The following is a 70,241-nucleotide window of genomic DNA, read 5'->3' on the forward strand; positions in this document are numbered from 1 at the left end:
GGCTTTAGGTGAGTGTGGTGGTGCGTGGAGGAGCGTGAGGCACTGTTTAGGGTCCCGTTAAGGTCCTGTGGGGTCCTGTGAATTTTAAGAAGTGGTTTTAAGCCTGTAAGGGTTGGAAACAACCGCTTAAGGAGTGCTCCTGGTGTCCTGAGAGCCATGGAGTGTTACCACGAGGATGAGTAGTATTTATTTGTGTAAATATAATAAATAAATGTTTTATTACGAGAGGGGAGTATATATATATATATATTATGGAATGTATTATACACATATATATTATGTAATATATGTGTCAATGTTTATATTATTTAAGATAATTAATATTAGTTATTCTTATTTAATCGGTATATTTGGATATGTTGGTTTTTAAATTAATATTATGCATATAATATGCATGAGAAGGCTATGTATGATTTAGCGTATTGTTAAGTTTAAAGTTGATTCATGGTTAAAGTGTAGGCATGGATGAATTGCCAAGGATTAAATATACAACCTAAATATTTGTATGTATCGAATACATACATGGAAAGCATGGATGAGTTGCTAATTAAATATATGAATAAATATACTTACGGAGGCCTGGTTGAATTGCCAAAGAATAAATAAATATACTTAAGGAGGCATGGCTGAATTGCCAATATATAAATAAATATACTTATAATGGCATGGTCGATTTGTCAAAGTGTAATTATATTGCTATGTATTAGATGATTAAAATATATCATCTATGATTATTGTATGTATAAGTTGGAATAGGATTGTATATTGTTCAATTAGAATAGTCTAGTACTGACTGGTTAGAATATATTTTTATATATATTAATAAAATAATACTGATGGTGACATGGATGATTTGTCAAATCCTAGATAGTGGCTGTGTGATTTAAAAACTTAAAAATTAGTATTGGTTTTGGAATTTACTATAATATTTTTTTAATTATATTTTATTGTTTAAATTATTAAATTGTTGTCTATGATGGAATTAAGGTTAGAGGAGTTCCTTTAAAAAGAAATTGTGAATTGGGCTTGTGAATTGGGCTAGGTATGATTATTATTTAAATCATTCATAATGGTTTTGGAATTAATGTGCCTAGTTATAGATGTTGTTGATATATTGTATATAATCAAATATATATATGTATATCATTGTATATTAAAGATAAAAAACTTTGTTAAGTTTGGTTTTGATCAGAGATGATTTACTTATTGGTTTTCAAAGGTCTGGTAGAGAGAACTTGCTCGTAGGGTTTAACCCACGCTTTATATTTCAGGTTATTAGAAATTCAAATCTCAAGGTTGAGGATCCGCAGCTGGAGGACTTATCCATTCATTCATCTTATTTCAATGTAGGATATTTTCTTATTGTTAGATAATGGATATTATTTAAAGACCATTGGATTATTGGATTATGTTATCAGAGATCCTTGATTTACAAGATTTTCGAATTGTAACTTTTGGGAGAATTATTAATGAAATTTTTATTTAATAGATTTTCATTCAGCAAATTATTTATTCTTTTTATTTCTTTTTGTACTCGGTGCTTATTTAAATACTTTATTTGTTTTGATATCCCTTAATTTTGTGTGCGAATCAACCCGTGTTCCGAAATTAGGGAGTATCACATTGCGTTTTAGGAGGAGAAAATATATTCACACGTCTTGTTTGTGCATTTCAAAGGGAAGCATCAGGTTAAGGTTCAAATCCTTTTGAGTGCAAATAATTCCTTGAGGGGTTATGATTAAGGGTGGAAATTTGTATTCGTGTGTCATAATCTTGTCGTGTCGATGTAAGAGTATTCTTCTAAATAGGTAAAACAAAACCCAACCCATTTAATAATTGTATCAAGAAACCTCAACACTAATCCGACTTGTTTATTAAACAGGTTAAGTTGGAAACCTGTTTAATGACTTGTTTATCAAAACGAAACATTTAATGTCCAATCAAATAATAAATACTACAAAAAATTTGTCACAATTAACCCAAATATTCAAAATAAGAAGAAAAATCATAAGGCGTAGTCAAGATTTATGTTAAAACAACTTAACTGTCTATAATAATTGGGTTTAAATAGGTAACATATTACATATGTCATATTCATGATTCTGACATGTTGAGTTAAACGGGTATAAATGGGTTATACGTGTTGAACCTCTTTAACCCTAACCCTACACAGTTACACGATTAACCTGTTTATGACCCGAACCTGTTTAAAATTAACTCAAACTCGCTTATCTCGTGTCATGTTCGAATCGTGTTGGCAGGTCGTGTCTTAATTTGCCACCCCTAATTGTGATTATTAATCAGAAAAAGACAAGAAAAAAATATATTTTGACAATGGGCCTCTTTTTTTTTTTTTTTATCCCTGTTTTATTAAAATTTTGTTAAAATTACTTCCAAATTTGGTTAAATCAACTTTCTGGGAGTGTAGTGCGCTAAAAAATAATAATAATAAAATTAAATTAAAAAAAAAAAAAAAAACACATTAGAATCATGGGGCTTGTTTTGTTCAATTTTGTCATGTTCTCTCTTTTCAGACAAATAAAATTAAAAAAAACTGTGCAAAAGAATATTTTCACTTATTTAGGGTCTGCTTAGTTCAGTTTCTAAGAATTGAAAATAATAATAATAAAAAAATGTATAAAAATCACTTAATTGAGAGTTTTGGATAACTGTTTTATTAAGTCTCGATTACAAAAATAAATAAATAAACCTATTTTTAAATACTGAAACAAGCTTTCTGCTTTCTGAGTCGGTTTTCAGAAAACAAAAAACAGGCCCAAGACATTTGTTGGCAACCGCACCACCCCTTTCCCTATCATTCTCATTGTTTTTTAAGACCAACAAAGGAGCAGCTAGGGAAAAAGAAAAAAAAAAAAAAAAAAATCAAAGACCAACAAAGAGCAACAGTCTCGGCTCCAAAATTTTGAAACCATGTTGTATCAGGGCAAAAGGAAATTTTAGTTAAGACTGGAAATCGAATACGATCACATACCATCAATCCATTTCTCGCAATCAATCCATTTCTCGCAACATGAAAACCCAAGCACATAAAATACCATTTAAACACCAACCCACCACTACAGAACCATTACTCACTCTGGCACCTTCCATTTCTTCAGTTTCCAACGTTATCAACAATCTATGCCTTGGCAAAAAGTGACACCAATATAGTTAAATACATCAACCATTGCATTCAAACTCCAAACCATAAAGTTCCCCTGTGCAGATTCAAACAGAAAAACTCCTGTGTGCAGTCTCATGTAGCTTTAAACATAGCAAAGAAAATTTTAAATCAAACGAACCAGCAGGAAGGAATGTGATTCATTCCATAATGAAGTGAGAAATCATTTCAATGAAAAACGAACACCCCCTCAGAGAGGCACTTTAGCTGTTATTCTATTCTCTCCATAAACAGAAAATTAGCATACTAATTAATGAGAGTAAGAGAGTCCAACACCAAGCATTCTTGTCCAGGACAAAGGATCAAGCATTTGAATAAGCACATTCAATCTGATGTTCTGTTGCCAATAAGATTATAAGCCAACATAATCCTATACATATAGCCAATATACAAAAGAGGGAGTCTCAATTACAAGTATTCTAGGTCTCCTAACTACCCTTCTCATTTCATTATAACTCCTGTCCTCCTCAGCAGTAACATTCTGGTATGGGGCTGGAGGGGCTGGATGTGCTGGAACTCTTAATTATCTGGGACAAATATAACAAATATCACAGAAATTAATATGTCAATTAAAAATCGTCATATACAACATACAAGTGGTCCATATATACTGTGTGAGTGTGCGATCATACATAGTAATTGTTGCCCGATACCCCATTCACAAAATAGAAACCCATAACGGCCTTCAATGAGAAATATGATCACTAAAATGAATACAACCTAGAAATGTAAAATAGTGAACCGAAAAACAGTAAGACTAACCTGAAATGTAAAATAGTGAACCGAAAACAGTAAGACTAACCATGTCAGAAACTAGACCAAACATTTAGAACAAAATATTTTGTTACCATTATGTAACTTTGTTACTGCCATTTACACTCATGCTGAGGCTACCAAGGTTTCGTTGGCAGGCCAGAGAAGGTGGGGTGAAGCAAATTCAACAATGGTTCCATTGTTTTTTAGGGTGGGGTGAGCTGGTATTTTGAAAACAAGAGAAAGAAAGTGATCACTTATGATCTTCCCTTGCTACTGCAGAATTCATTGTCGTTCAGAGCCACTGGAGATGCTAGTGGAGGCTTCAAGTGAAGCTAATATCCAAGAAGAGGATGCAGAGAATAAGAGATTGATGGTTAGAGATAAGTTTATAGCTTATATCTAGTCTAGCTTATGGATAGGATGCAGGGTAGGCAGGAGAGTTAGATCAGCTTGGCAGGCAGACACATTTTGCCAACAGTGCAGTAATCACGGAGAGAAATAGGAGGTCGCTTGAGGGATGGAGGCCCGATTTGAGCAGTCAATCATCATATGTTGATTTCCCTCCATTTTTTAATTATTATCATCATCATCATTATTTTTATTTATTTTTATTTTTTTGGGAATCATAGGGACTGCAATTATTGATTTTTTTTTTTTGGGTAAGAATTGGTATGGGAATTTCTTATGCACAGATTTTGTATACATTCTCGGTACATGGCTGTACCTCCTTGTTTTGGTGCTAGATAAATCCTATATTCAGGATAATGCAATTCTTTCCCTTTAAAATTTCTAAAACCGTAATAAACCAACTAAAATGCTTCTCCAGTTTATCAATATTACCAGAAGAAAATGCATTTAATCATTAATAAATAGGCCCACATTCAGCTAACTATTGGGTCAACTTTTGTGTCCAACCTACCTAAGAATAGGTTCCCAGTCTTAGAATTATTAACTAAACCGAGTGAAAATGACCAATTTCAGACCAATAATACATTCATTCTAACATGTTTCTAGCCAAACGTGAGGAAAAGCAAAGGTCCGCCATAAAAATGACAAGCAGAAGTACATCAAGCAAAATGTTCAGGATACAAAGGAGGATACAGATGTGGATAAACTGCTGAAGCATGAACGACTTCCTACAGCAAAATTTTGCAAAAAAAAGTAAACAAAACTTTAATCAGAAGTTATTATTTTCTAAACAAAAAATTATATAAACTGCTATAGACAAATGACTAAGTTCACTTACCCCGTATGATGAAAGAAACATTTAGAATTTCTGTACAGCAGAAGCCACCATGCTATCAATGGAATAACTGACATCACTTTTGACTGTATATCTGTCACTAATCTGGTCTGACATATTTGCTGCCAGAGGAGACATCATCCTTATAACTATCACGAGATTCAGAAGGATCGTATCGGTCCTCAAACTCATGGCGGATAACGTAGTCTGATTTGTGATCCCTATACTTGTTCCTTTGGCGTCTATCCTTCGCTTCTAAATTATGATCAATTTGCTCCCTTCGAAGACTAGTCCGCTCATGTGACCGGCTGTGACTTCTATCTGTGCTTCGTGGAAAATACTTCCTGGATACTTCCACATCATTTCGCTGACCTCGATTATTAATATAATCATCTGATCTGCCATTACTTCTGTATCCGTCTGGGCTTCTGGTATACTCTCTATCACGCCTGTCCCTGCTGACACTTCTTTGATATTCTAGATGCTTATTGTGTTGATGAGAATCTCGTCTATAACGCTTGTGATCGTCAGGAGACTCATCATATGATCTTGTAAATCTGACATTATCTTGATTATGTGACTGTTCCCTGTAACCATGCAGCTGTTCTCCGCTTACTTCATTTGTGTTGGACATAGTTTTCTTTTGCTCACCATGTGACTGTTCCCTGTAACCATGCGGCTGTTCTCTGCTTACTTCATTCGAGTTGGACATAGTTTTCTTTTGCTCACCATCTGTAGAAACGTCAAGAGCAGAAAAAGGCTTAGATGTTCCTGCATCTTCAGTTCCCTTTACCAAGCAACCAATCCCTCCCGCTTGCTTGATTACCTCCGTGTAATCCTCTATTATATCTCTTAACTTCTGTTGTGGCAAAAAGTAAAAACAGAAACAAGAATAATTAGAAGTAAATGAACAAAAAGAAACAAGGTGTGACTAACAAGATTAACAATGCGTCAAAATAAAATAACAAAAAATGAAAAGAAAATCCATTGTAAAGACAGAAGGAAAGTTGTGACCCAAAACTATAAAGAACGCAAAAGTTAACATGGGTAAAGAAAAGTACAATAGCATGTGGTCTAACTGATGTAATGACCTTAAAGTGGATTCACATAGTTGGGACAAGGCTTTGCAGAGTTGGATTGAGTTGAGTTGAAACAAGCAAAAAACTAGAGAAACCCAAGGTCGTATTTGTGCAGTTCATGGTTGGAATTGCAGCCTGTCTCTTGTCGCCATCTCAATTAAGTTACAATTTTTCTGCTTTCTTGTATTTAATTATAATATATATTTTTAAAGTTATACAGTAAAAAAGAGGTCAATACCCATTGTTGGCCCCAATAATCAATGGTGCAGGAAGGGACAGACCAGGTAAAAACCAACCTTTAACATTATTTGCACACATAACAAGGAAACACAAACAAACAATAATCTTCCCAGAATACAACCTGAATGATAAAAGGAGAAGGGAATCTAGCCAGTGGCTTAGCGGTATCAGACCCCTACTTCTCAAAGGGAGGTCAAGGGTTCAAGTCTCAGTGGAGGCATGCATATGTGAGTACCAACTAAGAAGGAAAAAAAAAAAAAAATTCTAGCATTTTGACTGAAATATTTGTTCCTCCAAGAAAAGAGGGGTGAGACAAGTATATAAGTGTCCAATCAAGTTGAGCTAAACATATTCCATTACAAACGACATGCTTTGCCTGCTCCCTCCCAGTGTCCACTACCACTCCTGCCCAGAGGGAAGAGAAGGCGAAAAAGCACACCAAAGTAGCACAACAAGCTTCTATTGCTTTGTAACAGTAGAGCAGGATAGCATTTTACGCCAACATGTTCGATTTTGAGAGTAGAGAGCTCGCTTGTTATACAAACGTCCAACCAAGTCCAGCAAAACATACCAGTGAAAGTGAAAACTAGGTCACATGGTATGGATAAAGCAATTATACTGGAAGTCAAAGTAAAAAATTCAACGTCAAATTATATTGTTTTCATTAGGTGGTAGGAATTGTTATATCTAGTTGGAGTTAAGTGGAAATATCAACTTCCAACTATATTGTTTTCATTAGGTGGTAGAAATACATGGGAGACAATTTATCTTAACTGAAATCTTGCTAAATTAAAGATTTCAATTTATCGGTTTTACCTGAACTACATGAATAAATAACAAGAAATAACAGACTCATTTAATTTATTTATTCGGAGTATTTCCTTTCATTTCGTTTCTACCATTCAAGAAGAATTTTCAAGTCACATCACTAATCATGCACTAAATGGGTGCATCAATGGTGAACAAGAACCTAAACAGAAAAACAGCACCAAGAGGGAAATATGATCTTATTCACATTAACTATCTGCCACGTCAGAAAAACTCGTACTCACTAAAACCAAAATATTATCCAGTTTGGAAAAACCTCTGCAAGTTATATCAGCAAACCATCTCAAGTAGGTTTTGTGTTTTTTATCGAACATAGAGCACCAATATTTGTGAAGATTGATCAGATCTCTGAAAATCTCAAAGCGGATTATGTTTTTCCATTTTGATGAACTGGAAGTGTGTAGAATATAAACAATCTGCCTTCTCTATTCCTAAGAGATGTGTAAAGTTAGCGAATCCTGAAAAAAAAAATTTCAATACTTGCTATTTTTTTCTTCTTCTCACTTCTCCAAGTCATGGAAAATACTGTTCAACCCCGAATATCCAAAAGCTATTGAAATGCTAGCTTGAGTTTCACTCTTCAAGTCCGCTATTATAATACCTAGTATAGAAAGGTGAACTTTTGAGCCACCTTTCTATTCTCGGCATTACCACGTGTTATTTCTCAAGACAAATAATAAAGCACCACAATTTGCATGGGTTAAATAGTGTAATAAAAAATAAACAAAATGGTACCATATGTCCCTGGAAAGCTCTAAGGTCAACCAATGTGGTGTCAGACTTGTCATATGCAATCCACAAGTATTCTCTCCAAACACAAATGATTGTAATTCTTGTAATTACACTTTATGTTTATTTCTCCACGAAAAAGACAATTATCAAGGAATGTGGTTCTCATCATAATTCTCTCCAAATCACAAGATGGGACATGGTTGGTACTTTATTCACATAAATATGAATACACAATATAGATTGGTAAATTCTCGACACATGCAAAAGTTGATGTATAGCATCAAATTGGCCAGAAATTCAAAAGACGCCAGGAAATGCCATGTCGCTTTTCCAGTATTGCCAAGTCATTCTTGGCAGCATGTTGCATGGACCAGTCTTGAAAAACCGAGTGTTAATGCTTGTCACAATTGATCAACGTGAAAGGAGGCATAAAAACCTTCCACTCATAAATAACCATCGCCTTCTAATCAAATCTTGACAATTGTCTCTCCAAAATAAATAGACAAATATATACTATAAAGGAATTCAACACTTATCATATATCTCTCTAGAAGTCAATGCAACATCGTAACAACAAACAAACACAATTCTGTGGAGCAATACGAGATTTTTATTAAATTGAAGTTCTGAAGCCCCCAGGACCTTTCTCAATCAAGTTTATGCTCAAAGGCCTACAGGCTCTAATCGAAGGATTCATGAAAAGCCATTCATACCCACCATCTTTTCCAAGCAAGTTTGGGAAGATTCCAATAATATATTCATTATTAATTTATTATTGAACCTCTGGCATATAATCAAGAGTTTCCATCAGTTTCCCCGACGAACTTCTCACAATTCGCATGCATCTCAAAAAAAATTATATATATGTATATATATTTGACCATTTATTTTTAGAGAAGCTTACCACCAAAATAAAATTTTAGACCATTATTTAGTTATCTAAAAATAAAATTAATAAGAAAATGTTATAACCAAGAAAAGTAAGGACAAAAAGAAAACTCTTACCTGCGTTATTGTTCGCTTTAACTTCTTACCACGATACGACATTCTTCGACGTTTGTAATCCCTATCTTCAGCCAATAACTCCTCTTTCGTTTTCGTTCTATCTGTATCCTAACGAAAGGACAAAATGGTTTGACAGGAGATTAGGAGTTAATTAGAACAATTTCTACTGCGATAAAGAGCTGTTAAGAAATAAGATAGAAAGTACTAAAATATCTGTTAACGATACATGATAATAATGTCATTTCCAAAAGGCCATGGTATATAATGAAACAATCTTCTTGTACAGTTGCTTACGATGGTATGCGCTTACTCCTACAACAATGAATATTGACTCCTTCAATGTCATGCAAGATCATAAAATTTGACAGAATTTTTAGGGCAATTAATTGGAGGATTTCAGGCATTCCCAAAGCCAAAAATCAGACTGCCATGCTTCCAATAATAATCACTGGAATTTTTTTTTCTTCAATTCCATTTAGCTAGAATATTCTCACGGACAAGGATCAACCTAAGACTCCTTTCCACCAATTATAAACTATCAGCTCAAGCACAGAAAGGAATTCCTTTTGTACAAATGGACGAGTTTCATAAAGCTCATCATACCCTGTCACTTTGTAAGCATCCACAAGAACATACCTGGTTACGGGAATGCTGCCAAAAAAGCCCATCGTGTTCAATTACAGGTTTATAGTTGGAACGTTTTTGCCGCTCCTCATCAGCTCTTCTTGAGACACATGCGTGATCAGCAACTCTACATGAAAAAAATTAACTTCGAGAAATAAGATGCTGCTGCTTCCTTTTTCTTTTTCTTGTTTGGGATTGGGGGTTGAGAATTAATTGAGAAGACACTCCAGACTATGAAATGAATTAATAATTTATTGCAAAAGTAAGAAACTAAACACGTCTAAAACAACTGTGAAAAATAAATTCAATGGAGTCTTGAAAATGTATCTCAAGCAAATCAGAGATCTTGAATGGTATAAACGCAATTAAAAAACTAAACAGCATAGGCTAGACCAGTAAAAGAAGAGAATCTTATAATCAGAATTAAGGATATTTTGGACTTAATTGCAGAAATAATTGAAGAAGAAAGACACATAAACTAGCACTTGCACCATAGACATAGAATACTTTCAAAGTGATGGTCATCTTGTCATGGAACCATAACATTCACGATAAACTCCCAAACTACCTTTAGGAAAAACCCAGCCCTTGAGAAATTAAATTCTTTTATCTAAATAATATTGTATTGAGGAAAGGAAAAAATAAAAATAAAAATCATTGTTAAAAAGTAAAAAAGTTATACTTCTTCCTTGTCCATATAATTATCTTCCGGAATGCAATGACTCAACACCATGATGTTCTTCATATGAAAATTAATAATTATACACACACATTTAGATGTCATATTACTCAACTCAACTCAATAAAGCTTCGTCCCACTATTAGGAGTTGGCTACAAGACGCGTGTTTAGCCATTCCATTCAGACATGTTTAGATGCCTCATGGAGGTCCTAAATTTTTAACCTCCAAAGCACACACACTTCCCCGCACCATGTAAAATTTAGCACTTAATAAAACATCAAAAAAGGATATTTGCATTACTTACCAATAACCACCAACCAAATATAAATATGACCTCAGTTGCGAGGCTAACAGCCCTATATATGTGTCACCAAGGGCTATCTGAAAAATTATACTAGCAACCTAGAATCCTATTCACAATATAGATTGCATGATAAAGTTTTTGATAAGTCCCATTCCTAAAAACAATTTATTGATTAAAATAGTATCCAACTTAGTGCCTTATTATTTTTCTTTGTCTTAGGCAAAACATAAAAAGAGATGAATTTATAACAAAAGAATATATACAGATATTGGAGAAGGTCAAAAGGGAAAATAAAAAGATAAGGATTATATCACACATACAGAGCCCAATATCGTTAACACAGAAATATTCAAAGGTTATGCAAGGCCTTTCATGTCTAATAAGTTTTTGAGAGCAAAAATTGAACAAATTTACAGAAGGAGATCAGCCTTGATTTTTTATTTTTTATTTTTATATTATTTGATAAGTGAGATCAGCCTTGAATTTAAAACCACCTATCACATTCAAATGGATTAATCTACAAAATCTTACCCCATCATGGACTAAGCGATGTACTACAAACTTAGTACCATTGTGTGCAACACAACAATCAATGGTCTTGGTAAAGTTGGCATCACCTCAGTCTCCAAGAAGGTAGAATAGAAATTAAGACGATAAAGTAGATTTATTTTTATTTACGTATATGATATAGTCAAAGTGAATGAGCACATCCAATACAAAATAGATAAATTCTTCATGGTTTCTCTTGGCTATATGATTCATCCTATTTCATCCATGGGAGAAATCAAGCTTCGAGATATAGTCTTATCAATATACAAATATATAACTCCCAAGGAATTTTAATTTCAATTGTGCTCATATTCATCACTGCAGGAATTGAGCTCAAGCTTTCCTAGACCCTTCTCATGGAATCCTGATGTATATGGTCAATAATGCTTCTCTACAATATTCACTGTTCCTCTCCATCCAAATTTTAAAAAGTAAAGCAAGAAATATTTATATATATAGAGAGAGAGAGAGGAGAAATCAAAATTCCCTTACCCTCTCATAATTTCAAGGCCACATAACCAGGACTTCCTTGTTCTTGAAAAACAAACGAGGAAGTTTTCTTTAAAGATGCTTGACAATAGCAACTAATAATTTGGTTTTGTCAAATAATAAGTTATGTCAGATAAAATCTCATAAATTGGTATTTCTACAGCTAAAGGCATTTTATCTTATGCTACAAAACATTGAAAAGTGGTATCATGATTATCATCAGTTGCACAAAAGAAAACAGAATAATATAATAAGAGAGAAGAACAATAGTGAGAGCATACCGCTGGAATTTATGAACTGATTGAGCAACCCGGAATGCCTTAATTTTTCCTTCAAACAAGGACCTTTCGTGCAGCGCAGCAACTGCAGCTGCTACTTGGGAAACAAAAATCACCATGCTATTAATCTTTTCACCGTCCATACCATTTCTTTCATTCTCGATACTTCTTTCAAGTGGCTCCTCAATATTACCATCTGCCCCTTTGGAAGCAGGTGATTCAGTGGCCTTTTGCGAAATGGGAAACAATAAAGAATTCATCGAAGCATTTAGAATGCACTGCTTAAGCATGTTAATTGCAAAGAACTTCCCATTTACTCCACCATACAGTACAGAAAGCTGAAATGAAAACCACTTCAATACGTCAACCAACTTGGAACACTCAAACCACATTGTGGCCAAATTCAACCCAGTCTCTCTGTTAAATACCAAATCCACAGAACCAACAGCTTCCCTCAGAATTGCTTTCAAACAGAGCCTGAAAAGCAAAACTATGTGATCCCTCATCGGTGCATCAATCACAATACCATAATTAGACGAATTCACAATAACCCATCTCAAAATATCACTCTCTTTCATTGTACACAAGCACAAAATGGCTCGAAGAACACTGTACGAATAAGATACAGGATAATCATTCCATGCCTCAATTTCATACCTAACCAACCATAACTCCGATGGAAGAAGCTTTACACACTCTCTAGAAAAACCCTTAATTTCAACATCACCACCGCCTACAAAATTTGCACACTCAGCTGATAGAGTACCTGGCAACGTAAATGTTGGCTTTGTACCATCATGATCAGTTACAGTAACAACACCTGGGCAATCCTGGTAGAAGAAATTCGAGCCAAAATCACAGTAATCATCGATAGAAAAGCAGAGTTCGGCATCGGAATCGTGAAGAGTTCGTACAAAACGATTCTGGCTGACCAATTCTTGGGAGGATTGGAGAGTATTGGGGTAGTTCAGTGAATCGAGGAGTGAGAGGTCAAGAGCGGCTGATGAAGAAGGGCATTTGAGGGAGTGGCGGAAGAGGGACTCTGGCGGCACGCGGTGGTGGGGATTGAAAGGGCAGGGAGAGAGGGCGGAGGAGGAAGTGGCGGAGGGTGTGTGGAGGAGAGTGGAGATGGATGTGATGGTGGTTTCGGAGAGTTGGATGAGGTTTTTGAGGGTGGAGAGAGTGGACGGGAGATCAGGTGGAGGTGGAGGTGGTGGTGGTGGGGTTTGGTGGTGAGGATGGAACAAATTAGGGTTAGGATTGGGGTAAGGGTTAGGATTGGGGTTAGGGTTAGGATTGGGGTTAGGGTTAGGGTTAGGGTTCGGAGGGAGGAAGGTGAAGTGTGATGGATGGGGAAATGGAGTAGGGTGAGGAGGAGGATTCATGGGAACTTCTAAGTTTGGGAGTGCTGTGAACTGTGAAGCTGACTTTCAGTAGCGACAGGGAGGGTTTTAGAGGGTAGGGATGGAAAAAAGGTTTCCCGGAAAGGAAAAGGAAAACTTGGAAGGAGGGAAAATCCTTGCAGCTTTTCTCCTCCTCCTTTCTTTTTCTTTTTTTTGTTATACATTTTTATTTATTTATTTATTTTTATTATTATTATTTTTTTTTTAGAGGAGTGAGAATTTTGAAAAAGAAAAGAAATAATGAGATAATAGTATTAACAACTTGTTGTGGTGTTTGGTTGATTAATAAAGAAAAAAAAAATGATGGTAATTATGTTTGGAAAGATAAATGAAAGGAGATTAATGTAATGAATTTACAATCATACCTTCTTCTTTTTTTTTTCTTTTTTTTTAATTTTACCAAACTGACCCTTAGATTGCATTTTAAGGTATTCAAAGAATTTTAAAGTAAGGAAATTTTGAGTTAAATGCTTCAATCCATGTAAAAACAGATTTAAATATTGGAGTTCCCATAAAAAGGGAATATTGGGAATCTTAAATAAGTATAACTCTAAAATTAAAGAAAGAAAAAATATAAAGGAAAGTAATTTGTTTTACTGTCAATTTCTGATTGTTCATGCAAAAAATTTTTTTTAAAAAAAAGAGTAAAATCCCTAATTTTCTTTTATTTGATAAAAAAAAAAAAAAAAAAATTAATCAAAATTGTAAGGAGAACAATTTAGTATTTGGTACGAGTACCTCCTAAGGAATGAAAACTACTGCTATTCTAACTTTTATTAGGAGATTCAAACCACAAAACACAAGTTTATGAGTTGATAGATTAAATGAGAATGATGACCATCTGTCTTTTTAGTTTCCATTCCATGAATAACTGTCCTCTATGAGAATCAAACTTCTCACTTTTTCTTTGAAAAATGAGAGATTATAATAATACCATAAAAATAAATAAATAAATAAAATACAATAAGCAACAAATATTTTATCCAATTTAACAAAAATACAGCCACTTAAAATTTTATAGGGATAATTTCACTTACCTCCCCTGAGATTAGACGTAATTACAGGCAGTACCCCTTACGTTTCAAATATTACACCGTCCTCCCTCAAGGTTTGCTCTGTCGTAACACTTAGCCCCCTCCGTTGAGAGTCAACGCTGGTCAATGATGATTTTCGATGACATCAGCTATTTTTAACCTTATAATACCACATTTGCCCTTACTTTTGTATTAAAATAACCTATATATCCAACAAAACAAAAAATAAAAAATAAATAAAAAAACAAACAAACAAATACTTCTAAAACCCCAATTTCTCATATTTTGACTGGTATCTGAATCAAGGGATGGACGGAGCAGGACATCAAAGAGGTCTTTAGGATATGTGTGTGTGTGTGTGTGTTATGATGTCCCAACCAGAGGTGCACGAGGGACTGGTCGGGACGGCGAGCAAGGACAAACGGAACGTCAGGCGGCAGCAAGCTATGAATAACCCACTGGGGACAAGCAAGGATGTGCTTAATCGACAGCGAGCAAGAAGAACGGCGGTGACGCGGTGGCGGCAGTGTGGCGACGAACAATAAGAGTCGTTATTCCGGTGACGGTAAACGAGCAAGGATATGCTTAGTCGACGGCGAGAAAGAACGGTAGTGCCGCGGTGGTGGTAGAGTGTGGCGATGAACAACTACTGGAAGAGTCGCGATTCCGGCTGCGATAAGCACAGTAGTTATTCCGATGACGGTGACAGTAAGGACTGGGTCTGAATTGAACGGTGGTGATGCTCTTATCGGTGCTTATCGGCTTGAGGTCTGAATGGTGTGCAAGCAGCTCGGAACGGTGGTGAAGGACAGCGAGCTCAGAACGGCGTGCACAGGCTCTTGTAGATGACGATGGATGACGGATCTGCTGTCGATGATCACAGGGGCTGTAGAAAGAGAAAGCGAGCCTAGCGACGCAAGATACCGATGGTGAACTAGTGAGCTAGGCGGTGAAGCGGCGCTCTGATCCGGTAACGAAGTGAACTGAAATGGCGGTGGCGATGCACAATCTCAACAGCGAGGCTGACCGGCGGTGAGCAAGGATGCCGATGCTGAAGTTTGGTTGTTCAGTTTGGTTGTTCAATTCTATAATTGGGGGTAGCTTTTATCATTTTGGATTTTGATAATTTTTTATTTTATATAATAAGGGTATCTTAGTCATTTGACAAGAATGTCACTGGAATTTAACTCCGGTCACATTGAGGGGAGGTTTCTGTAATTTTTGAAACGTAAGGGGTACCATCTGTAATTACACCTAACCTCAGGGGAGGTAAGTGAAATTATCCTAAATTTTATATTCAAACTTATTGAAAGCAGCCAAGGTGTGAGGTATCAAAAGAACTGTAACAACAACACTTCTGCTTATATAAGGTATGTTAGGCATGTGTTTTGTTCTTAGTGTTTATGTTTTTGTCGGGTATTGTAGCAGTGAACAGTGAAAAAAACAGGTTTGGTAAAAACTATTTTGTTTTGCACAGCACCAAAACGTTTCGTTAATAGTGGCTAAAAATCAAAACACCTTGGTGTTTCTATAAGGCCCTGTTTGGTATCTGTTTTACTTCATGTATTTTTGTTGCAGGTCCGCTACAGTGGCCTAAAGCATGTTTGGTTCGTTATGTTTTGTTTGGACAATTGTAAAACATTTTAATAAAAAGGCCCAAAACTTGAAACACCAAAATGGTGTTTTAAGTTGTTTCAGCACTGTTTAGCCCACTTCATGCACTGTAGCGGAGGAAAAAATTCGGCCAAACTTATAACACTCTACAACAAGTATAAAGGCAACGCTTAAATATTTTAGGTCATTTTGCACCCCAACTTTCTTTCTCCTCCATCGATGTTCTCTGTGGTGATTTAGGGCGATTCGACTATACAGTGCTTGGGTCCTGAAAACTTCGATCAAGTCAAGCTTTTTTGCTTAAAACCACTACAGATTTAAAGCTCTTTACACTTTTCGTCGAAGAAGAAGCCAGGTTTGACCCATTTGGTTTAACTTTGTTCAATTAAGTTCAACATATTGACTGTTTTTCTGTATTTTTTTTTAGTTTTTTTTGTAGGAAATCCATAAATGGTGTGTAATATTCTTTGATTTTGGAGGTTTTTTTTAAAAAAAAAATTGATTTTTCCCGAAAACCGTAGTTTTTCTTTCAGTTTTACAAACATAAAACTCTTCTATATTGTTAGATTTGAGCTTATATTTGAAGGGAAACCAATATTTGTGGAAACCCTAAATTTTTCTTTCGGTTTTTGGATTAATTACCACAACAGTGTTGTATTGGAGCCTAATAATCTTATATTTGTAGAAATCCTAAATTTTTATTTCGGTTTTTAGATTAATTACCACAATAGTGTTGTGTTGGAGTCTATTGTTCAATTTGATTTGAAGATTTGAGATACAACTTTCTATTTTAAAGTAACTGTACATTATTAGATTGTTAATAATGAATCTTGATTTACTGTCACCTGAATTCACTTTTTCAGAATGTCTTATTAAGTTGTATGTAATCTTCTACAATATATCTGTATTCCTATATGCAGTATGGATGTATGATTGAGGTTAAATTTTCTCAATTACTGAATTGGAACTTGACATATAAAGAACAATGGAGACCTTTTGTCATTTTGCAAAATTCTTGATTTCTCTTTTGCTTGTTAAAAGTGGGAACCAGGAAAGGCACATAGGAATATAACATGTAACAATTTGATTTTTTGATATTGCATACGATTGGTGTACAATATGATTTGTCGATATTGATAACAGTGTAGTATAACATGTTGAGTCTCTCTGTACAATGTTTTTATCATGGTTGGTATTATGGAACTATGTGATTGCAAATTGTCATAGTAAGTTTGTAGCAATTTAATAGTCTTTTCCTTGGGCAAAATAAAGTTGAATATAGTTAGAACTTGGAAGGAGCTCTTCCTTGTCATCCTTGTAGCCCTTTAATAAGGTTCTAGAGGTTTAGCTTTGATCCTTTGCAACCACTTCCCCTGGGGCTCCCATGCTTGATAAATAGTTCAAGGATGTACCTGGGTTCTAGTCTCCACAATTGAGTAGAATAGTGGGCTAGAATATTTACTAGCAGTTTCCCCTAAATTACCTCTGACATGGCTACTGATATCATAAACATAAAATATGTTTTCTGTATACTTTTGAGGTCTAATGTAATTTGAACTCTCTTTCAAGTGTTACGCGATTCACGAGTGATACAATTTATAGCTAATGTGTTTCCTTTTCTTAATAAATTGTTGCACGTTGCTTCTAAAATGTAATTTTTTTTTTTTGATAAATAAAATTATTATATATCATTATGATTATCTCATAAAGTCAACTATTATTATATTACTTGTGTATAAATATTTGAACCAAATGCAGTCAGTCAGTCATATATTCCACTTACTAGGTTGTAGAGCATGAGAAACATGCAAGAGGTGTGGGCCTTAGCTAGATTACTTGTGATACTCAGATAAGATCTTTCGTGGTGATATTAGAATAGACACTCAAGGGTGAATGCTTATTGTATGAAGGCTGAACCTGACTCCATTCTATGGGGGATGTCAAACTCACCAGTGATGCCAATAAAAATGGGTTTATATGTTTACAGAAAAGAAGAAAAGGAAAACATGCTTACCTGTTTGCTAAGTTTATTTCTCTTGATTCAAATTAGAACTGTTTATTTTAATCGGAGGTGCATGACTGCAATTTTCTATCTTCACCTTGCAAGTTGCCCTATTTTATATCTAATTTTGTGCCCACAATTTTTTTTTTTTTTTTTGTCTTGGCCTTTGCATCAATGGCTTGAAAGGAAGCTTAAAGTTTAAAGTTTGTTTTGTCTTGGTCTTTGCATTAATGTTTTACATCTCTTATTCCCAGCCTCAATAATAAGTTTGGAAAGTGGAGACTGCGAGTAAATTTTTGGGAAAAAAGAACAAATATTAAAGTCTTATGCAACATAATTTTCATAAATATTCAAACCTTCAGATTCAACAATTGATTTGATATGTCAATGGCTGAAACACCAATGTTATTTGCCATAGTGGGTATGTCAAAAACTTGTTACCCATTCTTTATCTCAGACCAGCAAATTTCATGCACAACCTGTACATTATGAGTTTTACAAACTAAAAAGCATTTAACAAGTATTGATCTTCCTGAAATTGATGGTATATTTTTTCTTTTATATGTAATATATTTGTTGCTATTGTGGGCTTGTAATATATATATGTAATATATATCATTTTTGCTGTTACTATTTTGCTTTTACTATTACTGGCTGATATTATTGTTAATATTTTTCAACTTAAAATCTACCATTACAGATGTGAAGTATGTTGATACTCTCTTGAAGGTGATGTGTGTTGTTATGAAGATGACGTGTCCTACTATTGAAGCTTGTTCCATGAAAGTGAAATTTGTGTTTTTTTTAAGTATGTCTCCCGTAAGGAAAATATAAAGAAACATCTTTTTATTTGTTAAGCATCTTTTTCTTCGTTTTTTAATCCTATTGTTGAAATTTGTAAACAATGAAGTGAATTATGTTTGAAGTTTGAATTATATCTCCTGTTTAATTTAATCTCATGTTTAATTTGTTCTCAATTTCTCTGTCATTTTTCCTAATACAGAAGACTGAGTATGATTTGAGAAGCTTCCTTGCAAGCTTCCATTCTAGCTGGATGTTTTTTATTTATTTATTTATTTATTTTTTATGTTATGACTCCTTGATAGATGTTTTGTGAAGTTTGACTCAAAATAGATAGATTAGAAATGAAAAGGTGATCTTAATATTTAGATCATAAAAACACAGTAAAAAAATAGAACTCTACATGTCATCAAGACTCAAGTTGATGCCAAAACATTGGTCTCGCTAAAGCAGTTGCTTCTGTAATTACACTTTGGTTATATATATATATATATATATATATATATATATATATGTTTGTGTGTTTAAATTTCAATATATTTATTAAAAATATATAGACTATTTATATAGAAATAAATTTATAAATATATTTAAAATTTATAAAAATAAATTAAAAATAATGATAACCAAACATGTTTTTTGTTTTTGTTTTATTTTTTTTATAACAATTGGAGTTACCAAATATGTTTTGTTTTTAAAATTCTTGAAACGCATGACTTACCAAACATGTTTTTCATGTTTTTATTTCTGACATTTCCACAACAAAATATCGTTCTCAAACGTGTTTTCGATTTTTGCTAAACCACTCCAATAGTAAAAACATTGTTTCTGTTTTAGCTAAAAACAAAATGCCTAAAGCAAAACGCATACCAAACGGGCCCTATGTTTTCGCACTGTACCATTTGGAACTGTACAAATGAACAAGAAATTAATTTTTTTTAAAAAAAACTCTTAATTGAGATTTTTAAACTAACCATTATATTTTTCAAATTTGCATAAAATATGTTTTCATTTTATTTTAAAAAATTATGCAACAAATAAACGTTACTAAACATGCTTCCGATTACAATTAAAACACACTATAACAAAATACTTATTTTATATCGGGTTAAAACAAAACGCGTACCAAACAAATCCATAAAGACTTCTGCAAGCCACACCTTGTTACATTGACAACACTTAGGCATTCTCGTTCACTAGCTGCATAGTTCTTATTTCCTAGCTGCACAATTTCGACCTTGCTATTGATCATCATGGAGTTACTCTTAACAAGTCGATTCCATTTCCGATAATGTTCTACAGTGAGCAAGAGCCAGAAAATGAAAGCACAACATTTTAGAAACTGCAACCAAACTCGACCCTACGTTTTTCCAATGTTTGATCTCTATCACAGCTTGTATCACTTGAGACAGTAGTAAAACAACCATTATCTCGGCGTAAAATGTGAAAACGGCCACCATACTGTAATCTCCATAAAACTTGTCAAACATTATCTCTCGAAGGTATCAAGCTCCTATAAGCTGAGGTTCCGCCTTCTTAGTATCCCTCAAAATGTTTATGAGGTCTAGACAAAGGTCCCTACAAAATAAATGAAGAGTTGTAACGGATAAGAAAATGAGTAAGAACATTTTAGCAACTCGAAAGCATATGACATAAGTTTTAGTTTTATGTTCGATATCTTTCACAACATCAACTAAGGGAGTAGCAAAAACATAACTAGTAGTGTCATAGATATGCTAAAAACCATGACACCACATAGATCTCCCAACTGTTAGACTTTCCTTTATCTTTATCACCCTCCATACCTGCTGAATGAACAAAGATCAGAAAAGAAATTAATAAATGAGTTAATTAACAAAAGCAAAAACAAAACAAAAAATGAGACAAAATGTTTTTGTTGAGTAAAAGAAAAAAAATTAAGACAACTGTGTAATATGCAGTGAAAGATGATCAAATTTATTTTTTTAAAATGAAAAAACAAAAAATGGTGAAAATTGACTGAGATTATTAGCAAATCCATTTATTTGAGATTCTTTCTATAATTAGACAAATATAAATAAATAAAAACCAAAATAAGTATATTTAAACCCCAATGGGTTGGACAAGTTGAAAAAGACTTGGGTGTCAAGATCGATTCCTGATGCGGGTAATTCCACGGAAAAAATTAAGTATAATTACCAATTATTGATGCAGTTAGACCAACACAAAATAGTCCATAAAAACAGAGGCCAAAACAAAGAGGTGTGAAAATAGGAGTTAATATTATTTTTAAAAAAAACACTAATTTGAGCCTTTTTAAAAAAATAATAATAATAAATCCATATATAAAAAAAAAATTTTAAAAAAAAACACTATTTTTCAGAAATACAACCCTATTAGTAAACCATGTATCTACATCTGTATTACCTAACTACATTTATTTTTATTTTTTTGAAAGGTGATTACCCTACTACTTTATCATACATAAATTTCTCTAAATATATATGTGTATTTTCAACACAATTTTCATTGAGAGTTGATTGCTATCAAATCCATGGTGGGTTGGGTACGCACCACTTGGTGAGGAAGTCGGAGAATGGTGCACCCCCTGAACTGAAAGACTCTGCTACTTTGATGCCCCGCTTGCTCACAAACCCCCACTACTGGGCTAGGCAAAATTTTCTTCCCATCATTAGGTCGGATTGGAGCGTTAAAACAAACCAAAATTTAAAATAAATCACCAGAGTTACCATTTTCATCACTCTGTCTTCTAGAAAAAAAATTCTCTCTTCCCCACGTCATTACCAGCTTTTGAATCGTCATTACTGGGGAATTGAGGATTGATTTTCCATATGTGCTATATCCTTTGCTTATATATTGCACATACAAGTTTAGGGTTAAAACATAAACAAAATTCACGCCATTTTCTTCTTTCGTAGCAGACGATCCTTGGAGACCTGGTCTTCACTTCATAAGGTCCATCTCAAAAAGGTGAGCACTAGCCTTCCTTTCATTAACCCATTGTTGTTCATTATTTTCTTTTCTTTTATCTTTTTGGACTCATAAACCCATTGCCTTGTCAACTATTTACATATATAGTATTTAGCAAGAGCTATAATTCTACGGTTCTATATAAGCATATGCATAAATTGTTATATATTAATGTATTTAAAAATGCATATATTGTTGGTTTCCTTGATGGAGTCGCCACAACCAACAAAGCTTGAAAGTTGTGTGAGAATTTAGGAGGTGGCCAAGTTTTACATTTATAGAAAGCCACTACTACCTTTCTCTATATAAAATATAGATAGGGTGAGTATAGTGGTGAGTATTCCCGCCTGTCACGTGGGTGACCCGGGTTCGATCCCCGGCAACGGCGCCAAAATCTGACGAGGTCGCTTGTAAACGCCAAACTAAATGTAGTGAATGTGTGGTTCAAGAAAAGCCTTTTATGTCAAATTTAAATTTATAAAAACCACTACCAACACTACTACTAACGCAGCAAGAGTGAGTAGGGATCGTCCCAAGGGATCATACGTGTTGGAATTTCGACTTCGACTCTAGCGTAGCAAATGATTGCAAAAGAGAATTGGGTTGGTTGATTAAGCTAAATTGAATTCAACTAAATAAAATAATATGAAGTAAACAAAAGAGAGAGAGGTCTTGGGGTGTAGAGATCACCACCAAGTAATACTTTTCTATACTACTAACAAGTGATCAATTGAGGGTAATGGATGTGTTGCAACAATGTTGTGTGTGTAAAAGACATTCAATTGGTAAGGGTGACTCAACAAGTGCAAATTGTCTCAATCAACATGTGTGAGGCCATAATACATCTATTGGTAGAGGAATATATTGTCTAAACATCATGTGAAGATAACAAAATAACAATTCAAGTCATTGAACCTTTCATTAAGCTCATAGTCCAAGCAATCCATAAGGATGATTTAGTTAAACATGCATTATCTAAACATCATGTAAGAGGTACAAAATATCTATTGGGAGAGCAATAAATTGTCTAAACACATGTAAAAGATACAACATATCATAACTAGTCATTAATCCTTCATTAAGCTCAAAATCCACATACAACACAATATTAGAGGAATATGCCATTTGGACTCACAAGCATGGAACATTAAACATTAAGAGTAGATTGTCCTCCCATCTAACATTACACTACCACTACACTACTAGCATGAAAATAAAGCTATCTAGACTAAGGGAGAGGCACAAACCATCAAGAATAGGCATAAACCATCAAATGAACCAAAATAGCATTCATTAAGCATATCATCTTGATAATCTCTAGATCTATAGCATCAATACACATAGACATGCATCAAAAACACTAAATCTAGGGATAAACACATGAATATCCTACTCTAGCATACGTAGACATATGGATAGAATAGAATAGTCAATTGGAAGCATTAAACCATACAAACCATGAAATAATCAAGATTTATATATACATGAATATCAAAATGTATCATACAACACTAATCCCTTAATAATACACAAGATTAGAGTATAGAAAGCATGCTTGGGGCTAACTCTAGCCCCAAGAGGATGTTTAGCCACTCATGGTAGTAATGATCCAACCCTCAAAGGCTAACTCCATGGCTGCTCCTTGTTGGTGGAGATCTCCTCCAATGGTGCTCTAGCTTCCCTCCTTCCTCCTCTCCAAGAATAGCCTCCAAGATGATTTTCAATGTGTGACAAGAGACTTGCTCAAAAAGTGTATCATATTCCTTATATAGGTAGGTCAAATACATCCCATGATGAGCTGTGGTCGTGCAAGGCATATTCTCCAATGATTGGATGAAGGACGGAATAAATGAGCTGGACTTTAAATTTTTCTCGCTGGAGGAAGTTCGATCGATCGAATCTTAACTTGGATCGATCGAAAATGGGTTCGATCGATCGAACTGCATCTTAGATCGATCGAAGTGGTCTGACTCCTCCGGATAATGACAAGGCTGGGATATTTTCAAGATATTTATGGGGAAAAAGACAAAAGTGGTTGGTAGGCGTACAGCTGTGGATAAGATCAATCATTTGAATAGGACAAAGTAGGGTTCGATCGATCGAAGGTGATGTTGGATCGATCGAACTTTGAATTTCAGCAAAGGCCAAGGTTGGATCTATCGAGAAGTACTGTGATTGATCATAGATGTTCGATCGATCGAACTCTAAGTTGGATCGATCGAACTTTTCAGCTACACAACTTGATTCCTTTTTGCCCCTTTCTTTCTCCACTTTGCTCCCTCCTTTGGTTTATCTCAGGATTGCTTCAATTAAGCTCTTATTTGGCTGAGTTAGCTCAATTTTGGGATTAGTGCTTGAAAATATAAATAACACGTAATAAGTCTAAAACGGCAAAGTAAGATAGATAAAGGTACTAGAATGCTTAAGCTTAACGGGTTTAAATGCGCACTTTTTAGTGCTCATCATATATATTTTCTAACGTTTCCCATATTCACGTCAGCCTATTATCATGCCACTACAATATTAACTTACCCTAATATCTGCTGCAACATCACGTTAACGTGTCACCATAATATCCTCCCATTGCTGATATTGTGTAATTAAATCGTGCAACGTGTAGATAACTGTTGTAATATCTGGTTATAAATATATATCGAGATGTCTCACGGTTTTAACACTGAAAATCATCGTCGTCTTCTGCAATATATATATCCAGAGAGTTATATAGTTTAGTCTTTTCTTCGCTAGTTGTTTTTTCTAGCTTCATATTATTTGGCTATCATTGTTTTGCCAAATACACGTTGGCTACGTTGTTCATACTTTTTAATTCCACTAACCAAAGGACCATATTAACGCTGTTCAACTTCCAATATTACATTATGAGAGTACGTTTGCAATGGATTTTTTGTTGTTGTATCCTGGAGAGTGGAACGCCGTAACCTACTACATTGACATATCATCTCAGATGGGCGGATCTACTTTTAAGGGTAGTGTATTCACACGCCCCAGCTAAGTCCTTCATATATTTTATTTTTCCTACTCTCTGTTATTTCCCATAACATAGCAATACTCTATATTTCTCTTGATATTCATCACTTTATTTCCTACCATCTTAAGAGTAGAGACATGAGTATGCATGAAAATTAATAATATATATGCAGTAAATGTTTTCTACAATAACTGTTGCATGGTTTCTATATGAGAGACACTTAAAATATTTATAGCCTAAATTTGCTTTTTACATTTACTGATAATATCTGGATTCTAGATATTTTAAGTGTTACGCTGATTTAGAAAATTTGTTAGCTAGATTTTTCAAAAGTCATTAAAAGGTATATATATATATATATATATATATATATATATATATATATAAAGAATTTCTACAAAAGTGTGTAAAGTGCATTGTGAGCAATTAATTTAATTGAATTCTGCCTTATGATGAAATTATATTTGAGAAACAAAACTGAGACAGAAGTTATTGCTACAGTTGTCTCTAACATGAACATAGCTGCTAATGCGAAGGATTGTGTGGTAGACTCTGGGGCTACCAAACACATCTGTGGAAATAGAAGTGCTTTTACCTCATACACTCTAATAGGAGAAGGAGAAGAAAATATGTTTATGGGTGATTCCAGGTCCTTTCCTGTCATAGGGAAAGGGAAGATTCTTCTTAAGTTAACTTCAGGAAAGATTCTATTGCTTAGTGATGTGTTTCATGTTCCAAGTATCCGTTGGAACTTTGTTTCTGTTTCTCTGTTGGGGAAGGTTGGGGTAAAGGCTGTATTTGAGTCTGACAAAATTATTTTGACTAAAAATGGGTTATTTGTTGGGAGAGGGTATTGTAATTAGGGGCTATTTGTTTTGAATTTTCTTGAGATCGTGAATGAAAATGCTTCTATTAATTCTGCTTACTCGATTGATTCTCTTGACATGTGACATGGTAGACTAGGTCATGTGAATTTTTCATATAGTAAGAAAATGAAAAATGTTGGTTTAATTTCTAGTAGTTCATTCACACGCTTTGATAAATTTGATAACGTGTTATTATCAAATGATTTTTTGATTAATAAGGTAAATAAATGTATATATTGTAAATCTGTGAATAACACTTGTGTAATTATATACTTATATGTGGATGACATGCTTATTATGGGAACTAATATTGAGATAGTCAATGAGACTAAAATATTTTTGGTCTCTCACTTTGAGATGAAAGATATGGGAGAAACATATGTAATTCTAAGAATAAAAATAACTAGAACATGTGATGGCCGGTATCATGCTCTCTTAAGAGCACTTTGTTGAAAAGATACTAAGGAAATTTGGTCACTTTGATTGTAAACTTATTTCCACACCTTATGATGCTAATTCCCAATTAAGGAAAAATAAAGAATAGGGTGTATAACAAACTGAGTATGCTCAAATTATTGGTAGCTTGATGTAATTAATGAATTGTTCTAGACCTGATATTGCATATGCAGTTTTTAGGTTGAGCAGGTACACTCAGAATCCTAACAAGGATCACTGGACAACTCTAATTCGAGTACTTAGATATTTAAGAGGTACTCATGACTATGGGTTAATATATAGTGGATTTCCCACTGTACTTGTAATACCCCTATTTTTAAAAGGATAGTCTCGGCATTTTTATTTTGGTTTTCTTGCATTTTTGTTTAATTAATTGATTATTTGCTAATTGTTTGATTGTTTTTATTAGTTATATTATTTAATTGTTTAATTGTATATTTAATTGAATTTGTTTGTTTGTTTGGTTGTTAATTGATTAATTGTATTTTATTTGTCTATATTGTAAATTAATTGATTAATTGTATTGTTATTTGTTTTTATTGGAAATTATTGAAAATTACTTGTTTTAATTGTATTAAATTAGTGTAACGGTTATAGCTTTAAATTAGAATTCACGTATTGGCCGACTTAGCTTACATATTTAATTGTTATCTTTTCCTTCTCGGATCATAATTAGAATTAGGGTTATCTTTTACTAAGCTTATAAATATGTCATTACGGTGGCTTAGGGACATATAACCATAGTCTATTCATGTAAAGAAAGGGTTAAGAGAACAGAGGCATAGTTAGGGCTACCAAGGAGGAAAACAGAGAGGACCAAGGAGGTTGATTGTGGATTTGAGCCGGAGCAGTAGGAGGCTTGATAGTATTCAGTATTGCCGGAAACTCAGAGACGACGCCAAGATTTCATAACTGAAATCACAGGCAAATTCTTTTATTTCTCTTTCCCGTTGGCCTGTGTTCTGTGCACCTAGATAGTCTCTAGGAGTTTAATTGGACATTAACTGAATCATGCATGTTTATTATATGTTAAATTGATTTTCTGTATACGTTGAATTAACTCTGTTACAGTTCTTGCAAGTCTGGGTTTCAGTTTGGTTTTTAAGCATGTTAAATCGGTAGCAGTTTTAATCACTGTAATTAATTCCAACTATTGTAAACAAGTCATTGGGATGCTACTGAGTATAAATAAGACTCTTAGGTTCAGTATAAAAGAGGAACAGAAGAGTCGGAATGGCCGGAGATGGAGTAGATGGTCAGAAACGGAGGAGAACTGGATTGGAGGCTCTCAGAAAGGGAGAGAGCAAGCTCCATGGAAGTGGGAGCCGACTCCCACCCCTTTAGAGCCGGCTCCAAGAGGCATGGAGCCGGCTTCATGCATTAGGGAGCCTACTCCCAAGTTCATGGAGCAGACTCTCTCATGTTTACGCGTTCTGGACTTTTCAGACGATACTGTTTGATACTGTTTGGACGCTTGGATCATTCCGATTAATTTTGGGACTTTATTGGGGGTTTTAATAATTAACTTTAGGTGTTATCAAGTTCTCTAATTGCATAAGTTACCCCGTTATATTAATCAAATTAACAATGTGCAATTTAACAACTTTGCATGCTATTAACAGTTGAAAGGAAATTAATTGCTTAATTTTAATTTGGCGATTTAATGAGTTATAACATGATTTTAAATCTTATTTTAGATGCACAATAGGGTCTTTTACTTAACAGATTGGACCTGTGCATGCTCTGGACTTTAAATTGCTAAAATATTAGTTCTTTTCTGCAATTGCATGAATAAAGGATTGGATTTAATTGCTGAGATATTTTACACTATTCTGCAATTAATTGGATTATGGTTTTGAACTGGACTATGGTTTTGGATTTAATTTTTGAAATATTATACGTTATTCTTTAATTAACTGGATTATGGTTTCGAACTTTAATTGCTGAAATATTATACACTATTCTGCAATTACCTGGATTATGGTTTTGAACTGGATTATGGTTTTGGACTTTAATTGTTGAACTGTTATTTAGGTTCTGTAATTTACATGGATGTTGTGGATTGTATGCACCGGTATGGGATGGTGGCATATTAGGGATGGTTTAGCTCAAAACGCTAAGACTTACCCTATTGGAATAAGGGAATGGATTGTAAAAATTGAATCCTACTTATATTTTGGTCAGATCAACTAGGTAATTTGAATGACTACATGGATTAACCGTTGTTTGTAGTTAAGTCATATCAACTGAATAAGTTGAGTGATTAACTGGATTTAAAATTGTATGTCAGATCAATGAACAATTGAATGACATACTCTGGTTTTGAACGGACTTTAGATATATGGTTATGGTACCACGAGATGAGCTTGAATCTCAGGCCCGTTGGTTAGGGTGCGTATATGGAGTGGATGCGTAGCTGGCTATGATAAGTTGAGGTGTACCTTGTTAGGTCTAGGTATTCATGCCCACCTTTGGGTGCATTTTTGCATGTTGCCTTCTATTCAGGTTGAGGCCCCCTTAGTAATCCAGTGAACGTCCTTTAGTGTGGATATATATATATATATATATATATATATGGACTAGATAGATATTGTGAGATATCTAGGATGTATCTGCGTATCGGGTCATTGTATGGATTGCAGTTAGATTAAAACTTATTCGTGGGCCTGACCCACTCTTATATTTTTCAGGTATTGGGCGGTTCCAGTCTTAGAGCTTGATCGGGTTGAGCAGAGACGGTTATATATCCTACTGATGACGTATGATTCTATTTCATGTTTTAGATTTGGTTCTCTTCTATAGTTTACTTTTCATTTGGGATTTTGTTTAGGGGTCCACTAGATGGATTCCCGAGTTGTACTCTTGGAGGTTTGGAGAGTTGGATTATTTTTAAATATTTAACTTTAGAGGATTTTATATTTAGATTTTCTTTCAGCTTTATTATTTAATTCTTAAATCTTTTTATATTCTGTGTTCGTTTATGTATTAATTATTTGATATTTCCCGGCTTAGGCCTGACCAACCCGTGTCTCGAATTCAAGGGGTATCACAGTTGGTATCAGAGCACTCCAGGTTCAAGTGTCTCTAGGATGTTTCGTATTAAGACTTCTGCGTAGCGTTTTCTCTTGATCAGAGCTTAAGTTTATGATTCATTCTATTCATTTACGATTCGTTTAAATCGTACTGATGTCTGTCTTTCTGTGTTAACAGCATGGTTAATGCTAGAAGATGACAGAACATGTAAGGAAACAGTCGATAGAGGAGAGCGGCACGTAGGCAGCAAGAACGCTTGCGACTTCAGCAAATGGAGGAAGAGCAGCAAATGCCTGGGTTTCAAAATAATGATGGTCAGTTCCAGGAAGAGTAGGAGGAGGTTCAGGAAGCTCAGGATCAGGTCAGAGATCCAGAGTATCCTCATCATCTCAATAATCTCATTGTTCGGGCTATAGAAGCAGGAGTAACAGCTGCACTTCAGAATCAACCACAGGTTCAACAGGAACGGATACCAGCATCGGTTGTACCAACTAATACTTGGGAGAAAGCTAGGAGTTCTTTCACAAAGGGGAGCCCACCTGAGTTCTCAGGCTCCACCAATGCGAAAGCAGCTCACCAGTGGAAACAGGACATTGAGCGACATCTTCACTTGGTTCATTGCACGGAGGTTCAGAAACAGATGTTTGCTACCTTCAAGCTAGTTGGGGATGTACTACAGTGGTAGGAGTCAGTTACCACCATAGAGGAGAGGATGTCATTGACTTATGATCAGTTCAGTGCACATTTTGATGAGAAGTACTTTCCTTATACAGTCAGGGCAGCTATGAAGACTGAGTTTCTTAATATGCAGCAAGGAAACATGACGGTGGCAGAGTATGAGCAGCAGTTCACGCGCTTATCTCTTTTTACTCTAGAGGAAGTGGATACAGAGGAGAAAAAGCACAATAGTTTCGTTAAGGGACTAATGTGGTCTATTAAGCGAGCTATTACAGGTAGTCCAGCCTACACTACTTATGCTCAGGTGGTGGACGTCGCTTTACAACAGTATCAGTTGACCTTGGACTTCAGACAGGCTAAGGGTGAGAAGTGGGGTGACAGAGACTCTGCTAACCAGTCAGCTGAGAAAGGGAATGGCAATGGACACTGACAGAATGATAAGGGCAAATTTCAGGGACAACAGCCTTGGAAGAAGCACAAGGGTGGTTCAGATGCTCACAAGAATGGGGCATCTATTCAGAGGCAGTAGAATGGGGGACCACAGGGCAGGATAGGGTCTACCACTGGCTAATCGACAGAGGAAGCCATTTGGTACTTTCCAGGGTAGTTGCTACACTTGTGGAGAGTATGGTTATACTTCCCGGCAATGTCCTAAAGCAGGACAGGGATGGGGACAGCATGTGCAGCAGGGGCAGAGGGCACCAGTACCTTTACCCGCTCCACAGGTTCCACGGATTTAGGGACAGACATATCCGGCATTATCGGTACCGCCGCAGCCTCAGGGGCAGGCACCACAGCAGTTGCACTATGGCAAGGTGTACAACCCCATGCCGCAGGATATTTAAGCACCTCAGGCTGTTGAGGGTATGTTTTTTATTCATGGTTCTAAAGGTCATGTTTTATTTGATACAGGCGCTACACATTCATTTGTAGCTAGATCTTTTGTTGTTTTATCTGGGATGACGACGTGGGTATATAGTAAACCTCAGGGTATTTCTACACTGTTAGGCAATACAGCCATTTACATGAGAGTGATACTTGGGATGGATTGGTTATCACACCACCATGCCTAAGTTAATTGTTACGATAGGTCTGTTGTCTTCATCATACCTGATCAGGATATGTACGTTGTTACTATGCCACATTCTAACGGGGTCACTAGCACTTATTTGTTTCATATGAAGGAGGAAACGGAGGAAGGGATTACTGTATCTTTTGATAACATACCAATTGTACAGGATTTTTCGGATGTATTTTAAGAGATTTCAGGGTTGCCACCAAGTTGTGAGATCAATTTTGTGATTGAATTAGCTTCAGGCACTACGCCTATTGCTAGGGCACCATACAGGATGGCACCAGTGGAGATGAGAGAGCTGAGGGATCAGATTCAGCAATTACTCAGCCAGGGTTTTATTCATAGGAGTACGTTACCCTGGGGAGCACCGGTCTTGTTTGTGAAGAAGAAGGATGGTTCACTTCGCCTGTGTATAGATTACAGGGAGTTGAACAAGGTGACTATTCGGAATAAGTATCCTGTGCCCAGAACTGATGATCTTTTTGATCAGTTGAAGGGAGCTACATACTTCTCGAAGATTGATTTGCGGTCGGAATATCATCAACTTCGGGTGAGGGAGCAAGATGTTCCGAGGACAGCGTTTCTCACTAGATATGGTTTTTATTAGTTTCATGTCATACCATTAGGTTGACTAACGCACCAGCAGTTTTCATGGACTTAATGAACAGAGTCTTCAGGGTTTATTTAGATCAATTTGTTATTGTCTTCATAGATGACATTTTGATTTATTCAAGGTCAGAGGATGATCATGCTAGACATCTTCGCATAGTTTTGCAGACGCTTCGTGAGCACCAGTTATATGCCAAATTCGAGACATGTGAATTTTGGCAGCGGAAGGTGAAGTTTCTGGGTCACGTAGTGTTAGAAAGGGGAATAACGGTGGATTCAGCCAAGGTTTCAGCAGTGGTTGAGTAGGGACAGCCTACTTCACCTACCGAGATTTGGAGTTTCCTCGGATTGGCAGGATATTATCGTAGGTTCATCCAGGGGTTCTCGAAGATAGCGGGACCACTAACTCATTTAACTAAGAAGGGTGTACGGTTCGTGTGGGATGAGCACTGCCAAAAAGCTTTTGATGAGCTGAAGACTAAGTTGACTTCTGCATCGATTTTGTCTATCCGACAGAGCGGGATAGAGTATCTTGTCTACACAGATGCTTCTTTGTAGGGTCTTGGATGTGTTTTGATGTAGGAGGAGCGACCGATTTCGTATGGATCTTATAAGCTTAAACCTCATGAGCTTAATTATCCAACACATGATTTGGAGTTGGCAGCTATGGTCTTTGCCTTACGCATTTGGAGGCATTATCTATTAGGAGAGTCCTTCAGACTATTTAGTGATCACAAGAGTCTATAGTATTTGTTCACTCAGCTAGAGCTAAATATGAGACAGTGCCGATGGTTGGAGTTTGTGAAAGACTATCAGTTCTCTATACAGTACCATCCAGGGAAAACAATTGTGGTGGCGGATGCACTCAGTCGCCGACCTATTGCTAGTCTTTCTGCTTTGTTCACTACTGAATGGAATGCTTTGAAGATGGTGGATGAGTTGTCGGATGCTTTCATGGCTTGCATGGTAGTTACACATTCTATTATTCACAAAGTGTTGAAGGCGCAACTCACGGATCAATAGTGCATTGACAAAATTGTGGAGATATCTTCTGGGGAGGCCCGTTTTACTATGTTGGGGCTGATGGAGGTTTGAGGTACAAGGGACGGTTAGTGGTACCTTCTGCTGCTGATTTGAGGAAGGATGTTGTGATACCCCTCGATTCTAGAGCCAGGGCTGATCAAGTCCGAGCACAAATTCGAGGGATATCAGACAATTAATATGTACACAAGCAAGAGTTCAAAAGAATTAAAAATAAAATAATACACTGAAAAGAATTCTAAATCTAAAAATCGTCTAAAATAATAGATTAATAAAATTTAATCTTTTCAATCTGTACAACTCGGGAATCCATCCAGTGGACCCCTAATAATATCAATTGAAAAATAAATTACAGAACCAACATCCAAACTATAATATAAAAGGAAATCCTATGTAGTCGGAAGAGTGAGTGACTGTATATGCTTCATCCCGATCAAGCTCTAAGCCTGGTATTGACGAACACCTGAAAAATAAGAATGCGTCAGGCCCACATGCAAGTTTCGTCCTACTAAAATCCATACATAAACCCGATACGTAGATACGTGCTAGACAGCTCGGCAGTAACTAAAATAGTCCATATAGATATAGATACACATTATAGGATGCTCACTAGTCTATAGTATAGTTCAGCCTACAAAAAAGAAAATATGTAAATCACACTTTCCAGTGGCCATGTAAATCTCCTGTCAGGGAACATCAGCAATATCCAGTTACTCATCATTTGCGATATACGCACCCTAACCATGATCCTGAGACTCAAGCTTATATCACAATATCATAAGTATATATATAAATCCTTCCTAATACATAAATATAACACAAACATCCGTTATGTCGTTCAACTGTTTTAGTTGACAGGACAAGTATCAATGTAGGATTTAACTGTTTTAGTTAATCATTCCGTATGTATGAACAGATAGGACTTAGCGTTTTGATCTAATCCGACCCTGATATGCCACTGTCCCATACCGGTGCATATATTGCATATGATCCAAAAATGATGCACACTCAAATGAACATCAAGTACATCTAGAAACCAACATAATATAAATCAGTTATAGATAAGATCCTATCATGCATCCAGTATATGATTATAATCATAGAACCTCCGTTTAAATTGCTAAAGCAACATTAAACAATTCAAACTATCCACATCCACATAATTGACAGAACAGGAATTAAAACAGTTCACCAATTAACATCCACAACATGATAAAATGATAATCAGTGGTATCAACTGAGCATATCAAACCAAAAATCCCAAAGATCTTTTCATACTAGCCCATTAAATTTACTAAACAAGACTAGTAATTTAAATCTTCCACTATCCTTAACAGCATGCAACTTATTATATAAATTTCATGATGTTCATTAAATCCTTATTTATGAATCTAAAGCCTGTTATAATCATACTCAGATCCCCCCAAATACATTCATATTAGTCCGTTTATTTTGCTAATCCAACCACTAACAATAAAGCTTCCCTATTCCGTGACAACATGCAAATTATTATTTAAATTTCATGGAGTCCATTAATATAGTACAAACAAACATTCCTAGCTTTCATTAAATTATATATATATTAATTATATAAAAACCAAACCACAACTCCAATACCAGTCCGTTTAGTTTGCATAACAAACTAGAAATCAAGTTTTTCTCCTTACTCGACAGCATGCATATTTATGTTTAAAAATTCATGACACCTCTTAATATTAGCACACTGGCCTAGACTAACCATACTAAGGCTTTAACAAGTTAATTTCAAACATTTAAAACCCCACAATATTTTCCTGAAATTACCTCTAAGCCCCTGGAATCCGAAAAACATCATAAAATACCCCGTAGGGGTATTTTTACAAGGGACCTGGCTCCCCCATCATGGGAGCCGGCTCCTAGGCTTCCAGAGCCAGTTCTCCCTCATGGAGAGCCAGCTCTCTCATCATGGGAGCCAGCTCCCTCCCTTAAGGAGTCGACTCTCTCCCTGAGAGCCCCTCTCCGTCTCCTCTGTTTGTCTTCTTCGCTTCCGGCGAAGTTCAACCCTCTGTTCAAAATTTTTTTTTTTTTTTTTTTTTTTTTTTCAGTTCTTAGGGTTCAATTAAGTCCCAATAGTCCTAGAAACTCCTCAAATTTCAACAAGAATTACTTGACAAAAATTTAAAACCGAATCAAAACAGTTTATGCCAGAAACACAGTTTCAGTTACAAGAACGTAAAACAGATTACAGCCTAATCTAACATGCATAAACGTTCATTTTAAAAGTTTAATTAAATTCCTAGAGACTATTTAGAATGCACAGAACACAAGTTTACAGGAAAGAGATAGAATGAAACTTGCCTTTAGGTTTCGGTTTTGAAACCTTTCAACGTCGTTTATCAACTCTCCGACGACCGCCGACTACTGGCAAACCTCCTACTGCTCAGTTTCAATCCCACAAGCCATCCATTCCTTCCTCCTTGGTATGACCTTCAGTCCACGACTGAACTCCTAACTGGTAGTTCTCACAGTTTTCTCTCAAGCCCTCCTCTGTTTTTCCCTCTCAAGCACTATTACTGTAACAACCCAGTCATTTGCCTTCTTTTCCTTTTTCCTAAAATTTTACGAATGAATTTTTTTCGTTTAAATTTCTTTTCTGAGCTCTGTTTCGTGTCACTTAGTGTCATCTCGAGTGCTCAGAAATGGTTCCTGAGACTCTTTTCCGTGGATTGACAACTTCCTTTGAGGACCGAGTCATTTTCACATTTTTCGTTTTTCGACACCATGCGCTATTTCGTCCTTTTCCCTATTATGTCTTATCTCTGTTTGTCAATTTTTGGCACAACCTCACTTCTCATGCTCGGAGTTGGTTTTTGACTTCACATGCCTTCATCTTGAGTGGTTTTCACGAAATACGTATCTTTACTTTTGCAAAAAAGTACTCTGGTTGCTCCCGGTGTCCATAGGGGTATGGATGCAAAATTGTTTGAAATTATTTTCTTTTCTTGGGGTGTTTTTCGTAAATATCTTTTGAAGATATTTTATTTCAGGGGTTTTTAAGAAAATATTTTTGGAAGATATTTTCATTCTGGGCCATAAGTGCAATTTTCACTTTTTGGATGGGCCATTGTGCAATTAATGAAAGTTATTGCAAAATGTCTTGTTTTGAGCCTGGATCCTCGTACAGGATTCATTTTCAATTTTTGTCGAGTTGTGTACTCTTGGAATTTCCTCCTGGTCGATGTTTTCCAGTTTTAGGGTTTCTGGCCCCGGTTTTTGCCAAACTTGTTTTGGGCATAACTTTCTGCTCGGGACTCGGTTTTTAATGCTGTTTCTTCCATTGTTCATATTTTATCATTTTGAATCTTTTTTGTTCACAAAGTTTTGCTATTTGAGCGCGTCTGCTCAAATTTTACTTTTTCGGACCCGGCGGGGCTCGTTCGGGGCACTTTTTGAGATTTCTATAAAAGGAGGGTGAAATATTTCATTTTTGATCTTCTCCCCTCTTCATGCACGACCTGGAGCTCCCATGACAGCCCAAGGGGTGCTGCCATCTTCTCTCTCCTCTTTTGGTTCACTTTTCCTTGATGGAAAGTCTTCGGCCTTAACGTTTGTTGTTTCCCTCGCCGTGCTCTACCTTTCCCCCTTATTAGAATTTAGTTTTGATCATTATATTGTGTTCTATGTACTTTTTAACTTCGTGAAATATTGTGAAAATCTTGAAAAATCGCAAGTCATTGCTTCACCATGGTTACATCGGGTGTGGGAATTCCATTTTTATTCTTTTATAGGGTCTTATTAATCATGTTTGAAGTGTGGCCAAAGGCCAAACGGTCATTTGATCATGTTTTGTATTTTTGGATTTTGAGTTTTCATTCCAAGTTCAATTTTTGCCTTTTTACCCGTTGGAGAGTCGGATTTTGCATCGGCTATATTTTTAAGCCATGGACCATTGTAGCGCATCTAAATAGGTAAGTTACGTTTGCGTACATGGTCGTTTTCGGACAAAACCTTATCGTTTGTGTTTTGAGCCTCTTGTGAATTCATTTCGCTTTTTTTTTGCATATTCTGATCTAGGGGCATTATGGACCTTTCACATCAGTTTTATTTTCTTCTTTTGACATGGTTGAATAGAAAACATGATTTTAGGGGGGGTTTCTTCTTCGTGTTTTTCCAGAAAATGTCGTCTTGGTACCGGAAATCCCTCGTGAAGTTTCAGCTTCTAGTTTTCATTTAGCAGCTTTATGACCCTCTTGTTCAGTTCTGATCTAGGGGCATTTTCGGGATTTCACAGTGAGTTTTTTTCGATTCCGTTTCCAATGTCAGGTAGAAAACTCGATTTTAGGGGGGGTTTCTTCTTCGTGTTTTTCCAGAAAAACTCGTCTTGACCTCCGTTTCAAGTCTCAGTTTTGGGCAGATCAAAAAAAATGTAGCAGCAGCCAAGGGCTGCCACCAGCCATGTCCTTGGGCGCCGGCATGCACGCCGGTGGGCTCGCGCATGGGCGCTGTGTACGCCATGGCCCCTCGTCGGGCCGCCGCGACGTCAATTCTTCTTTTGAGCTTTTCTCCTTCGTCCGGATTTCGATTCAAGTGAATTTTTTTTTTGAACTTGACTAATTTTTCACTGTCTTTCCAACGGTGTGCTCGGTTGCACCCGGTTCTTCTTGGATAATTACCAGTTTACCCTTTTTGCTTTAAGTGCTCGTTTTTCTTCGTCATGCCGTTTCTCCTTCGTTCGAACTCCGAATCATGCGATTCTTGAGTCCATCTTGATTAGTTTTTCGTTGTCCTTCCAGCGGTGTGCTCGGTGGCACTCGAATCTATAGTTTTTAGAAATGACTATTTTGCCCCTGGGGGCTTATTTGATATGTTTTCGATTTTTTGCTTCCGCATCAGTTCTTTTTGAGTTCCACGACCTCATGGAAGGTCACTTTGACTTCTTAGAGTCTTGTTTTCTATTTTCGCTTCCGCGTTCGGATCCGTTATCGGATCATCCTTACGGTTCATCACTGGACACGCTGGCCTAAAAACCAGGGTCGTCACAATTACGTGAATAGGGTTTTCCAACCCTAGCAAACATATACTGTTCTATTTATATAGGCGTTTATTAACCCTACTTCTAACTCCAACCAAATTACACGTCGGCTACATAACCCTATAACATAAAAAACCTTAAACCTAAACTATATATGACACATACAAATTATAATCAATTAAGTCATACAAGCCACTTAGATAACACACGTCAATTAAAACACCAATTAAACCAACTAAGTAAATTAAATAATAATTAAACAATTAATTTAGAATAATTACAATTAAACACGTAGCCAAATAATTACATTTAAATGCAAATAAAACAAATAATCAATTAATCAATTAAAATGCACATAAAACAAATAATTTAATTTCAATTATATCCTTTTGAAAAATAGGGGTATTACATTCTTCCTCCCTAATAAAAGAAATTCCGTCCTCGAAATTCATGAAATTCTGAATTCTTTTATTTCAAATCCATTTCCATTCCGTTGTGGACTTTGCATCTATTGATGGGCTCCACGGAATTCCAACTCCTCATAGTAAAGTTATGGTTCCTATAATTAAGAAACACACAAAAAAAACTACACGTAGGTTATATCGCACAACCATCCCTCCTTACCTAATACCTATACCAGGGTACAAATCCACAGTCCTCCAAGTGGCATAGAATATACGCACAAAATTCCTATGCATGCAGCGCTTACCAAGTTGGTAACGCTAACCGATAGGCTACTGCCTAAATCGATAAACAAAATCTGTGAAAAAGTCAGTGTAATACATAAAACGGACCTTCCTCCAAAAATACATTGCTTCCTATACGGAAGACATCCCAAACAACCCTTTCCTGATAGAAAAATCGATTACACGAGTTCAACCATTTACAAAATTCGACTGCCGCCTTTAAACCGCGCACAATCTACTACAAAAAGGGAGTATTTCTCTCTGACGTATCCTTAAATAAAGTCAAGGTCTTCTTATATAACCTCACTTCCATGTTAGACCAACAAGTGAGAGATCTGTCCCACGTAATATCCAAAACCCCAAACGTTGTCACACTAACCTCCTTGTGCCAACCATAGCACAGATAATAACTGAAAAATAAAGTAACACTTTCAATTACCCCTGCAAACCTAGGACATATGTCCTACGCATATCCTCCATGATCAAAGATAATGTCTAGATCAAATCTCCCGTCTAGAGATGCGAAACCAAGTTGTTGCTCTAACACCTTTAGAAAATTCTCCTTTGACATAGCACCGTGTATCTACTATAATAAATAACCACATGTTATAACTTTGTTATCAGTGCAATGTAGAACTGACATGAAACGCCAAAGTAAACACTACTAAAAGTAATGTCCACAAGCAAACTTGCTCTATCCATCTGGGTTAGCTTATAGATATCCGACTTTGAGACAAAATCACTGTGTCCCTCTTCCTGCCTGTTCTCCAACCATCTGCTTCATTCAGTGAAACATCATATTTTCACCAAGATAAATAGAGAACTAAGAGTTGTGAACCTCAGTCCTTACATCCTCCTCCCAATTTGACTACAGAAAGTACCGTTAGTCTGGTACCACCAGCTTTTATCTGCACCCATTGTTTAATTTGGAGCATCACCAAACGTTAACTCTGTAACTAAATCCATACATTCCAATCCGTGATAAACTTACAAATGTAGAAAGTCAATTGGTAATTCTATTTATCCAAAAATCAACGAACTACCACCTTTCTACATACATTATGCACCTTTTCTTTATCTAGGTGTTCGATCTCACCTTCATGTCTTTGACATCCTACTTCTCCAACACAAGTAAATGTCTATTAGACTGCCTGTCTAACTTCAAAAGAATATGGAATCTTTCCATCCTCTAAATAGTCAACAATTTCCTAGCAACAATTATTTGTTGCGAACTGTGACCTAAAAAAAAAAAATTTCATATTATTTGTGCAAATGAAGAGACTTTGTTTCCTCTCCGATATACAACTCTGGCAACTCCTTCTACTGACACACCCTCATGAATACAATTCCTGATTAAGAATAGACTGATGAATAGTTAGTCCGTCTACTATCCTCAATCGGTGTCATTCCAATAAGTACTTAAACCAGTCCACAATCCTTTTGCAGACTTAGGAACAACTTTTGAAATTTCCAAGAAGATGTTCAGCAAAGTCAATACCTCCGATAAATCATCGTGGCGTTATAGTATATCAAACCTATTGTACTAGATTGTTTGCCTCGTACTGCTGGTTTTAATTATCCCATCTTGAAGACATACCATATTTACGCATGTCTAAGTTCAATAGATTGGCTAGAATTATGTATATCTACCAAATTCTATGACAACATGCTCACAATCCTAGCGTAAATAACGCTATTCCTCTAAAACAGTAGTTGGCTAATCACACACTTGTGTCCCCAACTAAACCACATTCTTAATCCTGAATAATTGACGAAAATAAAACATATAAGATACACACAACAAAACAAAATATAATCCTTCTTAAAACATCGTTCTTTCTAGAAAAGAAAATCCTTTTTAAAAAAAAAAAAAAAAAAACCAACCTTACCAGATTGATTTATAATTTCCTTTTATAGTTTTGTAGGTAATCATCCAACCTCGAAACATATGTTCTAACCATAGCTCAGAACAAAATCCATTTGCCTCAGCAAATTTCAAAGGGTTAACCCTCATCCTCCTTATACACGAAATGCAAACCGTCTAAGGTAGCTTTATAAAGCAATTTCGAACGTCACAACCTAATCCCCATACTCTCCGGAATGTGATATAAAAGTATTGCTTCATTCTGATAAGAACTCCATCCGATTCCTGAACCCTTAAAGAGTTCTTTTATCTACCTCTTTTAAAGGTAACACGAAAGTTTAACTATATGTAGGTTGATCCACACCAACTCTACTAGTAATATTCACTATACTGTTAGCGTATAAGATCACCCTCGTGCGATCCTTCATCTTCAAGATTCAGTATCCTCTTTCCTGACTACATTACAACCCCTCAATTAAGATCCTCTTCGGACTCCTATTCCCCATTTGTCTCCTTTATGAGAACAATTGAAGTTGTGTGGATCCCGTTATGCGGTAACCCAAAACACACTCCTAAATCATTCCTTGGCTTATACTTTTAAAAGTAGCGACAACCAGAACTAAACCTTCGATCCCAAGTTCTGCTTCTGATAAAGAACTCGATAACGTATTCCTTTACTCCGTTGGGTCTTTATCGCTTTTACCTTGGATCCAATCCTCCTTCCAGTGTCAACCATTCTATGATATAGAATTTAATTGACATCTGCTCCTCCTAACGAACCGTAAATAGAGTACAACGAATCCTAACATGGTTCTAAGTTTTAAGAGATGCAACGCGGAAGTCAAATAACGAAAGACACTAGAACCTAGAGTGCTCTGATACCAACTGTGATACCCCTAGATTCTAAAGCCATGGGTGATCAAGTCCGAGCACAGATCCGAGGGATATCAGACAATTAATATGTAAACAAGCAAGAGTTCAAAAGAATTAAAAATAAAATAATACAGTGAAAAGAATTCTAGATCTAAAAATCCTCTAAAATAATAGATTAATAAAATTTAATCTTTTCAATCCGTACAACTCGGGAATCCATCCAGTGGACCCCTAATAATCTCAATTGAAAAATAAATTATTGAACCAACATCCAAACTATAATATAAAAGCAAATCCTATGTAGTCGGAAGAGTGAGTAACTGTATCTGCTTCATCCCGATCAAGCTCTAAGCCTGGTACTGACGAACACCTGAAAAATAAGAGTGGGTCAGGCCCATATGCAAGTTACATCCTATTACAATCCATACATAAACTCGATACGCAGATACATCTTAAACAGCTCAGAAATAACTAAAATAGTCCATATAGATATATATACACACTATAGGATGCTCACTAGCCTATAGTGTAGTTCAGCCTGCATAGAAGGAAATATGTAAATCACACTTTCCAGTGGCCATGTACATTTCATGTCGGGGAACATCAGCAATATCCAGTTACCCATCTTTTACAATATACGCACCCTAACCATGATCCTGAGACTCAAGCTCATATCTGATGAGTACTGAAAAGTGCGTATTTAAACCCCATAAGCTTAGGCATTCTAGTACCTTTATCTATCCTAGTTTACCATTTTAGATTAATTTCGTATTATTTCCATTTTCAGGCACTTATCCCAAAAATAAGCTAACTCAGCCAAATAATAGCTTAATTGAAGCAATTCTGGGATTAAACAAAGAAATGAGCAAAGTGGAGAAAGAGGGAAGCAAATGAAGCCAAAGGTGACAAGTAGCAAAGTTCGATTGATCCAAGTTCAAGGTTCGATCGATCGAACAATGATCATTCTTAGCACTTTAAGATAAATCCAAGCCTTGACCCAAAAGCATAAAGTTCCAAAAGTTCGATCGATCCAACATCATCCTTCAATCGATCGAACACTTTTGTCCTTATTCAAATGATTGATCCTATCCACAGCTATACCACCCGCTAACCACTTTTGTCATTTTCCCATAAATATCTTCTATAAATATATCAGATTTGTCTTTTTCCAAAAAACTCAGTCAGTTAGATCGATCCAGCCTAAGTTCAATCGATCTCACTTACTTTCGATCGATCCAAGTTCAAGGTTTGATCGATCAAACTTCCTCCAATGCGAAAAAGTTAAAATTCCATCTCATTGAAAGTTGTCCTTTATCCAATCATTAGGGAATATTGTGTGCACGACCCCAGCTCATTTTGGGTGTCATTTTGACCTACCTATATAAGGATAAGGATTGCTTTTACAAGGAAGAGCCAACATTATTTTCATATCATCTCTTGGAGAGCAAGTTTAGAGGAGGAAGAGGCTAGAGACACCATTGGAGTTCTTCATCAACAAGGAGCATATTTCAATCATGGAATTAGCCCTTGAGGGTTGGAGCATTATCACCATGAGTGGCTAGACATCCTCTTGGGGCTAGAGTTAGCCCCAAGCATGCTTTCTATATCTTAATCTTGTATATTATTAAGGGATTAGTGTTGTAATTGATGTTTTGACACTTTAATATATATAGATCTTGTTTATTCAATGATTTATGTGGTTTAATGCTTCTAATTGGTCATTTCATTCTATCCATATGTCTATGTATGCTAGAATAGATGTTCATGTGATTGTCTCTAGATTTTGTGTTATTGATGCATGTCTATGTGTATTGATGCTATAAATTTGGAGATTATCAAAACATTGTGCTTAAAAGAATGCTTTTGTGATTCTCTTGATGGTTCATGCTTATCTCTTGATGGATTGTGCATCTCCCTTAGTTTATTTTCATGCTAGTAGTGTAGTGTAGTGTAGTTGTAGTGTAGTGTAAAATGGGAAGACAATTTATGCTTGTTGTTTGATGATCCAAGCTTTTAAATGCAATTAGCATATGTCTCTATCCTTGTATTTTATTTGGATTGTGAGCTTAATGAAAGGATTAATGACTTGTTTTGATTTATTGTGCCTTTCACATGTTGTTCAGACAATATAAGCTTCATTGCTTAGATATATTGTATCTCTCACATGATGTTTAGACAATACATGCTTGACTAGTCATCCTTGCTTGTTGAATCAACCAAACACACACACACCAATATTGCAACACACCATTTGCCCTCATTAATCACTTGTCAATGATATAGAAATGCATTGCTTGGTGGTGATCTCTAAACCCCAAGATCTCTCTCTCTTACTTACTCTTAATTGCATTCTTTTGCTATTACTTAGTTTAATTTAATTGCTCTTTAATCAACCAACCAACCAATTGTTTGATCATTCGACCTACTAGCCCTAATTGTGATTCCACGACATTGCTTGATCCTCATAATCCCTTGGGATGATCCCTACTCACTCTTGCTACGTTAGTAATAGTGTTGGTAGTGGTTTTTATAAATTTAAACTTGAATCGAAAGGCTTTTCTTGAACCGCACATTCACCACACAATATTGGCGTACAAAGAGCGGCTTTACCGGCCTTCATCGTCAATATCACAGTACCATAAGTATATTTATAAATCATTCCTAATACAGAAATATAACATCCGATATGTCGTTCAACTATTTTAGTTGACAAGACATGTATCCATGTAGGATTTAACTGTTTTAGTTAATCCATTTCGTATGTATGAATAGGTAGAACTTAGCGTTTTGATCCAATCCATCCTTGATATGCCACCGTCTTATACCGGTACATATAATGCATATGATCCATAAATGATGCACACTCAAATGAACATCAAGTATATCTAGAAACCAACATAATAGAAATCAGTTATAGATAAGATCCTATCATGCATCTAGTATATGATTATAATCATAGAACCTCCGTTTAAATTGCTAAATCAACATTAAATAATTCAAACTATCCATATCCACATAATTGACAGAATAGGAATTAAAACAGTTCATCAATTAACATCCACAGCATGGTATAATGATAATCAGCGGTATCAACTGAGCATATCAAACCAAAAATCCCAAAGATCCTATCATACTAGCCCATTAAATTTACTAAACAAGACTAGTAATTTAAATCTTCCACTATCCTTAACAGCATGCAACTTATTATATAAATTTCATGATGTTCATTAAATCCTTATTTATGAATCCAAATCCTGTTATAATCATACTCAGATCCCCCCAAATACATTCATATTAGTCCATTTATTTTGCTAATCGAACCACTAGCAATAGAACTTCCCTATTCCGTGACAACATGCAAATTATTATTTAAATTTCATGGAGTCCATTAACACAATATAAACTAACATTCCTGGCTTTCATTAAATTATATATATATTAATTATATAAAAACCAAACCACAACTCTAATACCAGTCCGTTTAGTTTGCTCAACAAACTAGAAATCAAGTCTTCCTCCTTACTCGACAGCATGCATATTTAACTTTAAAAATTCATGACGCCTCTTAATATTAGCACACTGGCCTAACCATACTAAGGCTTTAACAAGTTAATTTCAAACATTTAAAACCCCACAAAATTTTCCTGAAATTACCTCTAAGCCCCTAGAATCCAAAAAACATCATAAAACACCTCGTAGGAGTATTTTTACAAGGGAGCTGGCTCCCCCATCATGGGAACTGGCTCTTAGGCTTCCAGAGCCAGCACTCCCTCATGGAGAGCCGGATTTCTCATCATGGGAGACAGCTCCCTCCCTTAGGGAGCCGACTTTCTCCCTGAGAGCCCCTTTCCGTCTCCTCTGTTTGTCTTCTTCGCTTCCGGCGAAGTTCAACCTTCTATTTAATTTTTTTTTTTTTAAGTTCTTAGGGTTCAATTAAGTCCCAACAGTCCTAAAAACTCCTCAAATTTCAACAAGCATTGCTTGACAAAAATTTAAAACCAAATCAAAACAGTTTATGCCAGAAACACAGTTTCAGTTACAATAACGTAAAACAGATTACAGCCTAATCTAACATGCATAAACGTTCATTTTAAAAGTTTAATTAAATTCCTGGAGATGATTTAGAATGCATAGAACACAAGTTTACAGGAAAGAGATAGAATGAAACTTGCATTTAGGTTTCGGTTTTGAAACCTTTCAACGTCGTTTATCAACTCTCCGACGACCGCCGACTACTGGCAAACCTCCTACTGCTCGGTTTCAATCCCACAAGCCATCCATTCCTTCCTCCTTGGTACGACCTTCAGTCCACGACTAAACTCCTAACTGGTAGTTCTCACAGTTTTCTCTCAAGCTCTCCTCTGTTTTTCCCTCTCAAGCACTATTACGTGAATAGGGTTTTTCTAACCCTAGCAGACATACACTGTTCTATATATATAGGCATTTATTAACCCTACTTCTAACTCCAACCAAATTACACGTCGGCTACATAACCCTATAACATAAAAAACCCTAAACCTAAACTATATACGACATAGACAAATTATAATCAATTAAGTCATACAAGCCACTTAGATAACACACGTCAATTAAAACACCAATTAAATCAACTAAGTAAATTAAATAACAATTGAACAATTAAATAACAATTAAACAATTAATTTAGAATAATTATAATTAAACACATAGCCAGATAATCACATTTAAATGCAAATAAAACAAATAATCAATTAAAATGCACATAAAACAAATAATTAAATTTCAATTATATCCTTTTGAAAAATAGGGGTATTACAGATGTGATGACTGAGACTTATCACTCTGAGTTTTCTGTTCATTTAGGAGAAGACAAGATGTATCAGGATATGAAGCGGCAGTTTTGGTGGGAAGGTATGAAAAAGGACATTGCTATTTTTGTCTCTCTATGTAGTACTTGTCGGATGGTCAAGATTGATCATCAGCGGTATCCAGGAGTTCTACAGCCATTACCGATACCGAAGTGAAAATGGGAGAGCAATTCTATGGATTTTATGGAGGGATTTCCAAATTCCTTTAAGGATCACAACACCATTTGGGTCATTGTGGATAGGTTGACTAAATCTGCTCATTTCTTGCCTATTTGCACTGACTTCACTTCGGAGCAGTTGGCGAGACCTTACATTTCGGAGATTGTGAAGCTGCATGGCATTCTGTTGTCTATTATATCAGACTGGGATTCGAGAGCTTTTTGTCAGGATTTTGGAAGAGTTTTCAGCTGGTTTTGGGTACAGAGTTGCATCTTAGCACTGCTTATCATCCTCAGACTGATGGACAGACTGAGAGGGTTAATTAAATTATGGAGGATATGCTTCGGTCGTGTGTTCTTGATTTTAAAGACCACTGGAAGGATTATTTGCCACTTGTGGAATTTGCATATGACAATAATTTCCAGAAGACTATTGGGATGGCACTAGTTGAGGCATTATACGACCGACCGTGTTGATCGCCTGTTTGTTGGATGGAGGTTGGCGAGAGTAAATTCTTGGGTCGTGAGTTCATTAAGGATACTTCTGAGAAGATTACTCTTATTAGGGATCGCGTACGCACTGCTCAGAGTCGGCAGAAGAGTTATGCCGATCGTCGCACTCGTGCTTTGGAGTTTCAGGTTGGGGATCAGGTTTTGCTCAAAGTGTCTCCTATGAAAGGAGTAATGCACTTTGGGAAGAAAGGGAAGTTGGCACCACGGTTTGTCGGTCCATTCATGATTACGGATCTCGTTGGCACTGTTACTTATCGGTTGGCACTTCCGGATAATTTGGATCGCGTATACAATGTGTTCCATATTTCTATGTTGCGAAAATTTCTGCGAGATGAGGATCGATATCAGCATATCGATGTTGGGGATATTGAGTTGTAACTAGATGCAACTTATTTGGAGACACCATGCCGTATTGTCGACCGTCGGGATCAGATCCTTTGTAATAAGGTTATCCCTTTGGTACGTGTTCAGTGGAGTCATCACAATGAGGCTGAATCTACTTGGGAACGGGAGGATGTCATTCGCTCGTAGTTTCCCAAAATATTAGAAGAAGGTAAAGCGAATTCCGAGGACAGAATTTCTTTTGTTAGGGGGGGAAGAATGTAATACCCCTAATTTTAAAAGGATAGTTTCGGCATTTTTATTTTAGTTTTTTTGCATTTTTGTTAAAATTATTGATTATTTGCTAATTGTTTGATTGTTTTATTAGTTATATTATTTAATTGTTTAATTGTGTATTTAATTGTATTTGTTTGTTTGTTTGGTTGTTAATTGATTAATTGTATTTTTTTTTTGTCTATATTGTAAATTAATTGATTAATTGTATTGGTATTTGTTTTTATTGGAAATTATTGAAAATTACTTGTTTTAATTGTATTAAATTAGTGTAATGGTTATAGCTTTAAATTAGAATTCACGTATTAGCTGACTTAACTTACACATTTAATTGTTATCTTTTCCTTCTCGGATCATAATTCGAATTAGGGTTATCTTTTACTAAGCTTATAAATATATATTTACGGTGGCTTAGGGTTTTAAACACATAACCATAGTCTGTTCACGTAAAGCTAGGGTTGAGAGAACAGAGGCACAGTTAGGGCTACCAAGGAGGAAAACAGAGAGGACTAAGGAGGTTGATTGTGGATTTGAGCCAGAGCAGTAAGAGGCTTGACGGTATTCAGCATTGCCGGAAACTTAGAGACGACACCGAGATTTCATAACTGAAATCACAGGCAAGTTCTTTTCTTTCTTTCTCCCGATGCCTGTGTTCTGTGCACCTAGATAGTCTCTAGGAGTTTAATTGGACATTAACTGAATCTTGCATGTTTATTATATGTTAAATTGATTTTCTATATGCATTGAATTAACTCTGCTACAGTTTTTGCAAGTCTGGGTTTTAGTTGGTTTTTAAGCATGTTAAATCGGTAGCAGTTTTAATCACTGTAATTAATTCCAACTATTGTAAACAAGTCATTGGGATGCTCATGGGTATAAATAAGACTCTTAGGTTCAGTATTAAAGAGGAACAGAAGAGTTGGAATGGCCGGAGACGAAGCAGATGGTCAGAAACGGAGGAGAACTATACTGGAGGCTCTCAAAGAGGGAGAGAGCCGGCTCCATGGAAGTGGGAGCCGGCTCCTACCCCTTTAGAGCCAGCTCCAAGAGGCATGGAGCCGGCTTCATGCATTAGGGAGCCTACTCCCAAGTTCATGGAGCAGGCTCTCTCATATTTGCGCGTTCTGGACTTTTTTTACGGTACTGTTTGGACGCTTGGATCATTCCGATTAATTTTGGGACTTTACTGGGGGTTTTAATAATTAACTTTAGGTGTTATCAAGGTTTTTGATTGCATAAATTACCCCGTTATATTAATGGAATTAACAGTGTGCAATTTAACAACTTTGCATGCTGTTAACGGTTGGAAGGAAATTAATTGCTTGATTTTAATTTGGTGATTTAATGAGTTATAGCATGATTTTAAATCTTATTTTAGATGCATAGTAGGGTCTTTTATTTAACAGGTTGGACCTGTGCATGCTCTGGACTTTAAATTGCTGAAATATTAGTTCTTTTATACAATTGCATGAATAAAGGATTGGATTTAATTGCTGAGATATTTTACACTATTCTGCAATTAACTGGATTATGATTTTGAACTGGACCATGGTTTTGGATTTAATTGTTGAAATATTATACGCTATTCTTCAATTAACTGGATTATGGTTTCGAACTTTAATTGTTGAAATATTATACACTATTTAGCAATTACCTGGATTATGGTTTTGAACTGGATTATGGTTTTGGACTTTAATTGCTGAATTATTATTTAGGTTCTGTAATTTACATGGATGTTGTGGATTGTTGCACCGGTATGAGACGGTGGCATACTAGGGATGGTTTAGCTCAAAACGCTAAGACTTACGCTATTGGAATAAGGGAATGGATTGTAAAAATTGAATCCTACTTATATTTTGGTCAGATCAATTGGGTAAGTTGAATGACTACATGGATTAACCGTTGTTTGTAGTTAAGTCATATCAACTGAATAAGTCGAGTGATTAACTGGATTTAAAATTGTATGTCAGACCAATGAACAATTGAATGACATACTCTGGTTTTGGACGGACTTTAGATATATGGTTATGATACCATGAGATGAGCTTGAGTCTCAGGCTCGTTGTTTAGGGTGCGTATATGCAGTGGATGCGTAGCTGGCTATGATAGGTTGAGGTGTACCCTGTTAGGTCTAGGTATTCATGCCCATCTTTGGGTGCGTTTTTGCATGTTGCCTTCTATTCAGGTTGAGGCCCTCTTAGTAGTCCAGTGAACGTCCCTTAGTGTGGATATATATATATATATGGACTAGATAGATATTGTGAGATATCTAGGATGTATCTGTGTATCGGGTCATTGTATGGATTGCAGTTAGATTAGAACTTGTTCGTGGGCCTGACCCACTCTTATATTTTTCAGGTATCGGGTGGTTCCAGTCTTAGAGCTTGATCGGGCTGAGCAGAGACGGTTATTTATCCTACTGACGACGTAGGATTCTGTTTCATGTTTTAGATTTGGTTTTCTTCTGTAGTTTACTTTTCATTTGGGATTTTGTTTAGGGGTTCACTAGATGGATCTCGAGTTGTACTCTTGGAAGTTTGGAGAGTTGGATTATTTTTAAATATTTAACTTTGGAGGATTTTATATTTAGATTTTCTTTCAGCTTCATTATTTAATTCTTAAATCTTTTTATATTCTGTGTTTGTTTATGTATTAATTGTTTAATATTTCCCTCGGGTTTGGGCTTGGGCTTGATCCACCCGTGTCTCGGATTCGAGGGGTATCACAGTACTCAAGGGGTATAACGATGCTAACTGGATCTCTGATTCAGGTGAGATGAAATCTACAAGTGGATATATATTTACTCTTGGCGGGGGAGCAGTGTCTTGGAAATCGTCCAAACAGACATGCATAACTTAGTCCACTATGGAATCTGAGTTCATAGCCTTGGAAAAGGCTGGGTCTGAGGCTGAGTGGCTTAGAAACCTCTTAGCAGATATCCCTATATGGATGAGACCGGCTCCGTCTGTGTTTATGCATTATGATTGCCAGGTTGTAATAACCAGAGCAAAAAATAAAATATATAATGGGAAAAGTAGGCATACACGCCTAAGATATAAAATTATGAGGCAGCTGCTTAAGACTGGGGTGATATCCCTAGATTTTGTGAGGTCAAAGATGAATTTGGCAGATCCTCTGACGAAACCACTAGGTAAAAAACTAGTGAGTGATACATCGAGGGGGAAGGAACTTATGTCTAAAACAAAGGTTAACAGTGATGGTAACCTAACCTATGTGAATAGAGATACCAGGAAGTAGGTTCATATGGGTAAAAACAAGTTACTGGTTGATCAGGCAGAGTGCACAATCAATTTTATTTTTGAGAATCCTTCCCTGTGGTGTAGATAGTGCAAAATTGTAACGTAAGAGGTTGAATTAAAAATTCTTAATGAATTCCATATCCCTTATGGGTGGTGTGTGTACTCATAATACACATTTGATGGATTCACATATATGAGCATGAAGGTGGGGCCGCCTCTTATGAAAGCTTAGGAAAGCTCTCTAGAGAACTCATGAAATCCAGGTAAGGCGCAAGGCCTATTCGCGCCAACCCGTTATGAACAGTTTCAATATAGAGATAACAATGTGGGGGGTTAGTTATTTGGTTTACAATAAGAAATCTTGGTTCATAGAAACATAGTTCCACCAATTTTTCTATAAATCACAGCTTACTTCCCTAGGACTGGTTCGTAGTCCAAAAGACACCAGTTCTGATGCATTGGGTTCTCATGGTCCTCTAGTTACTCCTCTAGTTTCTCCTTTGGTTACTTCTTTCACTTCTATATTTTGAAATATGTGGGGATTGTTGTATATTAATGTATTTCAAAATACATATATATTTTCTAACGTTTCCCATATACATGTCAGCCTATTATCATGCCACTACAGATATTAACTTACCCTAATATCTACTGCAACGTCACATTAACGTGTTATCATAATTTCCTGTCATTGTTGATATTGTGCAATTATATCGTGCAATGTGTAGATAACTGTTGTAATATCTTGTTCTAAATACATCGAGATGTCTCACAGTTTTAACATTGAAAACCATCATCGTCTTCTGCAATATATATATCCAGAGAGTTATATAATTCAGTCTTTTTCTTCTTTAGTTGTTTTTTCTGCCTTCATATTATTTGGTTATCATTGTTTTTCCAAATACACATTGGCTACGTTGTTCATGCTCTGTAATTCCACTGACCAAAGGATCATATTAACGCTGTTCAACTTCCACTACATTACGAGTGTATGTTTGCAATGGACTTTTTGCTGTTGTATTTTGGAGAGTGGAACGCCGTAACCTGCTACACTGAGATATGATCTCAAAAGGGTGGATTTACTCTTAAAGACAATGTATTCACATGCTTCAGCTAAGTCCTACGTATATTTTATTTTCCTACTCTCTGTTATTTCCCATAATATAACAGTATTCTATATTTTTCTTGATATTCATCCCTTTATTTCCTACGTAAATGACTCCAAGAGTTGATTAAATAGAATAGTTTGGCATTGATCTTGCTTGGAGTATTAGATGGAGAACATAGAAATTATTTAATTATTGTTCATAGATTATATATATGTATATGCATATATGTGAGTGTACTTAATCATACAAACACATAAAATATAAATGGCGGTTTAAGACAATTACTAGCAAAACGTTTTGAAAACCTTGTAAAGATTAAAATCCTTGAAATCACTTCAATCTCTTGCACCACAGCTAAATAATAGATAACATGACCAAGTTGTTTATATACAAAGAGGGACAGAAGTCTTAAAACAGTCAAAATCCAAATCTAACTTGGAAAACCTTTTCCTTCCATCTCCTTTTCCTTTTTCTTTTTCTTCTATCTCCTTTTCCTTTCGCATGCAGGAATAATGGTGTAGACTATAGATAAAAAGAGTTTGTTTTTTCATAAGCGCATGTGTTCTCAATACGCTCTCACAAGATTGTTTTTTTTTTTTTTTGAAAGGTAAAGCAATTTTATTCAGAAGAGGAAAAATTTTCCCTCTTTTTTCATGAAGTTGTTTTCCAATACTTTCTTTTTCAATTGGTGAAATAATAATAATAAAATATTTTTATTAATACTAGTGAATCACAATTTATAATTATAAACTAATTTACTAAATTATACACAACCATTTGACTAATGCTGCACAACTTGGGCTTAACCAACCTGACATATGAAATATTCAATTATAACTTGAATTATTAGGGTATGGAGCACCTTATTGTATTAAAATTCTAAAAAATCTTTAGTCAATTTAAGGATAAATTGGAAAAAAAAAAAACTCCATGTTATATAAAAATGTGAAAAAAAAAACCATATTTTTTAGTATGTGCATATATGTGCAAATTGTTAGATCAAAAATTTTTGTTTTAAAAAAGAGAGGGTAAAATGCCATTAAAAACTGAAATCAATGCTTTTGTTTTTATTGTCTTTAGGGCATTTAAGTATTTCATTCTTCAAATTGACAAAATGTCCTTACTCAATTAAAAAGTTTTTTTTTTTTTTTTTTTTTTTTTTTTATCACTTTACCCTCAATTTAAGTGGATAAGTTTAAGTTGATTGTTTTGGCTCTGTTTGAACTAATTGTCGGTAACGGTGATGAGAAAATTGCTATAATGAGGGATCTTTGACGTGAAGACTTTGGGGCGTGAAAATGATGCAAATTTTTCCCAGGATCCTTTTAGTCTAAAATTCATTTTACTAGGTGACTTTTGACTTTAGCCACAAGTTTTAGGGGTGCACAAAAAAAATTTAGAATCATTAAATCGGTATTGGGGCTTCGGTTTAAATTTTTAATGGCTCAATTTTAATTATGACTTGAAAATTAACAAACCGTTACATTTTAGTTCGGTTTTGATTTGAGTCCCTTTAAAACCGAACAAATACTAATTCAATAAATTGCGCTCCAAGCTACTACAGTCTTTCAATCCACATCAGCAACAGCTAATCGAAACCAAAAACAAAGAAACAAGTGATTTATTGCTTCTCTGGTAAGCTAAATTGTTATGAAATAAATGATCAAATAGGAGTTTATGAGAACAAGAGAAAAAATAAATGACAAAAAAATAAAATAGCACACACACAAACGAGAGAAGGATTTACGTGGTTCGACTATGCCTACGTGTACGGTGAGAAGACAGAACAATATTTCACTATGGAAATAAAGAGATATAAGGCTAAATGGCTCACACCTAAAACCTAATTACTTCCAAACTCTCTCACACCTTGAGAAAACTGATATTTAGCAAACATTAGCTCATAATTTTTGGATAGTGTAGAGTGCATGAGATACATGGCTATTTATAGCCAAAGAATACCAACTTATGCTTGCTGGTCAAGCATATATCTTACTGATCACACATGGTGCTGGCATGCATTAAAGAAGTTTCTCAACCATAGCTTGCTGATCATGCTCCTTGGAGGACAAGTTAATGAAGTAATGGGTGATGTATTACTTGCTGAGTTGGTAATTTGTTTTGAGCCACAATATTCAACAAATCTTCACCTTGGCGAAAAATTTAAATAAGCCATTGTATCTCTACCAAACAAACTGTCTTCTCCATAAAGCCCCTGAGGGCAATTTCAACCTTTGAGAATGCCAACCAAGTCCAAGCAATGCTTGAACTTGAGAGCCGGAATGGACTTTGTCATCATATCCGCCGGATTTTCAGCTGTGCCTATTTTCTTCAATGTAGTAATTACTTCTGATATGACATCCCGAATAAAATGATATCTGATATCAATATGTTTGGTTCTCTCATGAAACATTTGATTTTTGATCAAATATATTGCACTTTGACTGTCATAATAAATAACAATTGAGCTCTGCTGTAAACCCAAAACACTAACCTAACCTCTCAACCAAATGGCTTCCTTCACTGCTTCAGTGGCCGCCATATATTCTGCTTCTGTAGTAGAAAGAACAACTGTAGATTACAAAGTTGTTTTCCAACTAATTGCACAACCTAAGAGAGTAAAGACGTATCCTGTCAGAGATTTTCTTCTGTCTAAATCACCAGCATAATCGAAGTCCATAAAACCAACAACACTGCCAAAAACATCACTGCTCTTCTGATAAACTAAGCCAATATCTGTAGTACCTTTCAAATACTGAAGAATCCACTTCACGGCTTGCCAATGTTCTTTTCCTGGATTATCCATATATCTGCTAACTACACTAACTGCATGTGAAATATCAAGGCGAGTGTAAACAATTGCATCCATCAAGCTACCAACTGCACTAGCATAAGGAACACGTGACATGTGCTCATTCTCCTCCTCGGACTGCGGTGATAAAGTTGCAGAAAGACGAAAATGAGCAGCAAGTGGTGTGCTCATAGGCTTGAAATTCTGCATGTTGAACCGCTCAAGCACTTTCTTAATATAACTCTTCTCTGACAAACTTAACCTGCCAGCTTAACGATCCCTTTGAATTTCCATGCCTAAAATATTTTTTGCTACAACGAGATCTTTTATCTCAAATTTAGTATTTAACTGAGATTTTAACTTGTTGATTTCTGACATGTCTTTTGCAGCAATAAGCATGTCATCAACATATAATAACAAGTATACAAAAGAACCATCTGAGAGCTTCCGATAGTAAACACAACTGTCATAGCTACTTCTTAAGTAACCATGTCCAACCATAAAAGTGTCGAACCTCTTGTACCACTGCCTTGGAGATTGCTTCAATCCATACAAGGATTTCTTCAACAAACAGACATGGTCTTCCTTTCCCTGAACAACGAACTCTTCTGGCTGATGCATATAAATTTCTTCTTCAAGCTCACCATGTAGAAAATTTATTTTGACATCAAGTTGCTCAAGCTCTAAGTTAAATAGAGCAACCATGGCAAACAACACGTGAATAGAGGTGTGTTTCGCAACTGGTGAGAATATTTCATTGAAGTCCACACCTTCTGTCTGACTATAACTTTTTGCCACCAAACGTGCTTTGTACCTTGCATCTTCAACACCTGGAGTTCTTTCATTTTTCTTGAAAACCCATTTACAACCAACAATCTTTTAGCCTTTAGGAGGTTTTATTAGCTCTCATGTCTGATTCTTGTGAAGAGATTCAATCTCCTCAGTCATAGCAACAGTCCACTTGGCAGATTTATTTCCTGTAATAGCTTCTTGGTAGATGGAAGGCTTTTTATCTTTAATATTTTCTATCTATAGACAAAGGATAAACAACTAAATCTGCATAAGCATACCTCTGAGGAGGTTTAATCTGCCTTTTAAGTCTCTCTATTGCAATACTGTACTGTTACTCATCTAGTACTTGATCATCCTGCACCTCTTCAACATTGGGCTGAACTGGAATATTGACTTATTTTTCTGGAGCTTCAAAGTCATGTTCCACCTGCTGCTTAACACCCTAAGATTCACCTGTAACAAAAGACTCCTTTCTCGGGTGAAGTAAAGCAAACTCATTTAAAGTAACATCTCTGTTAGTAATAAACTTAGGTGACTTAAGATCAAGACACCATAACCTGTATCCCTTCACCCCGGATATATAGCCAATAAAAATACATTTCTTGGCTCTAGGCACAAGTTTTCCTTCATTAACATTAACATAAGCAGGATATCCAAAAACTTTTAAATTAAAATAATAAACAGGAGTATCAGACCATACCTCTTCAAGTGTTTTGCACTCAATAGCAGTCGATGGTGACCTGTTCACCAGATAGCAGGCTGTGTTGACTGCTTCAGCCCAAAATCCTTTAGACAACCCAGTATTGAAAAGCATACACCATTCTGTAGTGGAGTCTTTCAAACTGTATGATGTTTGACAATGCCTTCATTTCTGCAGAACTCGTCAAACTCTCATGAGCAAAATTCTAAACCGTTATCTGTTCTGAGACGCTTGATCTTCTTTCCGGTCTACTTTTCAATTATGGCCTTCCACTGTTTAACTTAAGGAACACTTCATGTTTTTGCTTCAAGATATAGATCCAGACTTTCCTGGAGAAGTCATCAATAAAAATCAACATATATCAAGAACCACCAAGAGAGGGAACACTAGAAGGACCCCAAAGATCTGAATGAATGTAATCAACAGTGCCCTTGGTCTTGTGAACAGTTGTGCTGAACTTGAGTCTTTTCTGCTTTCTAAAGACATAATGCTCGCAAAAGTCCAACTTTCTCGTCTTCTGTCCACTTAACAAACCTCGTTTGCTCAATTCTGTTAAACCCCTCTTACTCATATTCCCTAAACACATATGCCATAGATTGGTAGTTTCTGAATCTTGATCAACTGAAGAAAATATTGAAGCAGCACCAGTCAAAGTACTACCCCGTAAAAAATAGAGGCATTTTCTCTATTTTCCCTTAAGCATAATAAGAGCACCTTTAGAAACTCTTAAAACTCCACCTGTAACTGAAAACTTGCAACCATTAGAGTTAAGAGTGTCAAGAGAAATCAAATTCTTTTTCAAATATGGAACATGCCGAGCATCAGTTAAAGTTTTAACAATACCATCATGCATCTTAATTCACTACAACAAAATGGGCTTTTAACAACGTATTTTCTACAAGGGGCATGCATAGCCCTTGTAGAAAGTACTTTCTACAACAGGCCGTGCAAGCCCTTGTAGAAGAGTAGTTTTCAACAACAGGCCTGGATAGCCCATTGTAGAAAGGGCTTTCTACAACATGCCCGCATGACCCCTTGTAGAATAGGGTTTCTTTTTGTGAAAAGTTGAATTTGGCGGCTTCTTTTACATCAAGCTCTATCAGCGCGAAAAAGGTACCATTCCTATTCCTCCCAAATTCGCACACATCGATCCATCAACCAAAATCCACACGAAACCCTAATCATCTAAGCCCAAATTTCGCGAGTTTGGTTCATCTCTGTTCTCTGAACTTTCACCGATTTTCCAGAACCTACTATCCGCCATTAAAGCTCCTGAGGTACCTATCTCTCATGCACTTAATTTTTTGTTCTGTTTAATTTTTTATTTTTTCCTTTTCCTCCGCGAGTGGTGGGTAAGACTAGGGTTTCTTACATTAAGATGTAAATTAAAATTTTCTGTTCAATAATATTAATTCATTTCCTCAACAGTCAAAACAGAAACTAAATTTTGATAAAAATCCATATCCCTCTGTTTTTCAGGCATGCAGAAAGCAGATTTGAGACTTGCTCGCAAACAACTTGAAATTCGAGATAAAAAAATGTAGCTAAACAATATTCAGACCCAAATTTTTCATCCATGACCTTGCCTCCTACTGGCCACAATTTACTCACATTACCAGTGCAGCTGCTCATGATATTATGCTGTTTACGGTCTCCAAGTGTACTGGACATGCTGGATCACGCATTGGGTAATTTTCTAAATTTTGATCAATTTTTAAACGTTTGCCTACCAAGAAACATTTACACCTGTCGTGACAAACAACAGCAATGTACAAAACAAAGTACACTACACAAAATATAGAGATTTAATGTAGTGTTAATTCACTATATAGTATACTTAATCAAGAGACTTTTGCATAGATAGCAAGAACTCAGAAAATCCGTTGTCCAAAACCAGTCAAGGCCAATGCTGCATCGCCGCGGAGTCCATCCCCACTGTGACTCGGCGGCGGCGAAGTAGCAGAGAACACTCCAGAACTCATCCAATAACTAGTACTACTCTCAGACCCATTAACTAAATCACCATAAGAGTACTCTCGCTTCTTCATCATATTGTTCCCAATATGCGAAATTACACAAGCACTTGATCATTAATAAAACTTCCAAAGAGAAATTTCTCCTTTCTCTTTGTGCATGTCAAACCCATAAGGGATATGTTCAGCCCATCTCTATGTTAGAGCTCAATGATTCAAAACTAGAGATTTTTGTCTATTATTTGTCGGGCTAAAAAAAAAAAAAAACATAGGACTAACCCCTAGATAAGAAATCTAGTAACAAGAAACTCTAAAATGATGGCTTAGAAACTCCCAATCCTCCTCTGCATATGTGCCACTAGTATGTCATAAATCAGATAGAGCATGGAGGTGATGCTTTTGAATAGCCTTTATTTATTTATAACTATTTTAGTTCTCTCTTACGCTCAACTTAGCTAATTTATATTTTTAATGTTTTATTGGTTGCGCATGATGTCTTGAATTTTTTTGCAGATCTAGGAGCCCTGGGAAACTATCCTAGTTCTCCCTTTTTGCCTTCTGATTCAGATATTTTACTTGATTCACCTGAGCAAGAGGATATAGGTAAGCAGAGTAGTGTCTTTACAATAGTTTTCTTTTTCATTTTCTATTTTTTTTTGGGGTAAAAATAAATAATCTCATCAGCTCCTATTATTTTAAAGGACAATGCTTAGCTACTCACCAGTGAGTAGAGTGAAACTACTCACCCCTATGTGGTCCAATAACAAAATAACACATCACCTTTAATAATAAAATAATTCACACCTTTTTCTGTTTTCTCGGATCAACCATTGAATAAATCGTATAAAGTGTTTTTAGGTGTGGATTATTTTATTTTTAAATGTGATGTGTTATTTTATTATTGAACCATATAGGGGTGAGTAGCTTCACTCTACTCACCAGTGAGTAGCTAAGCATTATCCTATTTGAAATTATCCTACTGTAGCCATGTAAACAAAGAAGGCTTTATCTGGGAGAGTTAAATCAAGTCACGGCGCACAAAGAAAAAAGAAAAGAAAAATACTGTCACCTTTAAGAAGGTAGTTTCTCGTGAATGCACATTTGTTTTTAATGATTCTACTACCTCATTTGCAGAAGACTTCGTTGCTTCTTTGCGTTTCTTAGAGCCTTCTGATCCATGCCTTCCTTTTATGTGCACAACGCTTGAGGTAATCTAACAATTCCAGCTGTTCTTATTCATTTGAACTCTGATTTCATAGCATTTTACCAAGAAGAAATATGATTGTGAAGTCAATTGTTAGACAAGGGAAACTTAAGTTGAATCATACATCTATTAATGTAGACATTTATACAATTACACAAGAGTATTGTAAGATACTAGATAGAACCACAACTTGTTTCAAAATTCGTAAGTCTAAATTAATATTTTTAAATCTGCATTTTTTCCCAATGATCTGTATAATAATAGGGCTTATCTTCCCTTTGTTCATTTTGACTCTTTTCCTCCCTTTTCTTCCTTCCTTCTTTCATTATTTTTTGGGTTTTCAATTGCATGCACTTTAAGTTTTCCTTGAGAGTTAAGATGAAATACTATGTATCCATACGCTCCAACTCAGAACAAGACCAGTTTCTTTCTTTATTTACCATTCATACAATGCTAACTCCATATGCATTTGATCTTTGAAGTTTGTGCAATACCCAATTGCAAGTGATCGGTAGAAGTAAAAGTAATCAACTTTTCATTACTGCTTCCAGGTTTCTGATGATCTTCATCAATGACCTGCTCTCCGTAAAAGATCTAACAGTGTCAAAAACCACCTTTTAGCTAGTATTCTAATGAAAGCCTTTGTCATATTGAAGATTTTACTATTTAATTACTCTAATCTTAAATTCACAATCATCATACCAATTGTTTTCAACTGACCTTATATATATATATATATATATATATATATATATATATATATATAATTGTCCAATGATTTTGAGGGCCTGGCATCTATTATGCAATTTTTTATTTTATTTTATTTTTTTTGTTTTGCTATACACACACACACACATATATATATATTTGTTTATCTGCTCACTCACTGGTGTGGAAGTACTTAAATACTTTTTTGAGCACGTTTTAAAAAGATTTTAATGATATATCAATATGAAAAACACTATTTGGTTTACATGCAGGGCAGAACGTGAGATAAGCTTGTATTTCTGAATTTTTGCTTAAATGATGCTTGAAGTATGTATTTTTTTTCCTTAGATTTTTGGGTTGGATGCATTTCTGAGTTTTTGCTTAATTAAATGATCTTGACGCTTGATAGACTAATTTAATAGAAACTAATCATTACAAAAGGCATGAAGTGAAAAAATTACAAAATGGCAGCTAAAGTTGTTAATGTAGAGATGCATAGGAGACTATTACTTAACAAAAACATGAGAGACAGTTTCCCATCACTAGTTGAATCATCCGGCCTGGGCTGGTTCTAATGGCACTTGTCATGTATTAAACTTAGGCAGAGGTCAGAATATGCACCCAGGAACATTATGTTAAACTTACATTGTTCACTGCAGTTTTTTAGCACTGTGATCCTTCGCCTCTGACTGCATGTAACTCCACTAATATTATATTTGTTCTCTCTTTGTGTGCACTCTTTTTTTGTAGATTCGTGCTATACTTTTAGATCCTTCGTGCTCTGGATCGGGGATTGCTATAGAGATACTGGATCATCTCCTCCCATCTTATAGCACAGGTTAGTATTAGTCTCTGTCTTTTGAGGTTCACATTTTCATCTTTATGATCTCATTCCTTTTAACCTCTTACTCTTCTATTTCCAATTAAGTTGTTGTTGGCTTGCACTCATTTATTTGTTAGCACTAGTCAATTATTATTAAAACTAATGGTTCTGTGAAATAGACCTTTTAGTAAGAAACTTCATAGTAGGAAATACCTTTCTTCTCCACATTGATGTAATTTGTTCTTTGAGAGTCAGATCCACTGCTACGGCTAGCTTTTATTTTCATCACTAATATTAGTACACTAGGTAGCTTTTGGAGCCAAGGGGATCCACTGCTACGGCTAGCTTTTCTCCACATTGATGTAAATTTGTATAATTTCAGCCCAACATCATAATACTTAAGTTGAGAGCTTCAGTCTTATTAATTACCAGTTTTTTCTGAAAGATTAATGGCCTAAGAAAATTAATGTTAGGCTAGCAGCTCATTTTAATGCAAATCGGAGATATTACCAAGGGAACTTATTATCTGTCACACTTTTACAGGAACATTTTTTTATTATCACTTATTTCATGCATATTAATTCATATATCTGTTTATGCCCTGATTTATTTATTTTTAATATACTTTTTCTTTCTTGAGTTCTTTAGTGATAGTTTCGGCTAAAATTCTCTTCTTTGTTTTCAATTATGTTTAGCTGCTTGGAGTCTTGCCTTGAATGCTTTGGAGGGAAAGTTTTTGCAATCTGAGCGTGATGGGAAATGCCTTGGTTGTGTTGGTATTGAAAATTTTCTAATCCTTGTACAGATGGTTACAATGAAGGGAACTTTGTAATCTTTAATGAATATAAAATAAATTTGGGATCTATTTGTTTGTGATTAGTGGGATGTAGATGTAAATTTTCATTTTTATCTGACTTGAACTCTTTTTCATCTTGTATCATATTATTTGTATAAGGCTTGGTGTGGATATATATACCTTTGGGTGGATTTATTGTTGTGTTTAGTTGTACTGATCGATTTTGTGTTGGGGCAATGTAAGGCAACTATTGAATTTTTTTTTAAAATGTTTTTTACAAGGGGCCAGACCCGTTGTCGAAAGCACCCTTTCTACAAAGGGCGCAGACCATCATAGAAAGCCCTGTTTCTACAACGGGCTGGAACCGTTGTAGAAGACCCTGAGTCAACAATAACAGGGGATACCACAACGGGCCATGCCCTTTGTAGAACTGTTTTTCGCCCCCTTGTTAAAAACCATTTTTCTTGTAATGATTTGGATTGTGCCTATGCCAACAGTCTTACAGCAGGGATTGTTATTCCCCATTAAGACAGTACCACCATCAATAGACCGGTAAGAAGAAAAATAGTCCCTATTAGAACAAATATGATAGGAACAACCATAATCAAGAATCCATTCACTATTAGAGTAACAATTACTGACAGAAACTGAAAAAACATTTTTGACATCCGAGGAACTTTCGTCAACAACCCCAGCAACATCAGAAGAATTATTAGTGGATTTATCCTTGGACTCTTTTTTATCCTTTTTAACTTTCTTCTTATTTTTCAATTTTGGACAATTCCACTTAATGTGCCCTTTTTGGTGACAACAATAACATTTAGTATCTTTATGAGACCTAGATTTAGATCTTGATTTGTCCCTACTACCAGAACCCTTTTTCTCACTTCTTCCCCTCACAACCAAACCCTCGGCCTGTTCATCTCCATTATTCCCAAACACCTTTTTTCTCAACTCTTGAGAGTCTAGCGAGGATTTAACATCCTCCATACTAATGGTGTCTTTTTCATAGAGCAATGTGGTAACAAAATGCTCATAGGAAGGAGGCAAAGAACACAACATAATAAGGGCTTGAAATTATCAACATGTGAATTGAAATTATCAACATGTGAGGCATACCTTCCTTTATATGAAGGGTGTAGAGTTTCTGTTTCAGGTAAAGTCTATTGGTGAGAGATTTCGTCATGTACAGACTTTCCAATTTCATTCACAATTTTGCCGCTGTGTTTTTATCAATAACTTCACGTAGCACCTCATTAGCTAGATTCAAGAGAATCGCACTGTGGGTTTTTATCAACCTCATCCTTGTCTTCAGTGGACATAGTTATTGGCAACTTGTCCTTCCCAAACAGCACATTCTTTAAACCTTGCTGAGTCAGGCCTGTATCTTAATGCGCCAAAGACTGAAACTAATTTTGCCATCAAATTTCTTAATCTCGTATCTAGTCGATATCTCAAAAAAACTCCCCAAAATATTTCTCGGTGACTAGTACGTTCCGTATTTGTGAACAGTACCTGAATAGTGTATGTGAAATAATACTGTATGTGTGAACAATATCTGTACACAATACACTAACCGAGCTATGATACCAGTTTGTTATGAAATAAAGGGTCGAATAGGAGTTTACGAGAGCAAGAAAAAAAATAAATGACAAGAAAATAAAATAGCACACATACAAACAAGATAAAGATTTACGTGATTCGGTTATGCCTACGTCTACGGGGAGAAGATAGAACAATATTTCACTATGGAAATAAAGATATACAAGACTAAATGGCTCACACCCAAAATCCAATTACACCCAAACTTTTTTACACCTTGAAAAAACTGATATTGGGCAAACACTAGCTCTCAATTTTTGGATAATGTAGAATGCATGAGATACATGGCTATTTATAGCCAAAGAATACCGACTTTCCTGATCAAGCATATATCTTGCTGATCACACATGGGGTTAGCACTAAATAAGCTTCAAGTTGATGAAGTAATAGGTGATGCATTATTTGCTGAGTTGGCAATTTGTTTTGAGCCACAATATTCAACATAAACTAATTTGATTCTTGAAACAACAACGAACGTGGAAATATATATATATATATATATATATATATATATATATATATATATTTGTTTTTGTGTGATTAAAAGAGGATGTGTATGCAATCAACTAAGCATAAGCAAAATAAGCAATAATAATCATTCACAAAGTGACACCAGATATACGTGGAAAAAATTCAAAAAGGATAAAAAAACCTAAAGGACCAGAGTCCGATTTTAACTTTCATTATGCAACAATAATGAGATACACAAGTTTCTTCTCTAGGAATACAATCATCAAGAGTAGCATACTCTTAGTTCACCACAATAATAGCCTCACCAATAATAGTGTAGATTCCAACAAGAAACTCAACAAGAAGATTTAGATCTCATCGATGTGTGCAAAAAAAGGATGACCCAAATTGACCAATTTAGAGAGGCAATATCAATTAATGATCCAAACCGATAAATGTGCAGAGCTCGTTTGTTGAGAATCACCATTTGAAGCTCATTGTTTTGAACTTTTCGATTTTTGATTCTTCTCGAACTGGACTGAACCGGTCTTTTATAGTTCAATTCGGTTTCATGAATCAACTGTTTCGATTCTAATTTCAATTTTTTAGCAAATGTTGTGATCAATCCGTTCCAAATTATTGAATCGAACCGCGTGCACCTTACCTAGTACCTACAGCAAGGCTCAAACGACCTAAAACACTTAAGTTACTGCAATTAGCATTCTTCAATCTTCTAATATAGTGTACAACGAATGAAGTAAATTAAAAAATTCAGAATTTTGTTCCAATCATCATTTCTCTATTCTAAGGGGGAGTAAATCTTTATGTGCAAAATTCCTCAATTAGTTGGTACCTCCTGATGAGTGAAAACTGCCATTCTAGGTTTTATAAGGAGATTTATGGCTTGATCTTCAAAGGCACAAGACTTTGTTAATTTCAGTATTATAGGTGTATAAGACCTAATAAAAAACATTTTCTATCAGATCCATTTGTGAAATAGTAGATTGAATTGATAGACCAATGTTTTTTATACCGTAAATACTCTCACAAACACACTTCTACAAATGCCTACTATAGAACTCGCACTCTTTAATTTCTCTTTGAAAGAGAGGTTATACGAGCTATGCTAATGACTCATTGGTGAAAGGGAATATGAAAGAAAGTCAATATATATATATATATATATATATATATATATATATATATAAGTACGGAACAAATACTTTATCTAATTAAACAAAAATTTAACTTATCCATCAATTTAATTTTCGGTTTACACGTCCTGTGCAATTGATTCAATCTTAACCTCAACCTTTTGTTACACGGACAAGACTTCTGCCTTCATCTCATTCACTAGCTATACAATTTCCTCCTCGCTACTGATCATCGTGGACTTACTACTCTTAACAAGTCGTTTCCATTTCCGATAATGTGCTACAGTGAGGCAAAGCCAGAAAATGAAGGATAACATTTTAGAAACTACAACCAAACTCGACACTATGCTGTTTGAATGTTTGAAATGATCTTCCACAGCTTGTATCACTTGAGATAGCAGTAAAACAATCATTATCTCAGCGATGTATGTGTAGCCGCCCACTCTCCTGTAATCTCGATAACACTTCTCGTACTCCTCCAACTTCTTCTCGTCAAACTCCACAATCGGTTCAAATTTCTTAGTACCACTCAAATAGTAGTTTATGAGGTATATACAGAGGACAAAGCAAAATAAAATGGTAAAAAGGGACAAGAGAATGAGAAAGACGATGTTAGCAACTCCAATGCATATGAGATGAACGTCAGTTTCATGTTGGATATCTTTCAGAGCACTGATCGACTGAGACACCAAAAAAAACACCAGTAGTGTCACAGATGTGCACAAAACCAATGACATCATATAGATCTTACCACTGTTAGACTTCCCTTTTTCTTTATCATCCTCCATACTTGCTTAATGAACCAAAATCAGAAAAGAAATTAATAAATGAGTAAATATAAAATAATAAATAATAAATAATAGAGCCAAAAGTTTTTATTGAGTAATTAAAAAGGAAAAAAAAAAAATTCTGTGCAAGTTAAAGGATTTATATATTTAAGTTACACCCTCTCTAAGAGCTTAAGCTTTTAGAGTAAGTAGATGGGTAGTTAACATGGTTTCAGAGACCTTTGGCTCTTGTTCAAACTTCACAGGCACCCTGATTAAAAAATTGAAAAAATACGAGTTGGACCAAAAGAATGTCACATGTGAGGGGTGTTGGGTTTATTTCCTTCTATATGGAGGAAAGCCCAAGTGGGTTTTATTAAAGCCCAAAGCCCAGCTCTTTAGGGTAAATAACCCTAAGGAGTCAGAATAAAAGAGGGAGAGAGATCAGCCATTTTTTTTCACAAGAGAGAAGAAAAACGCAGGTTTTTTTCTATTCTGCCCAGATTTCATCAAACGTCCGATCCCGCGTTGTCCGTGGTCCGATCGAGCTGAAATTTGGATGACAGGTTTACGACTCAATGAGTTAAAATCTGAACGGTGGAGATCGAATTTTGAGCTCGGGAACAGTGATTCGTGCCCGTGAACAATAACCGGGTTTTGGTATTTTTCTCTCCAATTCTCTTTGTTTTTGCCAAGATTGGTGATATCTTGATGAGATGTATTATAGCCTCTAATTACGATTAGAGAAGACTTTGTGTACCCATTATTTGGTTGATAGTGGAGGTTTCAACTGGACTAGGTCCCGTGGTTTTTGCTCCTCACATTGGGGAAATTTTCCACGTAAAAAATTACTTGTGTTCTTGTGGCTTGGTGTGATTGTTTTTTTTCCTATTATTTTTAGCACATATAAAAGTAAAGATATACTATATTTGTTTGCATATAGGGAGAAGAGTTATTCCGCTATATTTGTTTATTGTTAGCTCTCCCAACAAAGTGGTATCAGAGCGCCAGGTTGACAGATTGCCAGGTTGGCAGTTTGAGTTATGGAAGCAAATACGAGTAGAATGATTAATCTCAATGGTTCAAATTATCACATATGGAAAGGAAAAATGGAGGATCTTCTTTATGTGAAAGATTATTACCTACCAGTGTTTAGTGCTGAAAAACCAAAAAAAAGTCTGATATGGAATGGACTTTGTTACATCGACAGGTGTGTGGGTCTATCAGGCAGTGGGTAGATGATAATGTTTTGAACCATATTAGTGGAGAGACAAATGCACGTTCTCTATGGAGTAAGCTTGAACAGCTATATGCTAGAAAGACTGGAAATAATAAATTGTTTCTGATTAAGCATATGATGGCTTTGAGATACCAGGACGGGACTCCTTTATCTGATCACCTGAATACATTCCAAGGAATTATTAATCAGCTAGCTGGAATGGGTATTAAGTTTGATGATGAGATACAAGGGTTATGGTTGCTTGGTTCATTACCGGACTCGTGGGAGACGCTCAGAACTTCATTGTCTAACTCCGCTCCAGAAGGTATAATCACAATGGATATGGCCAAGAGTTGTTTGCTAAATGAAGAGATGAAAAGAAAAACACAGGGATCCTTTTCATAGTCAGAGATCTTGATTACAGAAAAGAGGGGGAGAAGTAAGAGTAGAGGTCTGAAGAACAGAGATAATAACATAAGCAAGTCCAACAAGTTTGCAAATGTTGAGTGTTATCATTGCAGGAAAAAGGGACACATCAAAAATATTGCAAGCAATTGAAGAAAGAAAACAAGAATGAGAAAGGGAAGGGAACAAAGAATGGAGATGACAAAGATGGTGATGACAGAGTTGCTACCACCACTCCTGCAGACTTCCTCATTATTTATGATGATGAAACGATAAATGTTGCATACAATGAGACCAGTTGGGTGATTGACAGTGGTGCCTCCATTCATGCTACATCTCGGAAGGATTTCTTTACATGTTATAAATCTGGTGATTTTGGAACAGTAAAGATGGGCAACGATGGCTTGGTTAAAGCCATTGGAATTGGGGAGGTGTATCTGAAGATGAATAATGGCACGAAGTTGATTCTCAGAGATGTGAAACATGTTCCTGACATTCGTTTGAATTTGATTTCTGCAAGTAAACTTGATGATGAAGGGTATTGCAGCACTTTCAGTGATGGTCAGTGTAAGCTCATTAGGGGTGTTATGGTTGTGGCTCGAGGCATAAAGCACTCTGCATTGTACGTTCTGCAAGCAAAGATCTCTGACGACATTGTTAATGCGATGGAGGATAATGATACAACAGAGTTGTGGCACAAGAGACTGGCTCATATGAGTGAGAAAGGATTAGCTCTACTAGGGAAGAAAAGTCTACTATATGGACTGAAAAGTACACATCTGAAAAGGTGTACTCATTGTTTGTCAGGGAAGCAGAGCAGAGTCTTCTTCAAGAATTCCTCTCATTCGAGAAAGTCAGAGATACTGGATTTGGTACATTCAGATGTGTATGGCCCTACGAAGACGAGAACACTTGGTGGCTCTAGATACTTTGTGACCTTCATAGATTACCATTCAAGGAAGTTGTGGGTATATACCTTGAATTCAAAAGACCAAGTGTTAGTAGTATTCAAGCAATTCTAAGCCCTAGTTGAGAGACAGACTGGGAATAAACTGAGATGCATTCGTACTGATAACGACGGAGAGTATTTTGGTCCTTTTGATGAGTATTATAGACAGCAGGGTATCTGGCATCAAAAGACAACTCCAAAAACTCCATAATTGAATGGCATAGCAGAAAGGATAAACACGACACTGGTTGAAAGAGTGAGATGTTTGCTTTCACAAGCCCAGTTGCCAAAATCCTTTTGGAGGGAGGCATTGAGCACAGTTGTTCATGTATTGAATCTTACACCCTGTGTTCCTCTACAGTTTGATGTGCCAGACCGAGTTTGGACAGGTAATGATGTTTCCTATAATCATCTATTTGTTTTTGGGTGCAAAACATTTGTGCATATTCTAAAAGATGAAAGGTCCAAACTTGATATGAAAACGCGACAGTGTATATTCCTTGGCTATGGCCAAGATGAGTTTGGGTACAAGCTTTATGATCCAGTTGAGAAGAAAATTGTAAGAAGCAGAGATGTCGTGTTTGTAGAAGATCAGACGATTCAGGATATTGAGAAAGCAGGGAAATCTATGTCTCAGCAAGGTGATATCTTGACTGATGTAGATCCAGCTCCTCTGAAGAATCTGCCATCTCAGGTTGAGAATGATGTTCAAGATGACCACCAGTGTATAGGTGATGTGGATGTTCCCCTACAGGTTCAGGGAGATGTTGAGACTGATGAGCAGTTGACAGCACCAGAGATTCCACCAGAGATTCTATCCAGGAAGTCTCCCAGAGACCGACGTCCTTACACTTGGTATTCAGCAGAGCAGTATATGTTATTGACTGATGGGGGAGAGCCCCAGTGTTTTGCAGAAGTCATAGAAGATGAACACAAGACAGAGTGGGTTGAGGCCATGCAAGATGAGATGCAGTCATTGCATGATAATCACACTTTTGAGTTAGTGAAGCTACCTAACGGAAAAAGAGCTTTGGAAAACAAGTGGATTTACAGGAAGAAACCAAATGGTTTCTCTTCACAGCCATGGTACAAAGCTAGATTGGTTATCAAAGGGTTCGGTCAGAGAAAAGGTATTGACTTTGATGAGATCTTCTCTCCAGTTGTAAAGATGTCATCGATCCGTATAGCACTCGGCCTAGCAGCTAGTCTTGACTTGGAAGTTGAGCAAATGGATGTGAAAACTGTCTTCCTTCATGGCGATTTGGAGGAAGAGATTTATATGAAGCAGCCAGAGGGTTTCAAAGTGAAAGGAAAAAATGATTATGTGTGCAAGCTAAAGAAAAGCCTATATGGTTTGAAACAAGCACCGAGACAGTGGTATAAGAAGTTTGAGTCTGTTATGGGAGAGCAAGGCTACAAGAAAACAACTTCAAATCACTGTGTATTTGTTAAAAAATTCTCTGATGATGATTTTATTATTCTACTGCTTTATGTGGATGACATGTTGATTGTTGGCAGGAATGCTTTAAGGATTGACCAGTTGAAGAAGTAATTGAGTAAGTCATTCGCTATGAAGGATTTTGGGCCAGCAAAGAAAATTCTTGGCATAAGAATCAGTCGTGATAGGAGTACTAAGAAGTTATATTTGTCACAGGAAGAGTACATTGAAAAAGTGTTTCAGAGGTTCAATATGGACAACACTAAAGTGGTTAGCTCTCCTCTTGCTACCCACTTCAGACTGAGTACAAAGCAATGTCCTTCTACAGATAAGGAAAAGGAAGACATAGAAATAGTTCCTTACGCCTCAGCAGTAAGAAGTTTGATATATGCAATGATTTGCACAAGACCAGATATAGCCCATGCAGTTGGTGTAGTTAGCTGATTCTTGTCAAATCCGGGAAGAGAACATTGGAATGCAGTGTGAAGTGGATCATGAGGTATCTTCGAGGCACTTCCCGTTTGAGACTTGGTTTGGGAAACGGACAACCATTGTTAGTTGGCTACATAGATACAGATATGAGGGGATGTGGATACTCGTAAGTCTATTTCGGGTTATTTGATCACTTTTGTAGGTGGGGTTGTAGGTTGGCAATCGAGACTTCAAAAGTGTATTGCTCTTTTTACGACAGAGGCAGAGTTTATTGTAGCAATGAAAGCAAATAAAGAGTTGCTATGGGCAAAGAAGTTCTTGAGAGAACTTGGTTTCAAGTAGCAGAGGTATGTGTTGTTTTGTGATAGCCAGAGTGCTATTAATCTTGCTAAGAATTCCAGTTTTCATGCAAGATCTAAACACATTGATGTACGATACCATTGGATCAGAGATGCGTTGAACAATAAGTTACTTGAACTTGAGAAGGTTCACACTAATGATAATGGTTCTGATATGTTGACAAAGACCTTACTAAGAGAAAA

The 70,241-nt window shown here is 35.8% G+C and overlaps 2 protein-coding genes across 6 annotated transcripts; one reads left to right on the forward strand and one right to left on the reverse strand.

The window, feature by feature from the left end:
* Positions 1-3,463: 3,463 nt before the first annotated feature.
* On the reverse strand, positions 3,464-13,672 carry LOC132311668 (U11/U12 small nuclear ribonucleoprotein 48 kDa protein). 3 transcript variants are annotated; one of them, XM_059809693.1, is made up of 5 exons: positions 11,993-13,672; positions 9,701-9,815; positions 9,065-9,172; positions 5,184-6,039; positions 3,464-3,708 (listed from the first exon to the last, which is right to left on the reverse strand). In XM_059809693.1, exons 1-4 carry the CDS (start codon positions 13,372-13,374, stop codon positions 5,281-5,283), a joined length of 2,364 nt encoding a protein of 787 aa, XP_059665676.1. In that variant the 5' UTR covers positions 13,375-13,672; the 3' UTR covers positions 3,464-3,708; positions 5,184-5,280. The 3 variants fall into 3 exon arrangements, with proteins under 3 accessions (XP_059665676.1, XP_059665678.1, XP_059665675.1); XM_059809695.1 differs by having other exon boundaries at positions 3,464-5,069; XM_059809692.1 differs by having other exon boundaries at positions 3,464-5,073.
* Positions 13,673-56,781: 43,109 nt separating this feature from the next.
* On the forward strand, positions 56,782-61,500 carry LOC132311670 (uncharacterized). 3 transcript variants are annotated; one of them, XM_059809698.1, is made up of 6 exons: positions 56,782-57,056; positions 57,259-57,467; positions 58,266-58,355; positions 58,890-58,960; positions 60,415-60,502; positions 61,183-61,500. In XM_059809698.1, exons 2-6 carry the CDS (start codon positions 57,356-57,358, stop codon positions 61,317-61,319), a joined length of 498 nt encoding a protein of 165 aa, XP_059665681.1. In that variant the 5' UTR covers positions 56,782-57,056; positions 57,259-57,355; the 3' UTR covers positions 61,320-61,500. The 3 variants fall into 3 exon arrangements, with proteins under 3 accessions (XP_059665681.1, XP_059665682.1, XP_059665680.1); XM_059809697.1 differs by having other exon boundaries at positions 56,784-57,056; positions 58,887-58,960; XM_059809699.1 differs by lacking the exon at positions 58,266-58,355 and having other exon boundaries at positions 56,783-57,056; positions 58,887-58,960.
* The last annotated feature ends 8,741 nt before the right edge of the window (positions 61,501-70,241 follow it).

Source organism: Cornus florida, unplaced genomic scaffold (assembly GCF_030987335.1).
Source record: "Cornus florida cultivar Cherokee Brave unplaced genomic scaffold, ASM3098733v1 CherokeeBrave_3.0.0_Hap2_Chr06, whole genome shotgun sequence".
Taxonomy (NCBI): Eukaryota; Viridiplantae; Streptophyta; class Magnoliopsida; order Cornales; family Cornaceae; genus Cornus; species Cornus florida.

Bases quoted from the DNA above. Each gene is read 5' to 3' on its own strand.
- LOC132311668 (XM_059809693.1), bottom strand. From the start codon at position 13,374: ATGAATCCTCCTCCTCACCCTACTCCATTTCCCCATCCATCACACTTC. The intron at 9,816-11,992 runs GTATGCTCTCAC...TTTTTCATGTAG, and splicing joins TCAGTTCATAAATTCCAGCG to AGTTGCTGATCACGCATGTG. The intron at 6,040-9,064 runs GTAAGAGTTTTC...TTGCCACAACAG, and splicing joins TAAAGCGAACAATAACGCAG to AAGTTAAGAGATATAATAGA.
- LOC132311670 (XM_059809697.1), top strand. From the start codon at position 57,356: ATGACCTTGCCTCCTACTGGCCACAATTTACTCACATTACCAGTGCAG. The intron at 57,468-58,265 runs GTAATTTTCTAA...ATTTTTTTGCAG, and splicing joins CATGCTGGATCACGCATTGG to ATCTAGGAGCCCTGGGAAAC. The intron at 58,961-60,414 runs GTAATCTAACAA...CTTTTTTTGTAG, and splicing joins TTATGTGCACAACGCTTGAG to ATTCGTGCTATACTTTTAGA.